This window comes from Triticum aestivum, chromosome 3A, assembly GCF_018294505.1.
Source record: "Triticum aestivum cultivar Chinese Spring chromosome 3A, IWGSC CS RefSeq v2.1, whole genome shotgun sequence".
In the NCBI taxonomy this organism is placed as follows: domain Eukaryota; kingdom Viridiplantae; phylum Streptophyta; class Magnoliopsida; order Poales; family Poaceae; genus Triticum; species Triticum aestivum.
Window position 1 is genome coordinate 25,207,734 of NC_057800.1, and position 72,089 is coordinate 25,279,822.

At 45.9% G+C, this 72,089-nt stretch overlaps 3 protein-coding genes across 3 annotated transcripts; 2 read left to right on the plus strand and 1 right to left on the minus strand.

Moving 5' to 3' along the window:
- Positions 1 to 20,954: 20,954 nt before the first annotated feature.
- LOC123057669 (receptor-like protein 54) lies at positions 20,955 to 23,417 on the plus strand. Its single transcript, XM_044480593.1, has one exon. The coding sequence runs from the start codon at positions 21,268 to 21,270 to the stop codon at positions 22,648 to 22,650; it is 1,383 nt and encodes a 460-aa protein (XP_044336528.1). The 5' UTR covers positions 20,955 to 21,267; the 3' UTR covers positions 22,651 to 23,417.
- Positions 23,418 to 27,545: 4,128 nt separating this feature from the next.
- LOC123059969 (Bowman-Birk type bran trypsin inhibitor) lies at positions 27,546 to 35,713 on the minus strand. The gene is made up of 6 exons (XM_044482530.1): positions 35,544 to 35,713; positions 35,050 to 35,457; positions 31,585 to 31,861; positions 29,901 to 31,307; positions 28,949 to 29,555; positions 27,546 to 28,851 (listed from the first exon to the last, which is right to left on the minus strand). Exons 1-4 carry the CDS (start codon positions 35,653 to 35,655, stop codon positions 31,238 to 31,240), a joined length of 867 nt encoding a protein of 288 aa, XP_044338465.1. The 5' UTR covers positions 35,656 to 35,713; the 3' UTR covers positions 27,546 to 28,851; positions 28,949 to 29,555; positions 29,901 to 31,237.
- Positions 27,797 to 31,240, plus strand: LOC123059968 (receptor-like protein EIX2). The gene has a single exon (XM_044482529.1). It carries the CDS (start codon positions 27,797 to 27,799, stop codon positions 30,845 to 30,847), a length of 3,051 nt encoding a protein of 1,016 aa, XP_044338464.1. The 3' UTR covers positions 30,848 to 31,240.
- Positions 35,714 to 72,089: the final 36,376 nt, after the last annotated feature.

Here is a 72,089-nt window from a genome sequence, read left to right on the forward strand (position 1 = left end):
TGATGCTGAAACACAATCTGGCAATGAACATGAACCTAATGAAAATGTTAATGATGATGTTCATAATAATGCTCAACCTAGTAATGATAATGATGTAGAAATTGAACCTGTTGTTGATCTTGATAACCCACAATCAAAGAATCAACGTTATGATAAGAAAGACTTTGTTGCTAGGAAACATGGTAAAGAAAGAGAGCCTTGGGTTCAGAAACCCATGCCTTTTCCTCCCAAACCATCCAAGAAAAAGGATGATGAGGATTTTGAGCGCTTTGCTGAAATGATTAGACCTATCTTTTTGCGTATGCGATTGACTGATATGCTCAAAACCAATCCTTATGCTAAGTACATGAAAGATATTATTACAAATAAAAGAAAGATACCAGAAGCTGAAATTTCCACCATGCTTGCTAATTATACTTTTAAGGGTGGAATACCAAAGAAACTTGGAGATCCAGGAGTACCCACTATACCATGCTCCATTAAAAGAAACTATGTTAAAACTGCTTTATGTGATCTTGGAGCCGGTGTTAGTGTTATGCCTCTCTCTTTATATCGTAGACTTGATTTGAATAAGTTGACACCTACTGAAATATCTTTGCAAATGGCTGATAAATCAACTGCTATACCTGTCGGTATTTGTGAGGATGTGCCTGTTGTAGTTGCAAATGTTACTATTTTAACGGACTTTGTTATTCTTGATATTCCCGAGGACGATAGTATGTCTATTATTCTTGGAAGACCTTTTCTTAATACTGCAGGGGCTGTTATTGATTGCAACAAAGGCAATGTCACTTTTCATGTTAATGGTAATGAGCATACGGTACACTTTCCGAGGAAACAACCTCAAGTTCATAGTATCAATTCTATCGGAAAAATTCCATCGATTATATTTGGAGGTTTTGAATTTCCTCTTCCTACTGTCAAGAAGAAATATGATATACTTATTATTGGGGATGTGCATATCCCCGTTGAGGTAACCTAGTGTTATTCGAAATTTCTCCGGTTTCATGTTAATCGGAATGAGTTTGTTAACAAGACTTGATCAACCTTGTTAGTGGATTCCTTTTGATGAGCATGAGATGGATGAAACTAGAAGCACAACCTTCTGTACCCTCTCTATACTTTCTGTTATTTAGTTGAAATAAAGTAAAAATAAATAATTTTCTGTCTGTTATCTGTTTATCCGTGCAATATAAAAATACCTCGAAAATAAAAGTTCTCCAAATGCCCTGAAAATTAAATATGATTTTTTTTCTAGAATATTTGAGGATTTATGGAACAAAGAACACACCAGGAGGCCAACCACCTTGCCACGAGGGTGGAGGACGCGCCCACCCCCTAGGGCGTGCCCCCTGCCTCGTGGGCCTACAGTGGCCCTCCTCCACTTATTCCTGCACCAGTCCTGTTCTTCTTCCTCCCACAAACAGGAAAAACCAACTCAAGCACGAGTTCCAGCCCTCTTTGCTGCCATTTTTGATCTCCTTGGTCAAAGCACCTCTCACAAAACTGCTTGTGGAGATTGTTCCTTGGTATGTGACTCCTACATTGGTCCAATTAGTTTTTTTCTAATGCTTTATTCATTACAAATTTTTGCTGCTTAGGTGACCTTGTTCTTGAGCTTGCATGTCAAACTTATATGGTCAAAAGTAGTTTTGATGCATGATATAGGCCCTAGGCACTTGTAGGAGTGGTTGCTATCAATATTATTGAGTTTGGTTTACTTTTATTTTGAAGTTACTAAAAATTTCAGAATTTTTAAGAAAATGATAAGGAGATTATTGATGGGCTCATCGAGCCAAAGCTCGAAGGAAAAGGCACCAAAGCCTAAGTATAATTTGCCGTGCACCGCGAAGGTTTGGGCGTGTGAATGGCCTTCCAAGGATTTCTTGAGAGCAGCCGGGATTTATGAAGATTTTCATGAATTGGCTCATAATGTAGGCCTCACCACTTTCCTCCATGACCAATGCGATCAGTATCTCTTACTCACAAATACCTTTGTGCAAAACTTTCATTTTCATTCTAGGAACTCACCACCTACGGTGGAGTTTGATTTATATGATGAGCATAAGGAGATGTCACTTTATGATTTTTGTCAGATTTGTTTAGTCCCTTTTGAGGGCAAGACAGAAGAACCACATCATGATGATGTGGAGGGATTTATTGGTACTATCACTGTAGGGGAAACTAGGAAGGTTTCCGATGCACGAATCACTAGCATACATTTTCCTGTCTTACGTTACTTTGCATTATTTGCTAGTCGTTGCTTAATTGGTCGCGGAAACTGTGGAAACCTTAGTATCCCTGATATTATTATTTTGCTCCAAGGTTTATACAGTGATAACACTTTTAGTATGGGCGGTTTTATTGCTAAACGGTTAAGTCTGAACCATACAAAGGGCTCCATCTTGGAGGCATCTATGCTACATGCCTAGCTACACATTTTAACATACCTATTAGGCATGCTGAGAAGGAAGAAAAAGTGCTGCCTCGTGTTTATCTAGATTATAAAAGTATGGTCGCACATGATTTTATTATTAAGAATAGGGCAGGAGATCTTAAATATCAATTGTTCTTTAATAAACATCATCCTGAGATTATGACCTTGCCTGCTCCTTCTTTGTTTGATTTGACTGTAGGCACATACCTTGTTCCGTTGACGGCTATTCACGCCTACCGGAACCCTGCACCAGCCGAGGAGCCAGAACCAGAACCACAATTTGATCCTTCATGACAGTCTAACTATCAGTGGGATCCGGAGATGATTGCCAGCCAGTGGCAATCGGAGCCTTCTTCTTCCTCATCACAGTATGACCCCAACAACTATTATTATGGATATCAGCCAGGCCAGCCGTGGCCATAGACCAACTTAGGCCAAACGCCTAAGCTTGGGGGAGTATGTATTTCTCACCGACACTACATTTATGTTCACACACACTCATTGCTAGATGTCGGTGCTCATACTTTTTCATTGTATCATCCATGCTAGTTTATTTCCTTTTATGCTTTCTTCTTGTGTGTTTAATAAACCTTAAGAAAAAAACCAAAAAAAATTAGTTGTAGCTTTTAATTAATTTACTTTCCATGCTTGTAGTAGTAATTAAAAAGAAAACCCAAAAATATTTCCCGTTCTTCTTTTGCTTGTTGGGAGCTTTCCCGTGTAAATAGTTTTATTTCTTTTATTTCTTTGGGGGTCAGTAGGAGAAGACCATGATTAGATTGTTGAAGTGACTATTATATGCTTTATTGTTGATTTAACCAAGAGCCCATATTGCCTTGTCTTCTCCTGTTTATTGAATGCTCGCAAATTCCAGCTTAGTCCAATGCACATGCACTCTTATTATTATTCACATCGTTTGGTCGTGCAAGTGAAAGGCAATTATGATGATATATGATGGACTGACTGAGATGAGAAAAGCTGGTATGAACTCGACCTCTCTTGTTTTTGGAAATATGATGAGTTCGTCATTCTTGATTCAGCTTGTTATGAATAAACATGTTCGTAATGACAATTAGAGATCATATTTGCTTGTGCCATGCTTGATTAGCTATGAGCTATAATGGTTTACCTAGCGTGCCAACATGCTATTGAGATGGTTATGATGTGGTATGATGGGGTGGTATCCTCCTTTGAATGATTTAAGTGACTTGACTTGGCACATGTTCACGCATGTAGTTGAAACAAATCAACATAGCCTTCACGATATTTATGTTCATGGTGGATTATATCCTACTCATGCTTGCATCCAATGTTTATTAATTTTAATGCATGTACATGGCTGTTGTCGCTCTCTAGTTGGTCGCTTCTCAGTCTTTTGCTAGCCTTCACCTGTACTAAGCGGGAATACTGCTTGTGCATCCAATCCCTTAAACCCCAAAGTTATTCCAGTGAGTCCACTATACCTACCTATATGCAGTATCTACCTGCCGTTCCAAGTAAATTTGTATGTGCCAAACTCTAAACCTTCAAATAATCATCCTGTTTTGTATGCTCGAATAGCTCATGTATCAACTAGGGATGCCTGTATCTTCCATGCTAGGCGGGTTATTCTCAAGAGGAGTGGACTCCGCTCCTCACTCACGAGAAAATGGCTGGTCACCGGGATGCCCAGTCCCATGCTTTATGCAAACTAATCAAAAATAATTGCTAAAACAAAACTCCCCCTGGGACCTAATGTATGTTGGAGGCACTCGTTGTTTCGAGCAAGCCATGGATTGATGTTTGTTGGTGGAGGGGGAGTATAAAATTTACCATTCTGTTTGGGAACAGCCTATAATGTGTGTAGCATGGAAGATATCACCATCTCTTGGTTGTTATGTTGACAATGAAAGTATACCGCTCAAAATGTTAATTATCTCTATTTCAAAACCGAGCTCTGGCACCTCTACAAATCCCTGCTTCCCTCTGCGAAGGGCCTATCTATTTACTTTCATGTTGAGTCATCACCCTCTTATTAAAAGCACTAGCTGGAGAGCGTAGCTGTCATTTGCATTCATCACTTTTAATTTATATTGGGTATGACAATGATTGGATCTCTCTTACCATGAATTACAATGTCTAGTCAGTCCTTGATCTTTAAAGGTGCTCTGCATTTATGTTTTGCGGTCTCAGAAAGGGCTAGCGAGATACCATCTTGTTATATCATATTATGATTGTTTTGAGAAAGTGTTCTCATCTGAGATTTATTATTATGGCTTGCTAGTTGATTATGCTATTGATATGAGTAGTCATGAGACCTGAGAATTATTGCAAATATGGTTAGTTATAATCTTTGCTGAAAACTTGAACGCTAGCTTGACATATTTACAACAACAAGAGCAAACCGAGTTTGTAAAAGTTTTTCTTTATCTCTTTCAGTTTGTGAACTGAATTGCTTGAGGACAAGAAAGGGTTTAAGCTTGGGGGAGTTGATACGTCTCCATCGTATCTACTTTTCCAAACACTTTTGCCCTTGTTTTGGACTCTAACTTGTATGATTTGAATGGAACTAACCCGGACTGATGTTGTTTTCAGCAGAATTGCCATGATGTTGTTTTATGTGCAGAAAACAGAAGTTCTTGGAATGACCTGAAACTCGATGGAATATCTTACAATAAATAATAAGAAATCCTCGCCAAAGATGAAGACCAAGGGGCCTACACCCTTTCCACGAGGGTGGGGGCGCCCCCCTAGGGCGTGCCCCCTACCTCGTGGGCCCCCTGGAAACCTCCCGACTCCAACTCCAACTCTATATATCTGCTTTCGGGGAGAAAAAAATAAGAGAGAAGAAATCATTGCGTTTTACGATACAAAGCCGCCACCAAGCCCTAAAACCTCTCGGGAGGGCTGATCTGGAGTCCGTTCGGGGCTCCGGAGAGGAGGATTCGTCGCCGTCGTCATCATCAACCATCCTCCATCACCAATTTCATGATGCTCACCGCCGTGCGTGAGTAATTCCATCGTAGGCTTGCTGGACGGTGATGGGTTGGATGAGATTTATCATGTAATCGAGTTAGTTTTGTTAGGGTTTGATCCCTAGTATCCACAATGTTCTGATATTGATGTTGCTATGACTTTGCTATGCTTAATGCTTGTCACTAGGGCCCGAGTGCCATGATTTCACACTACTAGGAAAAGGGCTATAGATGAAATTAACACTAATGGCGCACCAGAGAAGTGGTGCGCCACTACTATATACTAATGGCACACCAGGCACAAGGTGTGCCACTAGTAACAATTTTTTTTCATTTTTCCAAACATACTAATGGCGCATCCAGGCAAGTGCGCCATTATTAGTTCTAACTAGTAATGGCGCACCAGCCGTAGAGTGTGCCACTACTGTATTTTTTTTATTCTTTTTTTGCAAAACTACTAATGACGCACCGTTGTAAAGTGCACCATTACTAGTTTAAATTAGTAATGGCGCACTATGCCACGGTGCGCCATTAGTATATATATATATATATATATATATATATATTTTACTTTTTTTGCAAAACTACTAATGGCGCACGGCGAGGAGGTGCGCCATTAGTATGTTGGGTTACTAATGGCGCATGGCTGTGTAGTGCGCCATTAGTAACCTAGGACCAGCTAGATATTTTGGACAGCCACACCTACACACTCACTTTCCCCACTTCATTCCCTCCACCTCCTTCTCCAAGCTTGTCGGCTGCCTCCTCCTCCTCACCTCATTTGCACCATAGATTCATCAAAATTAAGTGGTGAAATTACCTTTTTTTGATAGGTAAGTAAGGGGAAAGCTATCTTCATGTTGTAGATCTACTTTTTTTTCTCCCTAGCTCGCTCCAACAACATGCACATGCACTTTTTGTGGCCTAGCTAGATCTATATATGTTTGTAGTGTTGCATATGTTTGTGGTGTTGCATATATGTTTGTGTTTGCAGGTACCGGTATTTGAAATGCGATAGTTGCCAATATTTTGCCGGAATGTTGATTCATTTCCGTTTCAGCGAGAATTTTGGCACTATGCATTCTTTTTGGTCTTATTTTTAGGGAAAGTCATGCCAAATTTTTTCTTGGTTCTAAAATATCGTTTTGCTCTACCTCGCAGGCGACCATGGTCCGCACGATGACCGAAGGCATCATGAATAGGTTTTTGAGCTCGGCGAAGGCCGAGATGCTTCGAAAGAACGAGGCGGATATAAGATGTTCGTGTCGAAGATGCAAGCTGAAGAGCCTTATTGCGGACCCGGATTCCGGGCAGGTGCGGGACCACCTGCTTTTGTGTGGTTTCATAGATGGCTATCGGTGGCAAGGTGATGAAGATGACTATGAAGTCGTCCATGGGCGCCGGGCAGGAAATGAGGAACGGCAGCAAGACAACCACCGCGGCTCGGGCGGGCGAGAAGACGAAGAATGTCCAGGACATGATCGCGGCGGTTATGCTGTACACAGTCATCATGTAGAAGATGCCGGACATGATGATGAGGAAGATGGCAGAGCAGACGAAGGGCATGATCATGAAGATGAAGATGCCGGCGGAGTAGACGACGATGGACCATCGATGGGCTAGGTGCAGGACCCTCATATTCAAGAGCTGCTTCTCAAGCAGACGGATAACGCAAGAGCTGCCGCCCGAGAGAAAGCCAAGCTGGATCAACTGGAGATAGACGCGGTTACTCCATTGTATGAAGGATGTAGACCCGAGGATACCCGCCTGAAAGTAACGCTCATGGCTTTGGAGATGAAGGTAAAACACAAAATGACCGACGCATGCTTCGACGAGAACATGTCATTCTAGCACGAACGTCTTCCCAAGGGGAACAAGTGCCCGAACAATTTCGAGGAGGCGAAGAAAGTCGTGTGTCCTCTGGATTTACCGCACGTGAAATACCATGTGTCCACGAACAATTGCATCATTTATCGGGGCGAGCACGCGGAGTCTACCATATGTCCGGTGTGCGGCGTCACTCGATACAAGAAGAGGAAGAAAGCTCCTCGAAAAGTGGTGTGGTACTTTCCGATCACTCCTCATCTGTAGCGGTATTTTGCGGACCCTAAGGTAGCAAAGCTCCTGTGTTGGCACGCGGATAGGGAGGAGAAGAAGCGAGAAGAAGACTCAAATGATCCGGAGATAAATAAAAAAGACAAGATGCTGAGTCACCCTAAGGATGGGAGCCAGTGGCAAGCGTTGAACTTCGAACACCCAGAATTTGGGAAGGATCCAAGGAACATCGTGCTGGGCACGAGCACTGATGGAGTCAATCCATTTGGCAGCCAGAGAAGCACACATAGCACCTGGCCTGTGTTTGTGTGGATGTACAACCTTCTCCCCAGGTTGTGCATGAAGAGGAAGTACATTCACATGAGTATGCTAATTGAAGGGCCGAAACAACCAAGGAACGACATCAATCTGTATCTAGGGCTGCTGAAAGAGGAGTTAGACATGCTGTGGAAAACGCCAGCCAATACGTAGGACGCCGCAGAGAAAGAATATTTCCCTATGAGAGCCGCACTGCTCCCGACGGTGCACGACTATCTCGGTTACGGATATCTCGCGGGGCAGGTGGTCCACGGATTTTCTGGATGCGTCAGGTGCATGGATGACAAAACGTATCGCCAGCTAGATAGAGATCCCGGGTCTTCGAAAACCGTGTTCATGGGACATCGAAGGTGGCTTCGCGACGATGACCCATGGAGGAAACGCAAGGATCTGTTCGATGGTGAAACCGAACCCCGAAGACACCCGCGTACGAGGAGCGGCGAGGAAATAGACGGGCTGTTGAAAAATTGGAAAGATTGCCCACTACCGGGAAAGAAGAAAAAGGCGCCAGAGCCAGGAAAGAAGTGAAAGGCGCCAGAGCCACTGCTGAAGGTATGGAAAATGAGGTCTGTTTTCTAGGACTTGCCGTACTGGAAGATCCAGCGTGTGCCCCACAGCCTTGATGCCACGCATATCACGAAGAACATGTGCGAGAGTCTGCTTGGTACCCTACTCAACATGCCAGAGAGGACCAAAGATGGGCCGAAAGCAAGGGCAGACTTGAAATCAATGGGCATCAGGCAGGAGCTTCACGCTAGTGATGATGAGGAGGAGGAGGAGGAGAAGCAGGACACAGAAAGTCGTCGCAAAGGCAAAAAAGGCCAAGAAGACCGGAAATGACTACCCTCCCGCGTGCTTCACTCTAAGTCAGGAGGAGATCGAGCAGTTTTTCACCTCCCTCGTAGGATTAAAACTTCCTTACGGTTACGCAGGGAAGATAAGTAGATACCTAGACCTAGCGAAGCAGAAGTTCAGCGAGATGAAGTCTCACTACTGTCACGTGCTGATGACGCAGATACTTCCAATTGCAATCCGTGGGATCATGGATGCGCACGTCCGTGAAACGCTATTTGGCCTATGAAACTTTTTCGACGTCATCTCTTGGAAGTCGGTTGGCGTGAGGCAACTCAGAAGTCTACAGGAAGAGATCGTGGTGATACTATGCGAGCTTGAGATGTACTTCCCGCCCGCATTCTTCGATGTTATGATGCGTCTGCTGGTCCATATCATGGAGGATATCATCCAACTCGGCCCGACGTTCCTGCACAGCATGATGCCGTTTGAAAGGATGAATGGTGTCATCAAAGGATACGTTCACAACATGTCACGTCCAGAGGGAACTATAGCCAAGGGCTTTCTGACCGAAGAGTGCATCTCCTACTGCACGAATTATCTAGGCATCGAGAACCCCGTTGGTCTGCCCGTCAACAGGCACCTCGGCAGGCTCGCTGGATGGGGTCACCATGAGGGTCGCCGCGAAATGCATGTCGACTTCGAGGGTCGACTCGCCGACTTTGAAAGAGAAAACCTAGTCGCGCTACAACACATAGACGTGGTCGATCCTTGGGTGGTAGAGCACAAAACCTTTATTGAGAAGACGTACAATAACCGAGGCCAACAGAGGACGGACGGAGATATAATCAAAGAGCACAACTCATGTTTCACGCGTTGGTTCAAGCAGAAGCTTCTGTCGTACCCTTTACATGAGGATTCTTTCGCAGAAAACAACTCATATTCGCCTTATCACAGGGCGCCGAGCACAACCTGATGACCTATGATGCGTACGATATCAATGGCTGCACATTCTACACCGAGGACAAGGACATGAAGAGCGATGGTTATCAGAACTCCGGGGTAACGATGGAATCCTACATCGGTAACGACAAGGACAGATACCACGGAAGGATCGAGGAGATCTGGGAGCTGATCTACGCTGGAGAGAAGGTCCCGATGTTCCATGTCAGATGAGCCAAGAGCGTCCTAGAAGAAGACCGGTATTTCACCACCATGGTTATACCCGAAGCCAAATCCAAGATCGCGGGCGCAAGTGTCACCGCGAAAAATGAGCCATGGGTACTGGCTTCCCAAGTGGACGAATGCTTCTTCATTACCGACCCGTCAAAGCCCAGTCGTGTTGTCATGAGGAGACGCAAAAGGAAGATCATCGGAATGGATGGAGTAGCCAATGAGCAAGATTTCGACAAGTACGGCGACCCGAAGATCGAACATGACGACGACGACGAAGTAGCAGCATACACCACAAGAAGAAGCAGGACCACCCTACCTAAAGGACGTCCGTTCCACAGAAGAACTCCATTTGCGAAAAAGAAGGGCAAGAAGATTGTGAACAGATAGCTAGCTAAGATCGATTGTATTTAAATCGTAGTCTTCATTTCTCGATTGTATTTCATGGGCACTTTTTGATATCATGAATATTTTTAAATTTCATTAGCACTTTTTGAATTCATGAGGACACTCGATCTCGATCCCCCTCCATCTCGATCTCGATTCCACCCGCACCCTCCCCCGCTAGCTCCACCGCCGCCGACGACCACCGCACCCTCCCCCGCTCCACCTCCGCCGACGAGCACCCCCCACACCCTCCATCTCGATCTCGATTCCACCCGCACCCTCCCCCGCTAGCTCCACCGCCGCTGACGACCCACCGCACCCTCCCCCGCTCCACTGCCGCCGACGAGCACCCCCGGCACCCTCCCCCGCTCCACTGCCGCCGCCGATGATATTTTCAAATAACAAATTTGATGACATTTTAAAAAAAATTATTACTATTTCATATTCATATTCATTTTCTAAATAATAATAATAATAAATTGTAGACTACAATTGTTGTTAAACAACAATTATTACTATTTTTATAAAAAATATTACTATTTCATATTCATATTAATTTATTAAAAAATAATAAAAAATTTATACTAATGGCGCACCGGCCTAGTCGTGCGCCATTGCTATCTAAAAAAAGATTTCTAATGGCGCACCGGCGGTGGGTGCACCATTGCTATCTAAAAAAAGATTTCTAATGGCGCACCGACTCGTGGTGCGCCATTAGTAAGCTTCCCCCTATAGCTAAGTCCTCCCTCTCCCTCGCCAGATCCCCTTTCGTCCCTCTCTCCCTCTCCAGACCCACGACGCCGCCGCCCCGACCCATGACACCGCCGCCCCGACCCCAGCCGGACTCCACCCCTGCCGCCCCCATGCCCCCACCACCGCCGCCCCCGCCGCCCCCGCGCCCCCACCCCCACCGGACTCCACCCCCGCTGCTTCCGCGCCCCCACCCCCGCCGCCCCCACCCTCAACATCTTCGCCTTCCTCCTCGCCGTCGGCGCTGAGCAGCGACGCAACACCGTACGCCCCCCCCCCCCCGAGCCTTCTCCTCCCCTTCTCTCTCCTCCTCCTCCCCTTGCCCCCCGCCTGCGCCGGGGTTGACGGCCCCTTCTCTGTCTCGCAGGGCAAGGTCTCCAGCGCCTCTACACTGACGCCTCCACCGTCTACGGCGTCTGCGCCTTCTTCCACCTCCGTCCACTGCGGCCTCACCGTCGATGCGCGTCACCTTGTCAACCCCGGCCCCGCACGAGCTCGCCATCGTCTTCCTCTCAGTGAGCTGCACCGGTTCCCCTCCCCCCTTTCTGTTAACTGAACATTGTTAGGTTTAGGTTCTGTTAACTGAAAAAGTTTAGATTCACAAACATTGTTGGACTGATAGGAAGTTTGTTGAACAAAGCAATCTACACCTGTAATTTCTGTTGTTATGCCTTTGTTACTCCAGTCAAAATTTCAGTCAAAATTTTCCAGTCAAAATTTCCAGTCAAGCACAACTGATCATGTAACTTGAGACCTTGCCCTACGGCATTATAATGTTTGATGCCTGCATCAACACTTCTCTGTACTGCATGCGGTTGTTGTAGTTGAGGGTCAAAAGTAGGGGTTAGCTTTAACATGATTCGCTAGTGCTTTCATCACAGAACACATTCTTTGAAAAGGCGATATTCTGAAGTCGATGCTTTCTCGGGATGGGAATAATAGTCTAAAATACACCTGATGGAAACCTTTGTTGATTGTGATCTCTGCACATGTTTAATGTCTATGCTGTTGTGTGGCTATTATGTGTGTCTATGTCAGTGAGCTTGTGTTATGCACTTCTGCATTTTGATGTCCCCCATTACCTTAGTTTTTTCATCTCACTGGTCCATTTCATTGTATTGGTCCTTTTCATTTTTGTCAAAGAGGCCCCGAGTTCTCTCTTCACTTGTGTGGTGATTGTCTTGGTCCTTTTCATTTTTGTCATGGCATTCTTGAGGTGTTGATGTGTCTGAGGGCATGAACCATGATCAGGTTGAGTTCATATTTCATTAGATTAGATGGATAATCATGCCTTGTGTCCTGATAGTTGGATATTTGAGTAGTATTGTCAACAGTAATAAGTTTTACATGTTTGCATTGCTTCCAAGAGTAACAGCAGGTGCTTAGGACACCTTTAGGAGATCTACTCATCTCTAATCATGCTACTCAAGGATAGGAACCGTAGGCTTCTCTATATATTTTTTCAATGTCCTTTATTGGCGGTTCTATGATGTAGTCCAGATGAAACCAATTGCTTGCATTGAGAAATAGAGTATTAAAACAAAACTTGACATGGTTTTCCACTTAGCTATCTGAACTGAGAAAAACATAGCTTTTGCGGTCTCTGAGGCAAAACTTGCTACTCCATATACAACTAATACTACTACTAGACAAGATACTACTCCATATACTACTAATACTACTACTGTATTTCATTTCAAAGTTCAAAATGCTGGTACTAAGATTTTCATTTCCAATGAGTGATGTTTTTCCTAGCAGTAGAAAAAACATAGCAACTTCTCTGATTTTATAAAGTTGTTCTTATATGGGTGAAACGTCACTTGTTTTTAGGCTAGTGCAGGGTGTTGCTTCTTCTGTATGGGCCAACTATGTCACAAATAAATTGTTCCTTCTTCTGTATTTGACAAGTAATGACTTGCAAAGATGATGATCATCTTGCTAGTTTGCTGGGTTTTGTCTCCGACCATTGTGTCATGATGAATTTGCAGGTACCCCGAGAGGCCCTTGAGTTTGTCGGAATGTCGATTAACTTCCGTTCTGGCAAATTCGGGTACTCCATATGTCCTATTTTCAGCAAAGGTCATGCCGAAATTTTCCGTGAATTTTAGCATGACTTTGCTAAAAATAGGACATATGGGGTACTTGAGACTAATGCATGGGCCGGGGTATCTTAGTACTTAGTTATGTAGGATCAACTGCCCCGCCATTCTTGCTGCATTAAACCATAGGTGGCAATAGAGCCAAGTGATTAGGCCAAACTTAGAATTCTCCTTAGGATCGATAAACCCTAGATGATAAACCCAACATAGGTGGCAATAGAGCCAAGTGATTAGTGCCAAGTGATTAGGCCCAACCTAGGGTGCCTTAGCATCGATAAACCCTAAATGATGAAAACTTAACTTGGCTTCTATAGGGTGCCTCGGTGTCGATGAGAACCTAATTGATGTACGCTTAGGCTTTTAGGGTGTCTCGGTGTCGACAAACCCTAAATGATAAAAGCTTAGCTTTTAGGATGCCTTGGTGTCGACAAACCCTAAATGATGAGACCATGATCTTGTTCCTTGACAATAACCAACTTTTTGACCAAACTTTTTTCCTATTTAGAGCGAAACATGGCCCACAACAATGAGGCCGGCGGTTCGGGTGGCAAGCAATTCTGGGAGCTGTCCCAGGAGTTGGAGGAAGAACCTCACCGCTATGAGGACGTCGCGGAAGACACCGATCCTGACTACACAACCCCTAGTGGCGTCGAGGATGACGCCACTGATGATGGCACCATGGATGCCACCACTGATGATGGCCGCGCACGCACAGATGGCAGCCAACCGAAGAGGCAATGGAAGGACCGGCGCCCGAGCATGCTCGTCACCGTCATGGAGGAATTTACTGAAGTGAACTCCGATGGGCATCCGACGGTGCCCAAACACGTAGTCAAGGGGTACTTGGTTCAGCTCGGGTGCATTCTCCGGAGCACCGTCTCGATCAACACCGAGAACCGAAGGCATAAGGTCCGAGGGAATTTGCGTAGCCTCCTCTACACGAAGCTGCACGAATGATACAAGTTCCCCACTGTTTCAGCCAGATAAGTACTTCTTTTTTTTCTGGCGGTTTAAGGACAAAGTCAGCATCTGGCTTGAACCAGTTTTTTCGACCGCCTATGGGAGGCTTCATGTTCAGGCGTGGTCTATCACAAATTCTCTGTTGATCGGCTCTAGCTTTTACGTTATCCTTCGTCTTATCAGGAATGTTGAGGATCATGTGGAAAAGTGACTCTGCCACATTCTTTTCGGTGTGCATCACATCAATATTGTAAGGAAGTTTGAGGTCCTTGAAATAGGGAAGCTGCGAGAAGGGGGTAATGTGCGTCCAGTTGTGCGTCTCACCATATCCCTCGAAGCCTTTGGCTTTGGCTTTGCCTTTGCCTTTGACTTTAGGCTTGAGAGCTTTTAGCTGAGCAAGAACATCTGCCCCCGAAAATGTTGGAATCTCGGTTACTTCATGAACAACCCGGCCTTTCGTGAAGTTCTTCTTGTCTTCCCTGTCTGGATGATCTGGAGGGAGGAACTGTCGATGCAGGTCAAAGGCTACATACTTGCCACCCTTACTCAGCCAAATCATTCGCAGAGTCTGCATGCACACTGGGCATGGCATATTACCACTTGTACACCATCCGCAGAATAGAGCATAGCCGGGAAAGTCATGCATGCAATAGTGCAACCAAACTTTCATCAAGAAATTTCTCTGCAGATCCCGGTCGTATGTCAACCTCGGAAAGTACCAAGAATGGTGCAAAGCATCCACAAGCGGCTGCATAAACACACCCAATTGCTTCCCCGGGTAGTCAGGCCCCGGAATGATGAGCGACAAGAACATGGTCTTCCATTGCATTAGGGCACCGGGAGGAAGATTGAGCGGAATTACAAACACAGGCCAGCAGCTGTATGGATTGGACGACATACCATATGGATTCAACCCATCACCTGATATGGCTATTCTGACATTCCCAGCCTCGGCTGCTTCCTCGGGGTATTCTTCATCGAATGACTTCCATGCTTCCCCTCCCGATGGATGTATGATTTTTTTTGGATTGTACCTTATACCTTCCTTGTGCCACTTCATCATTTTGGCAGACTCCTTCGTGATGAAAAGGCGCTGCAGTCTTTTTTATAAAATCAAGATACCGAAGAACCTTAACGGGGATGGTTAGCTGCTTTTTCTCACCATCCTCACCGACAACCTCAATGTACCGAGACGAGCCGCACTTCCTACAGTACTTGTCATCCGCATACTCGTGCCTAAACAAAAGGCAATTCTTCGGGCAAACATCTATTTTCTCATAATCCATAGAGAGTGCCTTCATGATTTTCTTTGTATCGTACATGCTTTTCGGCAGTTCATGACCCTCAGGGAAGCTGTTAGCCCATACTCCCAGGAATGCTTCGAAGCATTTCTGGCTACAGCCATACTCAGCCTTCACCGCAATCAGTTGCGAGATGGCATCCAGCTGAGATATTTTCGCACCCGCATAAAGAGGTTTCTTCGACGAGGCCAAGACCTCCAAGAAGGCCTTTGCGGTTGCCTCCGGCTCCTCCGGTTCATTCTCTGAAGGTGTCGCATTTGCCGTTTCTGCAACAATGACATCATCTAGCATGTCCCTGACCCCGTCGTCCTCATATCCATCGATGCGTTGTTGCATCACCTCCTCTCTACCACGGTCCTGCTCGGCTATGTTTATCGGCGGCATGTCAAAGTTTGGCATATATCCGTGCGTGCGAAGGTGCTCACTCATGTCCGTCTGATTTCTACGGTGACGTCTGGCACATCTCGCACAGGGGCATGGTGGGATAATTCTCATTGGACGACGGAATATCTCCTTCAAATACACATCGGTTTTCGCGATCCACTCTGATGTTACTCGATTCCGACGGATAAAACCACTGTACATCCACTGATTATCTGCCATCCTCTGCTTTTTTGCAACCCACACAACATAATTAAGGATTCACTTAAATTAATGGCATCAAATTTTCAGTTTCTACCGTGTTTAATCCACCTACATCTCTAATAGGTAAAGATGGGTCCTAATCCCACCCGAGGATGTGTAGATTGAGTACGTTCTCCATTCTACCCCGTTCCGAGACAAAATTTTGGCAGCACCTCCCCGCTGTTCTCCAGATACATGTCTCGGCAAATAGCCGAGAGAATGTGCTCCGGAGAACAATGGGGAGGCGCCGCCGAAATCCTGTCTCGGAGCAGGGTAGAACATGGGGAACATACCCAATCTACACATCCTCGGGCTGTCCGTGGAAAACGCTGGACAATCCGAAAGAGCTGCGGTGATAAATATGCAATTGAATGCATATTTATCGATGCAACCCTTTCGGACGGGAGACGCCTAGGTTACGCCAGTTGACTTGAGAATGAAATCTAGTGAATCAAAAAATGGAGGAGATGGACTTGTAGCTCACCTTCGGCTGTAGGGGAAGGAGTTGAACAACAGAGGGATGCTCAGGGAACAACGCGTCGGACGACGGTCACTTTAATGAAATGCAACACCACAAAGCCTGCAAATTCCATCGGACGACGGTCAATTTATTTTTGCATCATGTAGGCAAAAAAACTAAAAACATTAACAATATATTCATCATCGTCATCACATATTCATCATCATCATTATCACCTATTCGTCATAATCATTGATTAATCCATCAAACCAATTTTTTTTTGCAAGATATGCAACATATAGCATCTCATCTAACTAATTTTTTTTACTACATACTAACTATCTAACTATCTATCTAACTATCTATCTAACTATCTACCTATCTAACTATCTATATAACTATCTATCTAACTAGGTATCTAACTATCTAAATATCTATCTAAATACCTATCTAACTAGCTACAAAATTACTAAAAAACACTAAAAATACATAAAATTTTCACCTTCGAGAGGGCCGGCCGGAGTTGGGGCGGGGAGGCGCGGAGTCGGGGCGGGGAGGCCGGCGGGGGGTCGGGGCGAGGCGGCCGGCGTCGGGTCGGGGCGGGGAGGCCGGAGAGGGGTCGGGGCGAGGCGGCCCGGAGGGGGGTCGGGGCGGGTCGGGGCGGGGCGGGGCGGTGCGGGGTCTGGGCCGGAAGGTCGGAGGCGGGTCGGGGCGGCCGGCGCGGGGCGCCGGAGTCGAGGCGGGGCGGCCGGCCCGGGGTCGGGGCGGGGTGGCTCGGGGTCGGGGCGGGGAGGCGCGGACGGCGGCGGGCTCGGGATGGGGCGGCGCGGGTCAGAGCGGGGAGGCGCCGGCGGGGGCGTGCTCGGGGCGGGGCTGCGCGGGCGGTGGCGTGCTCAGGGCGGGCGGCGGAGGAGGTGGGCGGCGGCGGTTGGGGTCGGTGTCGGGCGCGGTTGAGGAAGAAAATGAGTGGAGGAGGTCGGGTGCGGTGCGGATAAAGTTGGCCCTATGCCGACGGCATGGCTGTCGGCATAGGCCTGGGCCCACACTTCAGCAGCCAGGGGAGTTGATAACGTGCACATATTATGCCGACGGCCCGGCCGTCGGCATAGATGGGAGGCCTATGCCGACGGCTAGGCCGTCGGCATATATGCAAACCACAATTTTTTTATAAATAGTCCCACCTCGTCGAGGGGAAAGCAATTTGACCTATTTAAATAGTTCACTAATCCATACGTTACAAGCTCCGGTATTCATTAGACTTATATGAAGAAAACGGACAATTACTCTAAAACTTTCAGTGCCCGGGCAGCCGGCCCGGTGCCCGGGCACTAAAGGTTTCAGAGTAATAGTACGTTTTCAATGATGAATACTGGAGTTTTTAATCAATTCAATTATTACATTTTTAGATTTTTAGTTTACTGTCTGTGTGGGACCCGGTACCCGGTGCGACGACCGTGACACCGGGACCCTGGGAGGTTAGGCGCTACGGGGGCCGTAGGGGGTAGCAATGCCACTGGAGCATCGCACCGGGACCTCATACATGCCGTATAGTGTGCTGGCATGTCCGAAGAGGCGACACGCGTCTCCGGGGTGTGCCCCCTCACATGGACGGCGCCGCCGCCGGCACCTGAAGGGGGGAAACGGACACGTCGGGTCTACACGCAGGGGATCTTACTGTGGGTTTGGGCCGGATGTTGCTCTAAAGTGTTCGTATGGGCTGACCTAACACGACCGGGTGGATAGTTCCACTGGTCAAAACGCGTCCCTGCAAAGTCAAAGGGCTAGATCCCGTGGTCAAACGCTACAGGGTTAGGCGGGACGGGGGCCGTGGGGGGGGGGGGTAGCAATGCCGTCCGAGCGTCGCACCAGGCCCTCATACATGCGGGGTGGTGTGTTGGCATGTCCAAAGAGGCGGCACGCGTCTCCGGGGTGTGCCCCCGCACACGGACGGCGCAGCCGCTGGCACCTGAAGGGGAAACGGACGCGTCGGGTCTACACAGAGGGGATCTTACTGTGGGTTTGGCCCGGATGTTGCTCTAAAGTGTTCGTATGGGCTGACCTAACACGATCGGGTGGATAGTTCCACTGGATCGACGTTCGGACGGACGGCCCGATCGGGTTAGGTCAGCCCATACGAACACTTTAGAGCAACATCCGGGCCAAACCCACAGTAAGATCCCCTCCGTGTAGACCCGACGCGTCCGTTTCCCCCTTCAGGTGCCGGCGGCTGCGCCGTCCGTGTGCGGGGGCACACCCCGGAGACGCGTGCCGCCTCTTCGGACATGCCAACACACCACCCCGCATGTATGAGGGCCCGGTGCGACGCTCGGACGGCATTGCTACCCCCCCCCACACACACACACGGCCCCCGTCCCGCCTAACCCTGTAGCGTTTGACCACGGGATCTAGCCCTTTGACTTTGCACGGACGCGTTTTGACCAGTGGAACTATCCACCCGGTCGTGTTAGGTCAGCCCATACGAACACTTTAGAGCAACATCCGGGCCAAACCCACAGTAAGATCCCCTCCGTGTAGACCTGACGCGTCCGTTTCCCCCTTCAGGTGCCGGCGGCTGCGCCGTCCGTGTGCGGGGGCACACCCCGGACACGCGTGCCGCCTCTTAGGACATGCCAACACACCACCCCGCATGTATGAGGGCCCGGTGCGACGCTCGGGTGGCATTGCTACCCCCCCCCCCCCCACGGCCCCCGTCCCGCCTAACCCTGTAGCGTTTGACCACGGGATCTAGCCCTTTGACTTTGCACGGACGGGTTTTGACCAGTGGAACTATCCACCCGGTCGTGTTAGGTCAGCCTATACGAACACTTTAGAGCAACATCCGGGCCAAACCCACAGTAAGATCCCCTCCCTGTAGACCCGACGCGTCCGTTTCCCCCCTTCAGGTGCCGGCGGCGGCGCCGTCCGCGTGAGGGGGCACACCCCGGAGACGCGTGCCGCCTCTTCGGACATGCCAGCACACCACCCCGCATGTATGAGGGCCCGGTGCGACGCTCGGGTGGCATTGCTACACCCCACGGCCCACGTTCTGCCTAACCCTGTAGCGTTTGACCACGGGATCTAGCCCTTTGACTTTGCACGGACGGGTTTTGACCAGTGGAACTATCCACCCGGTCGTGTTAGGTCAGCCCATACGAACACTTTAGAGCAACATCCGGGCCAAACCCACAGTAAGATCCCCTCCCTGTAGACCCGACGCGTCCGTTTCCCCCTCCAGGTGCCGGCGGTGGCGCCGTCCGTGTGAGGGGGCACACCCCGGAGACGCGTGCCGCCTCTTCGGACATGCCAGCACACCACCCCGCATGTATGAGGGCCCGGTGCGACGCTCGGGTGGCATTGCTACCCCCCCCCCCCCACGGCCCCCGTCCCGCCTAACCCTGTAGCGTTTGACCACGGGATCTATCCCTTTGACTTTGCACGGACAGGTTTTGACCAGTGGAACTATCCACCCGGTCGTGTTAGGTCAGCCCATACGAACACTTTAGAGCAACATCCGGGCCAAACCCACAGTAAGATCCCCTCCGTGTAGACCCGACGTGTCCGTTTCCCCCCTTCAGGTGCCGGCGGCGGCGCCGTCCGTGTGAGGGGGCACACCCCGGAGACGCGTGCCGCCTCTAATTTGGACATGGCACCACACCACCCCGCATGTATGAGGGCCCAGTGCGACGCTCCGGTGGTATTGCTATCCCCCAGGGCCCCCGTCCCGCCTCTTCAGACATGGCACCACACCGCCCCGCATGTATGAGGGCCCGGTTAGACGGGAGGGTGTACCTGGGGGGTAGCAATGCCGCTAGGTGTTGCTTTGGGCCCTCCTACGGTTGTGAAAGCGTGGTGGCTAACGCAGGCACCCGGCACGCAGCTCCGGGGTGTGCCCCCCATCTCCGTCGTCGCTGTGGGGCACGGCGCGGCGGCAGCAACGTCCGTGAGGGGGGCAATCGATATACCATCTGGGTATGTTTTTTTTGTGTTAGACAAGGCACATTTATGTTGTGAAAAAAACAGGGAAAAGTAAATAAAAATAAGTAAAAAATAAAAATAAATAAAAAAATAGAGATATGCCGACGGCAAGGCCGTCGGCATACCTGCGCACATGGCCACGGATCGATGACGTGCCTAAGGGCGCGGATCGGTGATGTGGCAACATCCATGGGCCAGACCTATGCCGACGGCCAGGCCGTCGGCATAGATTTGCCACCCCACGGACAGGCGAGCGACGCGGATCGATGACGTGGCGGGCGACGCGGATCGATGACGTGGCGTCTATGTCGACGGCCGCCGTTAGCCCGTCGGCGTAGATTGACGCCGTCAAAAGGCCGTCTCCGTTCGGGTAGCCGGGCCCACGAGCTATGCCGACGGCCTTCTCTATGCCGACGGCCACCGTAGGCATATTTCTATCGACGCCGACGGGTGAGCTTTGCCGACGGGGGCCGTCGGCATAGATTGATATACGCTGACGGCTTTTCTATGCCGACGGCCTGGGCTGGGCCTTCGGGATAGGCCAATCTATGCCGATGGGGCCCGTCGGCATAGGTTCGGCCGTCGGCATCGCCAGTTATTCTGGTAGTGCCTAGCCTATCTAGACCTCTCCAACAATCATCTCAATGGAAGTGTACCCACTGAAATAGGTTCTCTTATTAATCTGATCTATCTGGACCTAAGGAACAATAGATTTATTGGTGTGATCACGGAAGAACACTTTGCAAATCTAACAAGTTTAAACAAAATAGACTTGTCTTCCAACAATTTGAAGATTGTACTGAATTCAGATTGGTGCCCTCCCTTTACGTTGGACTTTGCATGGTTTCGATCTTGCCAGATTGGTCCTCTTTTTCCACCTTGGCTTCAACGGCTGAAAACCAATGCACTTGACATTTCAAGCAACGCTCTTAAGGGCGAGATTTCTGATTGGTTTTGGCCTGCATTTTCAAATGCCACATATATGTACATCTCTAACAACCAAATAAGTGGCAGCTTGCCAACACATCTGGATGGCATGGCTTTCGATCAGCTCTATCTCAGTTCCAACTGGCTTACTGGACCAATACCTACTTTGCCAATAAATATCACCCTATTAGACATCTCCAACAATACATTTTCAGAAACAATACCATCAAACCTTGAAGCCTCACAACTTGAAGTATTGTGTATGCATTCAAATCAAATTGGTGGCTACATTCCAGAATCCATTTGCAAATTGGAACAACTAAAGTATCTGGATTTGTCGAACAATAATTTGGAGGGTGGAATTCCTCAATGTCCTGACATCCACAATATAGAATATCTAATACTCAGCAACAACAGTTTATCAGGAAAAATTCCAGCACTTTTAGAGAACAACACACGTCTGCAGTTTTTGGATCTGGCATGGAATAACTTCTCTGGAAGATTGCCTACATGGATATGGAAGCTGGCCAATTTACGTTTTCTCATACTGAGCCACAATAAATTTTCTGATAGTATTCCAGTCGACGTAACAAAGCTTGTGCGCCTTCAATACTTGGATTTATCAGGCAATAGGTTCTTTGGTGCAATACCTTGTCATCTGTCGAACCTAACATTTAGGAGAACATTACAAGAGGAATACATGGATACGTATGATCTTCTCCTACATGATCCCAGTGAATTTGCGATCGGAATTGGGCCTCAAGAACTAGGACAAATATTGTCAGTAAATACAAAAGGCCAGCATCTTATATATCACAGGACACTTGAATATTTTGTGGGCATTGATTTATCATGCAACTCCTTGACTGGTGAAATTCCTACAGACATCACTTCACTTGATGCACTAGTGAATTTGAATTTATCATCAAACCAGTTGAGTGGACAAATTCCAAACATGATTGACGCCATGCAGTCATTAGAATCACTCGACCTCTCTCAGAATAAGCTTTCTGGTGAAATCCCATCGAGCTTGTCAAATCTGACATCTCTGAGCTACCTGGACCTGTCCTACAACAGTTTGTCTGGCAGGATACCCTCTGGCCCCCAACTTGACACCCTCAGTGCTGAAAACCAGTCACTTATGTACATCGGCAACAGTGGACTTTGTGGGCCTCCTGTCCACAAGAATTGTTCAGGAAATGATCCTTCCATCCGTGGCGATCTCGAAAGCAGCAAGGCAGAATTTGAGCCATTGACCTTTTATTTTGGTCTTGTGCTGGGATTTGTGGTGGGGCTTTGGATGGTGTTTTGTGCACTGCTGTTCAAGAAGACATGGAGAATTGCTTGTTTCCGGCTCTTCGACGAGGTGTACGATCAAGTCTATGTATTTGTGGTTGTGAAGTGGGCAAGCTTCGCAAAGAAAATAGATGAAGACTAACCAATTTCTCTTAAGGAGGTAGTGTTTGTACTGCAACGTATTGAATGAGAGCTCTGGACTATTAACCAGGGTGTGGAAAACCTCCAGCAACATATGTTATATCGTGCGCCTTGTTTGTACCCTCTAAATAAGATGAAGATGTCTAGTTGTTGTGACGCATTTATGACTTTACTATTGTCGAACTATTGTGGTAAATGTAAGACCTCAGAATTGTTTAGTTATTCAGATACATGTAGGACCTTACTATTCTTCTGGGTTGTAATAATCATGGGGGTCTTCCCCTGAATAATTTCAACACTTTTCTGTTGTAGACATCCCTGCAAAACTTCAGTTTATAAACTTGTAGCTGTAATCTGTGATACTTTATTCCAGCGGCCCCCTGGCCCCAACATAGCTCCGCCACTGCTGAATACAACTAAAGGTGGCCGATGAGGCGATGAGCGGACAAAAGAGTTGAATACAACTAAAGGAGCCTGATGAAAAACTTTGGACCGTAATATTTGGGGAGCGACAGCCGGGGCCTGCCCTCAGATTAAATAGTTGATGGCCTGAAGAGCGGATAATCTGAAGAAGACAAATACTAAAAGGACTATTTATGAAGAAGAATGCAACAAACTGATGCTAGTTAAGTAGGAGTAACAATGATGGGTGAAACTGAACACATATGGTACTCAGCAGTGGCCAGGGGCCATAATGTTCACATCTTGCCATCAGCTTTTATCATGTCACGATGCACTGGAGGCAGAGATTCTGCTTTAATTGAAAGTTTGGCGCTGGCTAGATAATGGAGTAATCTTCCCATTGTAGTTGAGTGACTCAACTTGACTCAGACTGTTTGGAAACAGAGATAGATGAAGATTTGCTTTCTTAATTCATGAATTCGGACACAGCATGGCAGGACAGAACACTAGTATTACTCATGTGCGTTGATGTCAAAACTCTGTAAAGCTATATACTGGTGATCTATGGTAGAACTCAACAGCGCACTGTCGTCTTGTTAGGTGGTCAAACTGAATTTAACCTGTCATATGAGTAATACAAGTATTTGACGCAAAAAGGGAAATCGGGGAGCAATCCTTTGTCAAAAAGAAAAGGTAATCCCGACACGGTGCATGGGCAATTATTTTTGGTGGCGATTATTTTTCAGTCTACTTTGACTTTGGTGGCGATTGCTGAGTTATTCTGCCTGATGGATAAGCTTCTGACAATTAAGTGAAGTAGCTAGCTTAAGTGACTAACTACGGGTGAAACTTATCCTTAACAAAAGATGCAATGAAGTGTCACGCCTGATGCTGTACGTTGGCGCAACTCAAGTGTGTGTGAGTTAATTAGGTGTGGGTGTGGGGCTGCGTGCCAGCTGGGGTGAGAGTACGAGTACGAGAGTAGTTAGTCTGGGGTGCCTCCAAATGTGTGCAGTAGAAATATCATTGAGTGCGCAATCCACAAAATGTTGAATTTGACAAGATTTAGACTCGGGCATGTGTAATTGGTTATTCTAAATGACGGGTATACAGAGAAATAAGTAAGAGAAATGATTGAAGAGAAATTAGCTACTCCCTCTGTTCCTAAGTACAAGACCTTTTAGGGATTTCACTATAGACTATATACGGAGCAAAATAAATGAATCTACACTCTAAAGTATGTTTATATACATTCGTATGTAGTTTGTAGTGAAATATCTAAAAGGTCTTATATTTAGGAACGGAGGGAGTAACCAGCAATTGCTCCAGAAGGTGCTATCTCTTCCGAAATTGGGTTTTCCATCATCCTGTGCACCAACTTCCAAACCAAAATTGGCACAACAATCATCTAACAAACAATGTTCTGGTGTAGTCACTCACTCGTTCCCCTTCAGCAAGGTCAGTTATTAATTAAGACTGCAAATAGGACACTTCTAATAATCAGGCTTCATAGTGAGGCAGAGACTTGATTAAACTTATCAATGTCTGTGCCATTAAGTAAGTAGCATAATTGTTGCATACAGTGCAGCCATCCGCCAATTTCTTTCTACCAGCGTTTCTTTCTTCTGTTTGAGATCAAGAGCAGGGTTCAAAATTCGGCCAGCTAGTGTTGGAGCCACAGTTTTACCGGCTAAGGTATGTCATTATTGTGATGTAAGAATGTGCATTAACTGTAGGTCATACAACGAAACGAAGATTACGGCATTCAAAAGTTTTGCATTTATATTACGTACTAGCTTATTTTCGTACACATGTATGAAGCCTTGCGGTTAATCAATTACAGTTGACTGTACATCAAAATTTCTGCTACTACACTACACCTCAAACAGGGTAAATAGGTATATTTTGCGCACCCATACATATACTGTACTAAAACAGAAAAAATGGATGCAATAGGTCAAGATGAAATATTTTACATTGTTTCCATGATCAGACTGAATATAAAATATCACCTGACAGGTAAGAAAACAGAGAAGTCACACTGGGACTACAAAGCATTACATAGAGCACTTGGCAAGAAACATAACAGAGTGTAATGCTTGAACTCTGATGAAATTGTTAATTTAAGCTTTAAACACCATTGTATAGAAGCTTTATCAATGGTGTAATGCTGTAGCGCCAGGGTACATGAATCTGAAGAAACCTAACCCTTATGTAAAAGAGCCCAAAGCCTACTGTTTAGAAAATTACAAGTCCCGCTAAGATAAACTCAGTAAAAAGTCAATCTGCTAACACAAATTAATTAGTAAGGCATAACCAAAACTGAGAAAAACGTTCTCATGAAGCCAATCCGCAGAGCCCAAATCAAGTCATCAAGTAATGGCTCGCCAACAAACAAATGATAACAGATAAAGCAAGACCATATATTTGCTGCACCAAGATGATGTTAGTGAGACGACTAGAACCAAAACAAATAAAATCCTTTTAACATGTAATCAAACCAAGGAGAATGGATGTATATAAAATAAGCAACGATCATACCATGTAATCTAATACTGTGGACTTTTGATAAGAAAACATTTAGTAAAACAAAGAAATTTCCGAGGCAGAGTATCTGTATGAGTGGAAACCTATGGCGATTAGTTTGAAAGCTCACATAATTAAGCATATCTTTACAATCAGCAATCTGAAGATTCAGTTGTTGGGGCTTAGGACTATGGATAGATGACTATGGACACATATTGGGTCTTAAGACTACCAATAGGCAACCATACAGCAAGATACACAATCAGGAAACTTTACGATCTCAGTTCAGTTTATATGATTTCTTATAGTCAAGGTGTGTGTTCCAGTTTCGAAATTACCCCAAAAATATATGTGTTATATGTGATGAAATAACTTAGGAAAGAAAGACGATTAAATTCTGGTTGTTAAAGTGATCATACTGTACCTTAAAATAATAAAAAGGTCTTTGCTTGAAACCAAACCTTATCGTGGTCTTGTAACTTCTGCACTGTGGCATCATTCTCCCTTCCAGCAAGAATCCTGTCCTCGAGATCTATGCACACGTGCCAGCAGCAGCACCTTTCTCATCACCAGCAGTCATGACTTTGTCACCTATATCAACTAAGGGAAGGTTATATGATTTATAAGACGGAGTCAGGTTAAAAAGTTGATGGCCTGAAGAGTGAATAATCTGAAGAAAACAAATACACTACTAAGAGGACTTTGTTTCACGAAGGAGAACACAACAAACTGATGCTAGTTAAGCAGGAGTAACAATGCTTATAGATTCAGATTCTGCATTTCGTAGACAACACAAGTAAAGGCGCCAGCGATGTGTAATATTCCCTGGGTGCCACCAGGCCAAGGATGGGTGAATGTTGAACACAGATGGTTCCTTCGATCCAACTGATTACTCAGCAGTGACCGGAAATGTGTTACCCAGATGATGCAGGGGCCATAATGTTCACAGCTTGCCATAAACTTTTATCATGTAAAGTTGCACCGGATGCGGAGATTTCTTCTTTAATGGGAAGTTTGGCGCTTGCTAGAGAATGGACTTATCTTCCCATTGTAGTTGAATCAGACTGTTCGGAGGCAACCAACTTGGTAAAGAACAGGGACAGAGATAGAAATTTGCTTTCTTAATTCATACTCATGTGCGTCGATGTCAAAACTCTGTAAACTATATATTGGCAAACTATGGTAGAACTGAAATGTGCACTGTCGTCTGGTTAGGGTCTGGACCTGAATTCCTGATGAGGTAGTCAAACTGAATGTAACCTGTCAAAGATAAAAACACATGTGAAGGGCGATGGATTTCTACTGTTGCATACGAAACTTTAATGAAATTAGCAACACACTACAAAATCAATTTAAGTTAGTTCGAAACACCAGGTATTTTTTTAATTATTGGTTGCTGGTAATGTCTCTTTGATTCAGATAAAAAAAGATACTGCAACAGAAAAACATAAGTATTTTCAAGTCGATTTAGACTTAGGTTGGGATTGCGAAGTTGTGCGAAATAGTCACAAGACTGGACATAAGTTGGTTAAACAAACAATTACTGCTGTAGTTGAGTAAACTCAATTATCAATCTAGAGATACAGAGAGACTGCTTGAAACTGAAAGAAACGTCATTAAAATTTTCGAAAATTCATTAAAACATTGCCAGGTACAGACTGACCACCACACAGGCTAGCAGTGCTATGGTAGGCTGTAACGGTAGCAGGAGGCCGGCCATCCATGTCATTGTGAACCACTGCAGGCTGCTGCAGCAGCAAGTAGCTTTCTCCTTTCTCTCTCTCTCTCTCTCTCTCTCTCTCTCTCTCTCTCTCTCTCTCTCTCTCTCTCTCTCTCTCTCTCTCTCTCTCTCTCTCTCTCTCTCTCTAGTGGAGTAGTTGGTGACTCCCATCACAGATACTCCCATCACAGATACAACAAAATTTTGGTCAGGTTTGGAGTAGTACCTAGTCGAGTGCACGCCACATATACAACAGGATCAATTGACTTTGATGCCAACGGTACAGTGCGGTTGCAGTCAGGAGTCAGCCAACTAGTGGAGTAGTTGGTGACTCCCATCACAGATGGGCACAAAATATTGTATAGTTGTATGATACAATATTGTATATTGTATGATTGAACAAGCATCCACGGGGACTTTGACAAGTTATGGACATATATACCTCTGGTACACAACTAAATACTAACACCCAGCTAGACAACTCAATCATTCATCCACCATGCGTCGCACAATCAATCTCTTGCTCGCTCTCATCAGCATAAGCATCTTTTCGTTCTTCACAAATGATGCACTACAACCCCAGCATCCGCATGCCCATGGGGGTGGCTGCATCCCGGCCGAGAGGGCTGCCTTGCTCTCCTTCAAAAAGGGCATTACAAGCGACAGCGCCAACCTCCTCATCTCATGGGACGGCCAAGATTGCTGCCGGTGGAGAGGCATCGGTTGCAACAATCGAACTGGCCATGTCGTCAAGCTTCACCTTCGCAGTACAATTGTGGAGGACAACCCCTGGGGCTACTATGATCCATGTGAACATGACAATTCTTTGTTCGGCGAGATAAGTCCCTCTCTACTTTCCTTGAAGCATTTAGAGCACCTGGACCTTAGCATGAACTGTTTACCAGGGCCAAATAGCAAAATTCTTAATTTAATGGGCTCCATGACGAACTTGAGATACCTTGACCTCTCTGGTATACCATTTGCCGGTAGAGTGCCTTCTCAGCTAGGAAATCTGTCTAAGTTGCAGTATCTTGACCTTGCCCAAACTGGTAATTCTATGATGTACTCAATGGACATCACCTGGCTGGCGAAGCTACCTTTCCTGCAGTTCCTTAGCATGAGCGGAGTCCAGCTCTCAGGGATAGCTGACTGGCCTCATACCCTCAATATGATTCCACCTTTGAGGGTTATTCATCTTTCTTCCTGTTCACTTGATAGTGCAAACCAATCACTTCTGCACCTTAATCTCACAAAACTTGAGAAGCTTGACCTGTCCTCAAATGATTTTGAGCACTCACTCACATATGGTTGGTTTTGGAAAGCGACAACCTTGAAGTACCTCGATCTTGGGGATAACAGGTTATTCGGCCAGCTCCCTGACACACTAGGAAACATGACGTACCTTCAAGTCCTTGATATTTCACGCAATGAGAACACGAACATGATGATGACAGGATACTATAAGAATCTTTGCAGTTTGGAAATCCTCGACCTCTCTGTTAATGGCATAAATGGCGACATAGCAGTGCTTATGAAGAGTTTGCCACAATGCACCTGGAAAAAATTGCAGGAGCTGGATCTTAGTATCAACAATTTCACTGGAACTCTGCCAGACTTTATTAGTGAGTTCACTAGGTTGAGCATACTATACCTCTATTCAAACAGCCTTGTTGGAACTATACCACCACAGATTGGGAATATGACAGTTCTAACCTCCCTTGCACTCTATAACAATCAGCTCACGGGAAGTATACCAGCCAATCTTGGGAAATTGATGTATATGACTGAACTTCTCCTCTCAAGCAATCTTCTCAGTGGAACTGTACCCACTGAAATAGGTTCTCTTATTAATCTGAATTCTCTGGCCCTAAGGGAAAATAACTTCACTGGAGTGATCACGGAAGAACACTTCATAAATCTAACAAGTTTAAGGGCAATAGACATCTCTTCCAATAATTTGAAGATTGTACTGAGTTCTGATTGGCGTCCTCCCGTTACTCTGAAGTATGCATCATTTGGATCTTGCCAGATGGGTCCTCTGTTTCCACCTTGGCTTCAGCAGCTGAAAACCACCGGGCTTGACATTTCAAGCAACGGTTTGAAGGGCGAGTTTCCTGATTGGTTTTGGTCTGCATTTTCACATGCCACATCACTGGATATCTCTAACAACCAAATAAGTGGCAGCTTGCCAGCAGATCTGGATCGCATGGCTTTTAAGAAACTCATTCTCAATTCAAACCGGTTTACTGGCCCAATACCTGCATTGCCAAATAATATCACATGGTTAGACATCTCCAACAATAAATTTTCAGGAACAATACCATCAAACCTTGGAGCCTCACTACTTGAAGTATTGTCTGTGCATTCAAATCAAATTGGTGGGTATATTCCAGAGTCTATTTGCAAACTTGAATGGTTGGTGTATCTGGATTTGTCGAACAATATTTTGGAGGGTGAAATTCCCCAATGTTTTGAAATTCCCAACATACAATTTTTTATACTCAGCAATAACAGTTTATCAGGAAAAATGCCAGCATTTTTGCAGAACAACACAGGTCTGAAGTTCTTGGATCTGTCATGGAATAAGTTCTCTGGAAGATTACCTGCATGGATAGGAAAGCTGATGAATTTACATTTTCTCATACTGAGCCACAATAATTTTTCTGATAATATTCCAGTTGACATAACAGAGCTTGGGTATCTTCGATACTTAGATCTATCAGGCAACAGCTTCTCTGGTGCAATACCTCAGCATCTGTTGAACCTAACATTTATGAGAACATTACAACAGGAATCCGTTGGTATGGATGGTTCTGTTGAATCTCATGGAACCACAAAATTACGCACTAGCAGCATACTGAATGTTGAACAGCTAGGACATATATTGTCAGTACAGACAAAAGGGCAGCAACTTATATACTTATTTGGCAGAACACTTGCATATTTTGTGAGCATTGATTTATCATGCAACTCCCTGACTGGTGAAATTCCTACATACATCACTTCGCTTGCTGCACTAATGAATATGAACTTATCATCAAACCAATTGAGTGGAGAAATTCCAAGCATGATTGGCACCATGCAGGCACTGGTATCTCTTGACCTCTCTCAGAACAAGCTTTCTGGTGAAATCCCATCGAGCTTGTCAAATCTGACATCTCTGGCCGCCCTGAACCTGTCCTACAACAGTTTGTCTGGAAGGATACCCTCTGGCCGCCAACTTGACACCCTCAATTCCGAGAACCCGTCACTTATGTACATTGGCAACAATGGACTTTGTGGGCCTCCTGTCCACAAGAATTGTTCAGGAAATGATCCTTTCATCCAGGGAGATGTCGCCAACAGCAACCAAAAATTTGATCCACTGACGTTTTACTTTGGTCTTGTGCTTGGATTTGTGGTGGGACTCTGGATGGTGTTTTGTGCACTGCTGTTCAAGAAGACATGGAGAATTGCTTACTTCCGGCTCTTTGACAAGGTGTACGATCAAGTCTATGTCTTTGTGGTCGTGAAGTGGGCAAGCTTTGCAGAGAACACAGCCGTAGAATAAGCGTTTTCTCCGAAGGAGGCAGTGTCTGTGCTGCAATCCATTGAAGAAGAGCTCTTGACTATTAACCAGGGTGTGGATGATCTGCAGCAGCAAATGTTAATATCGTGTGTCTTGTTTTACCTCTAAATAAAGATGAAGATTTTAGCGACTCAAAAAAAAAAGAGATGAAGATGTTTAGCTCTTCTGATATATTTATAACTTTAGTATTGTTAAATTATTGTGGTAAATGTAAGACTTTAATATTATTTTGTTATTCTGATACATTGGGATGTTTTTTTTCGAAAAGGGGGTTCACCCCGGCCTCTGCATCAGAACGATGCATACGGCCCTTGATACATTGGGATGTAATCATGAGGGTCTTACCCTGAATAATTTGAGCATTTTGTGCGGTTACGACAAGTTAGTTTCTCCTTGTTGCACGATGGTTTCGTCATCTGGACTAAATCGGTTGTGGACATCCCTGCAAAACTTCAGTTTATAAACTTGTACTTGTACTGTGTGACGTTACTCCCTTACTTGTACTGTACAATGCGCATATGATGGTCTTTAATCTGGGTTGACAGTGGTTTATTTCATTGGTTCAAGTGATTATGTGTAGCTTTAGATGTGTGCAGTAAAAATGTGCAATCCTAAGTGTTAATATCGATCAGCAGCAAGTGTATTTGGTTACTCTGAACGATGGGGAAACAGAGAAATAAGTGCTGTAAGTGAGATGATTGAAAGAGGAATTAACTAACCAGAAACGATCGGCACGCTCCGAGCAGCAATGGCCGCAGTTCTGCAGCAATCGCCGGCCATGGTGCGGCCGGGCGCCCTGCCCGGGTCCGGGAAGCTGACAGGTGCGCCGAATCCATCCTCCCCAGCGCCAGATCTGGGGCAACGCCACGCTGCCCTCCTTGTGGACCTTGACGGCACCAAAGGCCTCGGCTACGCGGCCGCCCTCGCCGGCCTTTGTCGCGTGCCGCCTCGGGTGGTTCGCCGCCGCCGGGGCCCAACCCCAAACAGGGAGGAGCGCTCAATGCGGCAGATCTCGAGGTAGCAGACGCGAGGCTGTGAGGGCCGGCCCAGTTTGGCGTCTACGTCGGCACATTCATCCCGTTTTCTAGCTTTTTCTTTTTCCTCTGGATTTCCTGTTTGCTTTAGTTTTTCATTTAAAAACTGTTTCGCAAAAAACAGTCTCGAAACTTGTAAGAAAATAATTAATAACTTTTTTAAAGCCATGAATTTTAAAGGTGCCCATGGATATCTGAAAAATATTCACGTTTTTAGAAAAGTATAATTAAATCTTAAAAAAATTCGTAAATTTTAGAAACATGAATTTTAAAAATGGTAATGTATTTATAAGTATGTTCATGCAATGTTTAGAAAATAGTTGTGAACTTCAGAAAAATGTTTATGAATGAAAAATGTCCATGGATTTAGCAAAATGTTCATGCATGGTGCAGCCTTTTCATCAGAACTTTCCTGCTTCATAAAGGATGGTCTCTAGGAGGCTACACACTCCATCGATAGGTGGTAAAATGAGATTAGACATCTTAGACATTTCATGTATGCTGGGCTACAGTTTTGATAATGATTTGCAAGAAGGAACATAGAAATTCTGCTCAGTCATAGGTTTTGACTCAGTAGGGATTGCAAAAAGTAAAGAGGAATGTTAACGAGGTTTGCCTTAATATATTTGGATACTATGCATTTTCATATCAATTTGACATATAATAGGAGTTTTACGTTTACAGCGCTATTTGGCAGCCATGGTGGTTGTTGGTTTATCCGGTTTCTCGTTAGAGATTCCAGCGCAAGATGTCGAGTGACCCTGGCCATCTGGGTCCCATGGGTCAGTGCCACTAACTACTAAGATAGAGGTACCTAGCGGTGTATCTATGATATATACAGCAAATACTTCGCAAACATCACATGCATATGTCGAACCGCGGTTACGGAGATCTACGCCAATGATATACCTACAACGTGCATGGAAGTCATACTAGAGTGGTCACCTATGTCGCATGAGTGGTGCGGTGTGGTGTCGGTCGTTGAAGAGGGCTAACAGTGGCGATGTCCGGCAGAGTGAGCAGTCCACGCAGCGAAAGTGGTACTTGCCATAGGGTGGCTGGTTGCTAGACTTGAAGATGGCGGGCGACGGTGCATAAAGCCATAAACCCACCAGTGCCCTCAGGAGTGTGGCGAACGTGGCTGGAAGTACCAGATCGGATATCACACGAGTGTTTTATCTCAGGTTCGGGCATCTGGGAAGGAGTAGCACCCTACGTCCTGATTTGTGTTTGTATTCATGGTGGAGTACCTTGTGCGAGGGTTACAATGGGAATGAAGTATTAGTCTACCAAGAGTATGGTTCTACAGATGTAGATAGGAATGAGAGCCCCCCTCGCCCCCTCCTTATATAGGAGATGGGATCTAGGTTTTACGTGAGATAGGTCCGATCTGGCCGATTTAGGAAAATGTTCATGCAAAGTGCAATCTTTCTATTTTATAATAAGGGATGGTTTCTAGGAGGCTGCACACTCCATTCATAGGTGGTAAAATGAGATTAGACATCTTGTACAGTTCATGTATGGTGGGCTATGGTTTTGATTATGATTTGCAAGAAAGAAAATAGAGATTGTGCTCAACCATAAATTTTGAGTGAGTAGGGATTGCAAGAAGTAAAGAGGAATGCTAACGAGGTTTCAGTTCAGTGATATATTTGGATTTTATGTATTTTTAGGAGAAAAAATGACATATACTAGGCGTTTATGTTTTTTACGCCACAACAACGCTATTTGGTTGCCATGGCGGTAGTTTGTTTATCCGGTTTCTCATTAGAGATTCCAGCGCAAAATGTCTCAAGTGTGGGTGTGTGTCTCGTGCTTTTGTGATGGTGAGTGATCCCAGACATCAGGGTCCCACGGGTCGGTGCCACTAACTACCAAGGTAGAATAAGTAGCTGGTGTATCTATGATACATACAACAGATTCTTCGCATACATCACATGCATATGTTGAATCGCGGCTACGGAGATCTACACCAACGATATATATGCATCGTGCATGGAAGTCATTCCGGTGTGGTCGTCGTCACCGTTAGCCCTCATCAACCCCCGCCATCCCTTGAAAACCTTTTTTGAATTATATTTGTATTTTATTTGAAATTTAATTTCATTTAATGATTAAATGGGTTTGAACTGTAAGTATGTGATTTATTACTCAAAAATATATGGAATAACTATTGTAGGTTCCTAATAATATTGGAATGCTAAATAGAGGTTCTAAAGAGATTTCACCATGTAAAATCGGTCAATTCAAAATAGAGCAAGATATATTCATATTATTATATTTCATTTTACTTAGGGTTTGATCCTAAATTCCAAAATTAATAGCTTTTAATCCTTCGTAAATATCCGGACTGTAATCATGAGAGTCTTTTCCTGAATAGTTTGAACAACCTTTAGTGCATTCGTCCACTTAGAGCATGGTTAATAAGAAAGTCTGCTGCTAGCTACTCCCTCCGTCCGAAAATAGTTGTCATCAATAGTTTTAGATACATCGCTTTTTATCCATTTTGGTGACAAGTATTTCCGGACGGAGGGAGTATATACCAATACCATGTCACCTAAAGCCATCATAAAAGCCCACTAGCACAATAGATTGGTTGTAAACTAGCACTAGTATTTAATGTTTGTATGTGGGGAAAGGGAAGGAGACACGTTTGACCGGTGGAAAGGAAAGGAGAGCCCGCTCACACGCCTGCATGCGGAGCGGATAACGTGGTTGTGCATCTTCATCCTTTGGCTAAACAAGTTTGCTCTGCTGAAATGGAGGCCAGGACTACACCAACAAATTTTACTCACGACACAGCTATCGATGGTTGTAAGAGGAAAAAGTCTTCGGCATCCAGGATTTTCGATGCATTTTTTAATTTCTATTAGTGTGTTTCTAAAACTTTGATCATAAAAGAACTCAAAAATATATGTTCACGTTGCCTCTTAGGAAAAGAGTCTATGTGAAGCGGAAGAAAACAGCACCGTTCGTTTATATAAAGATAAAGATTGAACATTGCCACGTTGTCTTATTCATAATTGTGTGTCCACCACACATATAGGCCATCCATTTCTATTTTATTCTTAGACACTGCTGCTGCAGCAGGGCGGGAGAGGACACTCGACGGCGTTGATCGGGTGATCAACGCGTGAGCGTGCTAGTTACCGCCGGCGGCAACAGCCTCTGACGGCGTGCACGCGGGCGGGAAGGGTCCAAAGTAGCGGTCGATGCAGACGCGGAGAGAAGGGCGCGACCTGGACGGCAGGCAGGTCTTGCAGGTCGGAGCACACTTGTCGACCTCGTCCATGCATTGGCACGTCGGCGGGTTGGACCTGGTGCACAGGGGCAGGTCGCAGCAGTCCCAGGGCCTGCAGATGGGCCCGGGGTCGCCGACGTACTGGTCTTGGCAGACGCGGCGGGACGGGTCGCCCACGGACGGCCCGCAGGCCTTGCAGGTGGAGGGGCACTCGAAGACCTGGTCCATGCAGCGGCAGATCGGCGGGATGGACCTGGTGCACACCGCCTGGTCGCAGCACTTCCACGGCCTCTTCTTGGCCGCCATGGCTGCTTCGTCTGCAAGCCCAAGCCCTCAGTTAATCAGTTTTTCATGGACGCCTGAAGCCATGAACTAGAGAAGAAAGGAGTTGACGCACGCGCACCTTGGCCTTGGCTCGGCAGGAGAATGGCATCCACGTCGCCGGCGACGAGGAGGGCTGCCTGCAGTGCAAGCATCAGCAGGATGCTAGGAACGACGCATCGCTTCATTCCCATGGCGTGCTTACTGAGCTTGCTTGTGCGTTTGCTTTGAAGCTGGCTAGATAGCAGCCAGCCGTATATGTAGCCTCGGGACACCGATGGATCACCTAACGAGCGGACATCGCTGCATGCGAGCAGATAAGGACACGTGCACATATGCGTGTCTGATGACTAGACAGATGGACAAAAGTGTCGACAGAAGCCGTACATGCGGTCACGTGACCCACGTTCTCCCTTGATTGCACATGACTGGATCCAATGCACCAATTGCGGGCCCACACCGTACCTCACGTGACCCACGTTGTGGCTAATCGATCGTTCGAAAGGCAGGCCATTCTCGTTCGAGAGACGGTGACACGCAGGCCAGTTTACTGTAGTTGCTGCGCCACAGCATCCCTCATAAAAATTTTAAAATCTGCGCCACAGCAACAATGCAAAATAGTACCGCTAAAAACAACAATACAATGTAAAGTTTGGAATACAAAAATACAGCTTGGTCAAAGTTTGAAGAAATTTTACTAAACAATATACATATGATTTTAATATATATCTTCTGGCGTTTCTGAAAAAAAATGTTTAAAAGTACTTTTCAAACATTTATTTCAAATGGCATGATAGATAATATATAATGCCATATCCCTCGCAAAAAAGAAATAATTTTATGCCATATACAGATATGGTTTGGGCAAATTAATTTGCCTTGACTAGTTTGTGGACCAATGCCACTTCCAATTTTAGTTGGTTGAAAATTTTATTCACTTAATCCGATAATATCCAAGTAAGAAGGAAATAGTTCCTAAAAAATCACACAACTTTTTTGATGATCCATCGTCGGATTGGAGCTCCAAATCCTAGAGTGAAGTCATGGATGACGAAAAAGACGAAGTACATTGATGGTTCTTCAATTAATGGATAGTGGCGATCGGAAAGAAGATGAAGCATGCAGGTTCGCAGGCTGGTCGTGCGACAGTGCACCGAAACAAAATTGAAGGGCTCGAAAAGCTCATGTGTTGTTACTTTCTATCGGTTCATACCTTCTCATTGTATGTGTTGCGGCGATGCTTCTGGATGTCCGAAAGGTTGTTCCGTTGAATTGCTGACGACATGGAAGCCAATGAACTTTTCTTCCAGAAATGGGGGAATGTTGCCGGTATCCTTGATTTCCCCCCTTGTCAAAAGGTGATCGCAACAATTTGGATGATTGCATATCACACTCCTGCAGATGCATTGGAGGAGTATCTTTGGATGGCCAAATATGCAATCATAAAGTGCAGGAAAGTATTCACTAAAACTGTGGCGAGTGTTTATGGAGAGCGGTATTTGCAAGCATCCATGCCGGGGAGACAACAAGGATTCTATCAACGCATGAAGCAAAAATATCGGTCTTGGATGCTAGGGAGTGTTGTCTGTATGCACCGAAGGTGGAATAATTTCCCGTGCAACTTGGCATAACAATTCACAGGCACTGCCATGATCCAACAATTTATTTTTGAAGTTGTTGCTTCCGAAGATTTGTCGATTTGCCATAGCCATTTGGGGTTGTCAGGATCAATGACATCAATGTCTTGCAGAGAGCTCACATGTTTTCAAGGCTAGTTGATGGTATTTCTCCACCTTACAACTTTATGTTGAATGGCCATTAGTATGAAGAACTCTACTATCTGGCTGATGGCATCTATCCATCTTGATAAACATTTTTTAAGTCAATTTCTAATCCTAGAACCACAAAACTCGAGCATTTCACCAAGGCGCAAGTAGCTCAGAGATAGGACATTGAGAGGGCATTTCAAGTGCCACAAGCAAGGTCTTAAATTTTCCGGGGCCTACACTTTTCTAGAAAAAGGATGCTTTGACAAATATCATGACATGTGTGATCCTACACAAGATGCTTATCGAGGATGAGAGGAATATGCAAAGACCCAGTGACTATGAAAGTATTTGCCCAATCATCAGGCCTCGCAGGCACACAAACCACATTCACACATTTCTTGGGGTGTACTGGAAAGACTGAAGACTAGGACTCCCATCATTTGTTGAAGGAGATTCTCATTGGACATCATTGCCAGCTAGCTGGGAGATAGTGTATTTATATTTCTTTTGAATTCGTGTATTTTAGTTGAATATTTTATTTGATTGGGATATTTGTTGCATCTGGATTATTTGTTAATTTAGCTTATTTGATGTATTCAGATTCATGGTTTGTAAAAATATTTGTTGAATTGCTGTAGTGTTTGATCTAAATTGTCCTAATAGTGTAAATGAAAACTTCATCGAAATCGTGTTTGCAAGTTTCTACCATTTTTTTTATAAAAAATACAGTATGTTAAGTGGGTAATGTTATATTGCCATGTGAAGTTTGTTGGAACCGCCACTCCCTAGCCCTAGCTCTCCTCTCCCTCTCGCTCACCTCACTCTCGCCTGCCGTGGCTCGATCAGAAGACAGAGGAAGAAGAAGATCAGAGGAGTGGTGGACACAGGGGTTTTTCCAGCGCACGAATGCTTTTTTCTTTCCTCGAGCATGAACTCGACCGTGTCAACAAGTTACAGGGGGGATCCAGGGTTCTATACCTGCGAGCACCGGCCTGCAAGCCCACGCCTCGCACCTATTCGCCCACCCACTTCCCACGTCCTCCGTGCTCTGGCCGCGTCCACGCACCGCGCCCGTACGCGATCGCCACGGCCTCCCAGCGCGCCCGACGCGACCTCCCCCTCCTGTTTGCTCGCTAACAGCATGGCGTGGCCCCGCGCACACACGTGCTGGCTCACGCACTCACACACGCACAGCTACGCACTCACATACCCGCGGACCCGGCGCGCCCGACGCGTCCGGTGCGCGCCCATACACGCACTAGCCGTGCCAGGCTCGACGCCGCGGCTTATTACACCCAACATTCGCGCCCTAAGCCGCGGCTCAGAGCAGGCTAGCGTCCTCGACGTCACCGTCGACCAGCAAGGCACGCTCCGCCGCCGACGCTTTCTTCCACTGCGGGCAGTCACGTTTGAAGTGACCCCGCTCGCCGCACTTGTAGCACCTGCCTCGTCTATTGCGGCTGAAGCCCGACGCCTCGCTGCGCGTCCCATCGTCGTCGTCCCGAGCTCCGCCGCGCTGCCGCTCCCGCGCTCGCCACTGTGCCGCAGTGAACATCAGCTGCTCGCCGCCATGGTTGCCTCCGTCCTGCCCGCGCAGACGCAGCCTCTCATCGAAGGCCTTCAGCCGATCCAACGCGTCCTCGAACGCAATTGTGTCGACGTCACAGAACTGCTCGATCCCGGCCAGCGCCGCGTACAGGCAGTCCGGCACCGAGTCGAGCAGTTTCTTGACCAGTGTCGCATCTTCCAGGGTCGAGCCCAACGCAGCATAGCGCGCAGCCATGCCACCGAGCCTGCCGGCGAAGTCATCCAGGGTCTCGGCGTCCGCCATGCGCAGGAGCTCAAACTCCCCGTGCAGCGTGCCCAGCCGAGCCGCCCGCACACGATCAGCTCCGACGTACCTGGCCTTGAGGCTCGCCCACTCCCCCGCAGTTTTCTTCGATGCCACCTACATCAGCAGGTTCTCCGCGAGTGCACTGAGGAGGTAGGCGGGCGCGGGCTTGTCCTTCTTCGCGATGACGGCCGCAGCCGCGTCCTCCGGCACGACCACTGCCTCCCACAGCCCGGCCGTGTCGAGATTCGCCTCGACCTTGATGGCCCATGCCGTGTAGTTGTCGCCGTTGAGCTGCGGCAGTGATCCGCCCGCACCGCCACCCTAGGGGACGATCGACATCGCCGGCGCGCCCTGATCCTTACGTGACTCTGATGCCAATTGTTGGAACCGCCACTCCCTAGCCTTAGCTCTCCTCTCCCTCTCGCTCAACTCACTCTCGCCTGCCGTGGCTCGATCAGAAGACAGAGGAAGAAGAAGATCACAGTAGTGGTGGACACAGGGGTTTTTTCCAGCGCACGAACGCTTTTTTCTTTCCTCGAGCACGAACTCGACCGTGTCAACAAGTTACAGGAGGGATCCAGGGTTTTATGCCCGCGAGCACCGGCCTGCAAGCCCACGCCTCGCACCTACTCGCCCACTCACTTCCCACGTCCTCCGCGCTCTGGCCGCGCCCAGGCACCGCGCCCGTACGCGATCGCCACGGCCTCCCAGCGCGCCCGACGCCGTCTCCCCCTCCTGTTTGCTCGCTAACAGCATGGCATGGCCCCCGTGCACACACGCGCTGGCTCACGCACTCTCTCTCACACACACACACACCTACGCACGCACACACCCACGGATCCGACGCGCCCGATGCGTCCGGTGCGCGCCCATACACGCACCAGCCGTGCCAGGCTCGACGCTGCGGCTTATTACACCCAGCAAAGTTCTAACTTCAAACATAAATCATTTATGAGCTATGAAAAATACTAACTCAACAATGGTGACTTTTCATGTTCGACACAATTCAATGCTGATTTTTCTGTACCTCAAACAAAATTTAGTTTGAACGTAGAATTTCACATGGTAAAAGAACATCACACTCTTAACATATTGTATTTTTTTTAGAATTATTTAAACTTTAAAACCTAGTTTTTGACATGTCTTCCATCGATTTACATCGAAACCATGTTATCACGTGATATTCTCTCGGGGAGGAGACGAGGAGGTGAAAATCGAATGGAGTGGGCTTTGGGACTTTATCTCCATCGGCTGGGCTAAGAACTATCAAAAATGCTAGACTTACGGGATCCCCTACGGACTACTGCTTACGGACTCTTTTTCCACCAATAACTGCTCTCGTTGATTTTTAACTGATGGACCCCATCCTTCCTAATCCCCAAACATGATTTGACAACTCAGTCCGTAACATCAATCCAGTAAGGATCTGCCTGTAGGTGTAGGCTAGTCGAAGAACTATTGTCAGTGGTATGCACATACCACTGATGGGCCAAAAACAAGGCCTGTCAGATGGCGGGTCCTTGTCTGCAAATTAGTCATATTTAGTATTTTCCAGGAGAAGTATTTCTGACGACTTATTTTATTTTGTGGGAGAAGTATTTCTGATGACATTGTACAAGTATCTGTCTATTATAAACTATTTGGAAAGGGTGTTTTTTTTTTTGCATCGTGCAGGCTTGCCCTAAGACGGGAGAGTGAAGCGACAGAGCTTTCTAGATGTTGTTGTCGATTGTGGGTCCATGATATGCATGTATTTACCTGTATAGTGGGAAGTAACTTAGACTACGTTACTAGGAAAAAGACTATAGATGAAATTGACACTAATGGCACACCAGACATGCTGTGCGCCACTACTATATACTAATGGCGCACCAGGCACATGGTGCGCCACTAATAACAATTTTTTTTCATTTTTCCAAACATACTAATGGCGCATCCTGGCACAGTGCGCCATTACTAGTTTTAACTAGTAATGGCACATCAGCCAAACAATGCGCCACTATTGTATTTTTTTATATTTTTTTTGCAAAACTACTAATGGCGCACAAACTAGTAATGGCGCACTATGCCACGGTGCGCCATTAGTATATATATATATTTTTTTATTTTTTTGCAAAACTACTAATGGCGCACCACCAGCAGGTGCACCATTAGTATGTATGGTTACTAATGGCGCATGATTGTGTGGTGCGTTATTAGTAACCTGGGACCAGCTAGATATTTTGGACAGCCACACCTACACACTCACTTTCCCCACTTCATTCCCTCCACCTCCTTCTCCAAGCTTGTGTCGGCTGCCTCCTCCTCTTCACCTCATTTGCACCATAGATTCATTAAAATTAAGTGGTTAAATTACCTTTTTTTGATAGGTAAGTAAGGGGAAAGCTATCTTTATGTTGTAGATCTACTTTTTTCTCCCTAGCTCGCTCCAACAACGTGCACATGCACTTTTTATGGCCTAGCTAGATCTATGTATGTTTGTGGTGTTGCATATGTTTGTGGTGTTGCATATATGTTTGTGTTTGCAGGTACCGGTATTTGAAATGCGATAGTTGCCAATATTTTGCCGAAATGTTGATTCACTTCCGTTTCGGCGAGAATTTTGGCACTATGCATTTTTTGGTCCTATTTTTAGGGAAAGTCATGCCAAATTTTTTCTTGGTTCTAAAATATCGTTTTGCTCTACCCCGCAGGCGACCATGGTCCGTACGATGACCGAAGGCATCGTGAATAGGTTTTTGAGCTCCGCAAAGGCTGAGATGCTTCAAAAGAACGAGACGGAGATAAGATGTCCGTGTCGAAGATGCAAGCTGAAGAGCCTTATTGCGGATCCGGATTCCGGGCAGGTGCAGGACCACCTGCTCTTGCGTGGTTTCATGGATGGCTATCGATGGCAAGGTGATGAAGATGACTATGAAGTCGTCCATGGGGGCCGGGCAAGAAATGAGGAACGGCAGCAAGACAACCACCGCGGCGAGGGCGGGCGAGAAGACGAAGAATCTCCAGGACATGATCACGACGGTGATGCTGTACACAGTCATCATGTAGAAGATGCCGGACATGATGATGAGGAAGATCAAGACGAAGGGCATGATCATGAAGATGAAGATGCCGGAGCAGACGACGATGGAGGCCGGGTGCAGGACCCTCATATTCAAGAGCTGCTTTCAAGCAGACGGATAACGCAAGAGCTGCCGCCCGAGAGAAAGCCAAGCTAGATCAACTGGAGATAGACGCGGTTACTCCATTGTATGAAGGATGCAGGCTCGAGGATTCCCGCCTGGAAGTAACGCTCTTGGCTCTGGAGATGAAGGTAAAACACAAAATGACCAACGCATACTTTGACGAGAACATGTCATTCTGGCACGAACGTCTTCCCAAGGGGAACAAGTGCCCGACCAGTTTCGAGGAGGCGAAGAAAATCGTGTGTCCTCTGGATTTACCGCACGTGAAATACCATGTGTGCATGAACAATTGCATCATTTATCGGGACGAGCACGCGGAGTCTACCATATCTCCGGTGTGCGGCGTCACTCGATACAAGAAGAGGAAGAAAGCTCCTCGAAAATCGGTGTGGTACTTTCCGATCACTCCTCGTCTGCAGCGGTATTTCGCGGACCCTAAGGTAGCAAAGCTCCTGCGTTGGCACGCGGATAGGGAGGAGAAGAAGCGGGAAGATGACGGAAATGATCCAGAGATAAATAAAAAAACAAGATGCCGAGTCACCCTAAGGATGCGAGCCAGTGGCAAGCGCTGAACTTCGAAGACCCAAAATTTGGGAAGGATCCAAGGAACATCGTGCTGGGCGCGAGCACCGATGGAGTCAACCCGTTTGGCAGCCAGAGAAGTACACATAGCACCTGGCCTGTGTTTGTGTGGATGTACAACCTTCCCCCCTCGTTGTGCATGAAGAGGAAGTACATTCACATGAGTATGCTAATTGAAGGGCCGAAACAACCAGGGAACGACATCAATCTGTATCTGGGGCTGCTGAAAGAGGAGCTAGACACGCTGTGGAAAACGCCAGCCAATACGTGGGACACCGCAGAGAAACAATATTTCCCTATGAGAGTCGCACTGCTCACGACGGTGCACGACTATCTCGGTTACGGATATCTCGCGGGGCAGGTGGTCCACGGATTTTCTGGATGCGTCAGGTGCATGGATGACACAACGTATCGCCAGCTAGATAGAGATCCCCGGTCTTCGAAAACCGTGTTCATGGGACATTGAAGGTGGCTTCGCGACGATGACCCATGGAGGAAACGCAAGGATCTGTTTGATGGTGAAACCGAACCCCGAAGACGCCCGCGTACGAGGAGCGGCGAGGAAATAGACGAGCTGTTGAAAAATTGGAAAGATTGCCCACTGCCGGGAAAGAAGCAAAAGGCGCCAGAGCCGGGAAAGAAGCGAAAGGCGCCAGAGCCGCTGCTGAAGGTATGGAAAACGAGGTCTGTTTTCTGAGACTTGCTGTACTGGAAGATCCACCGTGTGCCTCACAGCCTTGATGTCATGCATATCATGAAGAACATGTGCGAGAGTCTTCTTGGTACCCTGCTCAACATGCTAGAGAGGACCAAAGATGGGCCGAAAGCAAGGGCAGACTTGAAATCAATGGGCATCAGGCAGGAGCTTCACGCTAATGATGATGATGATGATGATGATGATGATGATGGTGATGATGATGAGGCGAAGCAGGACACAGAAATTCGTCGCAAAGGAAAAAAGGCCAAGAAGACCGGAAATGACTACCCTCCCGCGTGCTTCACTCTAAGTCAGGAGGAGATCGAGCAGTTTTTCACCTGCCTCGTAGGAGTAAAACTTCCTTACAGTTACGCGGCGAAGATAAGCAGATACCTAGACCCAGCGAAGCAGAAGTTCAGCGGGATGAAGTCTCACGACTGTCACGTGCTGATGACGCAGATACTTCCAGTTGCAATCCGTGGGATCATGGACGCGCACGTCCGTGAAACACTATTTGTCCTATGCAACTTTTTCGACGTCATCTCTCGGAAGTCGGTTGGCGTGAGGCAACTCAGAAGGCTACAGGAAGAGATCGTGGTGATACTATGCGAGCTTGAGATGTACTTCCCGCCCGCATTCTTCGACGTTATGGTGCATCTGCTGGTCCATATCGTGGAGGATATCATCCAACTCGGGCCGATGTTCCTGCACAGCATGATGCCGTTCGAAAGGATGAATGGTGTCATCAAAGGATACGTTCGCAACATGTCACGTCCAGAGGGAAGTATAGCCAGGGGCTTTCTGACCGAAGAGTGCATCTCCTACTGCATGAATTATCTAGGCATCGAGAACCCCGTTGGTCTGCCCGTCAACAGGCACCTCGGCAGGCTCGCTGGATGGGGTCACCGTGAGGGTCGCCGCGAAATGCATGTCGACTTCGAGGGTCGACTCGCTGACTTTGAAAGAGCAAACCTAGTCGCGCTACAACACATAGATGTGGTCGATCCTTGGGTGGTAGAGCACAAAACCTTTATTGAGAAGACGTACAATGACCGAGGCCAACCGAGGACGGACGGAGATATAATCAAAGAGCACAACTCATGTTTTACGTGTTGGTTCAAGCAGAAGCTTCTGTCGTACCCTTTACATGAGGATTCTTCCGCGGAAGAACAACTCATATTCGCCTTGTCACAGGGCGCCGAGCACAACCTGATGACCTATGAGGCGTACGATATCAATGGCTACACATTCTACACCGAGGACAAGGACATGAAGAGCGATGGTTATCAGAACTCCGGGGTAACGATGGAATCCTACACCGGTAACGACAAGGACAGATACTATGGAAGGATCGAGGAGATCTGGGAGCTGAGCTACGCTGGAGAGAAGGTCCCGATGTTCCGTGTCAGATGGGCCAAGAGCGTCCTAAAAGAAGACCGGTATTTCACCACCATGGTTATACCCGAAGCCAAATCCAAGACCGCGAGCGCAAACGTCACCGCGAAAAATGAGCCATGGGTACTGGCTTCCCAAGTGGACCAATGCTTCTTCATTACCGACCCGTCAAAGCCCAGTCGTGTTGTCATGAGGAGAGGCAAAAGGAAGATCATCAGAATGGATGGAGTAGCCAATGAGCAAGACTTCGACAAGTACGGCGACCCGAAGATCGAACATGACGATGACGATGAAGTAGCAGCATACACCACAAGAAGAAGCAGGACCACCCTACCTAAAGGACGTCCGTTCCACAGAAGAACTCCATTCGCGAAAAAGAAGGGCAAGAAGATTGTGAACAGATAGCTAGCTAGCTAAGATCGATGGTATTTAAATTGTAGTCTTCATTTCTCGATTGTATTTCATGGGCACTTTTTGAACTATCATGAATATTTTTAAATTTCATGGGCACTTTTTGAATTCATGAAAAAATATTGAATATTCATGAGGACACTCGATCTCGATCCCCCTCCATATCAATCGCTATCCGCCCTCGCCAGATCCCCCTTGCCAGATCCCCCTCGCCACCGAGCAGCCCCCACGCCCTCCCCCACTCCACCACCGCCGACGACCCCCGCACCCTCCCCCGCTCCACCGTCACAAATGAATGCAACTAAAAATCCAAAAAAACAAATTTGATTATATTTTCAAAAAACATCATATTTTCAAATAACAAATTTGATGATTTTTTTATATTCATAAATATTTTGAAATAACAAATCTGATGATATTTTTTAGAAAATTATTACTATTTTTATAAAAATTTATTACTGTTTCATATTCATATTCATTTTCTAAAAAATTATTAGATGCAACAAAATAATAATAATAATAAAATCTTACTTATGGCGCACAGCTGGCTGGTGCGCCATTGCTATCTAAAAAAAAGAATACTTATGGCGCACGGTCCCGCTGGTGCGCCATTGCTATAAAAAAACATTCTAATGGCGCACCGCCATGGGGTGCGCCATTAGTAATCTTCCCCCATCCATACACTACGTCCCTCCCTGGTCCCTCCCTCTCACCAGACAGTTCGTCCCTCTCCCTCCACCGCGCCGCTCCCTCCCTCGTCCCTCCCTCCACCGCGCCGCGGTCGCCGCTGCCCCAACCCACTGCGCCACAGCCGCCCACGCGCCCCCGCCGCCTTCCTCTCCCCTTCCTCCCCCTCGAGCGCCGCCTCCCCCCTGAGCGCCGCCTTCCTTGAAACCCTAGAAACCCGCCGGAGGTTTGGAGCCTCGGAGCCGCCGGAGACTTGGAGCCTCGGAGCCGCCACACGTCCACTAGGAGAGGAGGCCCGCGACCTCCCGGCCCTCCATCCCCGCCTCCCCCAAGCTCGTCGTCTCCGCTCCGACCACCACCTTATCGTGGTCAGGTAACCCTCCTCCCTCTGCCTCTCTTCTCCTCTCTTCCTCCTCTCCTCCCTCCCGGCCATGCCCTCTTCTTCTCTCTTTTGCTAGGTTTAGGTCAAATCCCTCTCAAATTTAGGTCAAATTAGGTTCAAAAAATTGTGGGAGTAGTGCCTAGCAAACATGAATAATTAGTACTCCATGTGCATTGGAGTACTTGGTACCTGCAAGATTTGGACACACTGAAAAAATGCACTGGACACACTGAAGAAAAATGCACTGTATCATGTATTTGTCCATGGTTTATAGATGGAAAAATGCACTGGACACACTGAAGAAAAATGCACTGTATCATGTATTTGTCCATGGTTTAAAGATGAAAATGAGTTATTTTGCACTAGAGAATATAGTTGTGTATGCTGTAACCTTGTTTTAACTGCATCTTCGCACCTGTGAGTTTTCCATCTTCTCTGCTACTCTGTTGGACATTAACCATTGCAAGCAGTGTGCTGTTACCACTATCCTGCAAGGTAAGAGGCATGTAGGACTGAAACTGGATCCAGTCCTGTTTGCAACTAGATACAGACTAATTGCAAACGGTGCTCTTTATTATATCCCAGTAAAATAAAATATAGGATAAAGTATGTAGTGCTGGCTCCTGAGAATGAGTAGAGCTATGTAGTCTCTGCAAGCAACTTAAAGCCCCAGTATTCAGTTGCTGGTCTGTTTGAGCAGTGGCATCTTTAGCTGGTGATCATTATCAGATGAGCAGCTGCCTCTACTGAACCACATTTAGCTATGAACCACATATAGCTCACATAAAACTGTCGCTTGCTAGAACAAACTCAGTGATGTGCCTAGAAGCCCCACATAACCAAAACATGTCCTCTTAACTACTTCAAGTTCAGAACCAAAGGGGTTACAGAAAGCTGGACAACTCGATGATGAACACGTCCACAAGGAGCTAGCCTTGAAGGCATTCCCTCAAGTCCCAAAGAAACTTGTCCACAAGGAATTAATACAGTTGTGTCTAAGAAACTCAACCATCCCATGATTGGGAACTCCACATTGCAAATTCAATACATGCACTAGAAGTAGAACATGAACAGTTGGCACACCACACACCAGAGGCATCTGCTGTGATACATAACACAAGATGGGTTTGGTGTGGTTCTAGTCAAGAGATATGGACTCTTAATTACAAGTAAATATAGGGTTCAAGATGAGTATGTTGATTATCCAGGGCTGAATCTTAATTACAAGTAAATATAGGGTTTAATTTGTGTTTGGGGTTGGAGCTGGGAAAGAGAGAGAGGGATAGGAGGGGGGAGGGGAAAGAGAAATGTTTATTTTAGGGTTTAATTAGGGCAGTGGCATGGTGCCCAGCCCAGGTGATATGACTGTCACTGCATGTTCATGTTCATGTTGAGAACCTGTCACAATGCTTGACTTGAGTATGTTTAATCCTCATTTTCTATGCATGCAGAACATCTTATTTCAGTAGTAGTGCTCTTTTGACAAAAATGTTTTAGTTACTTTTGTAAGGAAAAAATAGGTGCATTTTAAGGAGAATCGTACTGTCTGTGTACCTAAGTAGTACAGCAGCACTGCACGCCTAACAGAGTTGCACGATAATTAAACATTAACAAGAGGTTGATTTTCTTCTTTCTGTCCAACAAACATGATGGTGCCAGGTAAAGGTATCTTTTCTGTGAAGTCATGCAGATTCGATGAATCTTCTCATATGTGCTTCTATATGATTTTTTTTCTTTTTTCTCCTATTGTTCTGTTAATAACCAGATCTGATACCAGTGAGTTAGATTCCCATGCATGCATGAGCTGGCTGATAGACAAAGACAAGTAAGCCAGGCCTCAAGACAATGCAGCTTAATCAAATTAAACTCAAGATTCTGGTGTTTAACCCTGTTGTGCTGCTTCTAGATATAATATTTTTTTGAACCGGGCATTACCCCTTTCCATTACTAAGAACGGAAATACAAACCAGTTCAAGATAACAGGAGGAGGGAAAGAGGGTAGAGCGGGTTCAAGCATTACCAGGCACTACTAGGGAAAAGCCTATACACAAAATCTTACCAGCAGCGCGCTTTAAAATCAGGCGCTGCTAAGTAGCAGTAGCGCGGGCCATAGAAACTTGCTGATGAAACAAGTTTATCAGTAGCGCGTGCACTCCAACAAGCGCTACTGCTAAAATTCCCACGACGCCGCCGTGAGGCCAGTTATAGCAGCAGCGCGTTAAACTAAACAGCGCTACTGCTACATAATGTAGCAGTAGCGCATTCAGGCAATAATCACTACTGCTAAATTAACTACAAAAATTTAGTCCTACCTCGCTCCGTGAAGAGAGTTTTACCCACCTTAAGTATGTTTCTTCTACAACTTTCACAAGCACTTGGTCTTTATTGAACTCTATGTGTAGGATCTGTGGCCGCAATAGGAATCCTCGTCAGTTCTTAAACCAACCGGCGAGGATTCCTATTGACAAATCAGATTGTACACAAAAAGACCATTGATGATCAATGTATTTTTTATGTCTATGTCTATTTTTACATACTGACACATAGCAGTAGCGCGTTCACGCCGAAAGGCGCTACTGATAGGTCGTTTAGCAGTAGCGCATTTCCCTATAGCGCAGTACTGCTATGCCATTCCACCCCCCACTCACTAGCCTCATCCACAGATCACACTCACACACACTCACTCGGTCTCCTCCTCACCCCCCGCGCCGCCGGTCCTCCCCCGTCGCCCCTCCCCCGATCTGCGCCGCTGTCGCCTCATCCTCCTCGCTGGACTCGGTACCGGCCTCCTCCTCTGTCCTCCCTCCACTCGCCGCTGGCCAGCCCCTCCTCGCTCCGCCTTCCTCCTCGATCCGTCCTCCCTCCACTCGCCGCCGGCCGCCCCCTCCTCGCTCCGCCTTCCTCCTCCGTCCTACTATCTTCTCCCTCCTCGAGTCGCCCCTCCTTGTCCCTCCTCCCTGATACATTTTGATTTAGTAGGCTTTCATATGTAACATTTTGATTTAGTTGATATGATTCAGTTGATTTATTAGGCTAGTTGATTTAGTTGATTTAGAACATTTTGATTTAGTTTATTTAGTAGGCTAGTTGATTTAGTTGATTTAGTAGGCTAGTTGATTTAGAACATTTTGATTTAGTTGATTTAGTATGCTAGTGGATTTAGTATGCTAGTTGATTTAGTTGATTTAGTATGCTCGATTTAGTTTTTTTGTAATAAGTTATTTTTTGGCAAAATGTAGGTGCCAATTTAATTAAATTTGCCACTTGTTTGTTTAAACAATTATCTTAGGCAATAGGGGCCAAATTAGGATTATAATTGTCCATAAAATTGTTTTAGGAAAATGGCACCACCACCAGCACCACTATGTCGACTGTGCAAGTCAAGGTGCGCCAGCAGCCTTGCAACTGGCAAGCTATTCGGCATCTACTTCCATCCGAGTTTTCGTCATGCGGCGGTAAGAAATTAGATGAAATGTAACAACTATTTTATTTTTAGTGTTGGCATTACTGCATTGTGTCATTTTGCTTTTCTTACACAGATCGTCCCATGCAATGTGAGGTGGAAATTCAACAAGCTGACAGGAGACACTGTGACATTTGAGGCTCCTGGGGGGCCGTACACTATGGAGGTCGAGAAAGGACGCAATATGTCGCAGATTGGAGGAGATGGATGGGCCCGTTTCCTCGCTCGCATGCGTGTTACTGGTGGTGAGTTGATCAGATTCTCCTTCAGAGCAGAAAGACCCAAGCTGGTTTTCATTTATATCAACCTGGTGGAAGATGATGAAGATGACGAAGATGATGAAGATAATGAGGACCCACTCAATGAAGATGATGAGAACCCACTTCATGAAGCCATTATAGCTCAAAGAATGAGGCTGAGCGAGGAGGAGGTGTGCAACCTATGGGACATAATTCCGCCACGTGATGACTTTGTCGGGGTGCCATTCGTGACCCGCCTGACAAGTACCATGGTCGATCGGCATGAAATGGTATGTTATACGTACTGCATGTAGTAATTTGATGATATATATATGCTTTATTGTTATACTTACAAATGCAAATTATCCGATTATATGCTTAGTGAATCCGATGATATGCTTAGTGTAGAGTCCAATGATATGCTTTGTGGAATCTAGTGGATGATATACTTTAGTGTAGAGGCTGATCACATGCTTATTAGTGTAGAATCCAAGAAACTATTAATAGTGTAGATAATCCATATATACTTATTAGTAGAATTCATGATTAATTACAACAAATACGCAGTACTGTGTCTTTTGATAGTGTAGAAATCTAGACTTAATAGAAATATATTTGCAAGAGTATGTGTGAGGCTATTTATTAATTGATATGTTTTTCTTATTCGGAGATTGCCAAAGAACCTATCTGTGAGTTGTGGTATCGAGCTTGATGAAGAAGGCTCAGTTGGACTACGCCTTACCGCAAGGGGCTCCGTCACCACCTGTACTTACTGCATGGACACAGATGGTCGCACACACTTGAACTCGGTTGGGTGGAAGAGATTCCTCGTTGGCAAAAATCTTCGTGTTGGACAGGCCATCCTAATTACTATCAGGAACACCCACCGCCCAGGCTTAAGGATGATGATCGTCGTCGATATCATCTAGAACTACATATGTGTGTGTGGCTATATCATCTAGAACTACATATGATGATCGTCGTCGATATCATGTAGAACTACATATGATGATCGTCGTCGATATCATCTAGAACTAAATATGATGATTGTCGTCGATGTCACCTTGTACTGCTTGAGGATGCATGTTGAGTATATATGAAATTGTTATCTAGTACTCCCTCGGTTCAAAATTACTCGTCGTGGTTTGAGTTCAAATTTGAACTAAAACTACGACGAGTAATTTCGAACCGAGGGAGTACTACATAGTACCTATAATGCTTTATGAAATTGATATCTAGTAGTACCTAGTATCTGGAAATTGCAGTTTATCGAAGCTGGAATGGGGAAATGGTGAAAGATATAACAGTAGCGCGGGACCAGGAAATCGCTACAGCTAACTAATAGCAGCGCGTTCCTGAAAAGCGCTACTGCTATAGTCAATAGTAGTAGCGCTGGTACAGGCAGCGCTACTACTAAGAGTTAGCTGTAGCTCCTTATTGGTAGCGCGGGCACCCGCGCTGCTGATAGGCCTAAAACCCGCGCTGCTGCTAGCCTTTTCCCTAGTAGTGAGGAAACCCACCACATCCGCCCGCCGTCGAAACGGATGTCATGGGGCGAAAACCTGGTAACACTAATATCAAGTCTATTACAGGCAACCAAAAGAACGACCAGACAGAGGCAAACCACACATCAGACCGCCCGAATTGGCAGAACTAGACAAAAGTATCAGATGACGAAAAGGGACAGAGAAGATATCCTCCAGCTCCGGCCACGCGCAGGGCCACACCTTGGACTTCATGTCTAGATCGTTTGCTTGACGGAGTCACACAGTTTCATCAGCTGCAGCGTGCCGTTCCTGATCATCTCTGCACCTGCGCGAAGTTCTCTAGCCGCCTCTCCTTTCTATAAACCTGTCCAGTACAAAAGAAATGAACAAAGGGAGAAAACAATCTCAAAAGGAGTCTTAATCTGTTTTTTCTCAAAGGTAGCACGATTACGCGCCAGCCAGATGGCCCAACAAGTAGCAGCTAAACCCACAGTATAGAAGGTATCTTTGCCAGGAAGAAATTTACTGCACTAGACGAAATACTGCCAATAGTTGTTAGGGCACATATCAGTGCCTAGCACCACCCCAACAGATCTCCAAACCACCCTAGCAACGGGGCAGGTGAAGAAAAGGTGGTTAGAGATTTCTACCTCCCTGCAGAAAGAACAGCAAGGATTCCCTGGCCACTTTCTCTCCCTCATCACTTGTGTCGTGAGCACTGCATCTCGGGATAACTGCCATAAAAAGATTTTGATTTTAAGAGGAATTTTTGCTTTCCATATCCACTTATAGTTACACCCAGCGAGGGGGTTTTCCAACATCTTATAGACAGATTTCGTGGAAAAGTTGCCGTTCTGGTTAAGCCCCCAGGAGATTTTGTCACCATCACCACTCTTAGCAAGAGGGATGTTATTAGTGATAGATCGCAACGCTTCCCACTGCTTAAGCAGATCAGGGGTAAGCCTGCGCCTAAAGAAAGAGCTGGCATTGTTGCCGGCCAACTTGTTCACAGAAGAATCTGGAAAATTACAGATATCAAACAACTGAGGGAACTGATCCTGAAGAGAAGGAGACCCATTAATCGAGTCTTTCCACATCCTAGTGATGTATCCTTTTTTTGTTTCTATTTTTCTGCCCAACATATATACATTTTTTACTTTAAGCAAAGATTTCCAGCAAGGTGAGTCAGAAAATCTGGCAGTAATATCCGCAACAGTTTTGTTGCAAAGGTATCTGGCCCGGACTATATCCTGCCAGAGTCCTTTTTGCGTTTCAAGTTTCCACCACCATTTAACCATTAAGCTAATGTTTTGTTTTCGCAGATTTTTGATACCCAGACCTCCCTTGTCCTTGGATCTGCAAATTCTACTCCATCTCACAAGGTGGTATCTCCTTTTCTTATTACACCCTTGCCAGAAGAATCTCCTTCTGTGTTTATCTAGTCTCTCAATAAAAGTTTTATTCATAAGACACATCGACATATGATATAGAGAGATTTGAGTAACCACGGAATCTAGCAGGGTATGTCTCCCACCCATCAAAGCCGCATTACCTATCCAGGTCTCAAATCTCTTCAGGTATTTACTCACAATGAACTCCCAATCAGAGTTTTTCAGGTTTGCATAACTCACAGGCATGCCCAAGTATTTAATGGGAAAGCTGCCTATCTCACAGTTAAACAGCTTCGCATACTTTTTCATAGTATTTTCATCCCCCCCCCCCCCACGGTGGGGATTTCACTTTTCTGGAAGTTCACTTTTAACCCAGACATCATTTCAAACAGATATAGCAGCAACTTCAGGTTAACCGCCTTATCGATATCATCCTCCAAGCAAATGATGGTGTCATCTGCGTACTGCAGAACAGCCACCACTTCAGGAATAAGGTCATATGCCAGACCTGTGATCAACTTATTAGTTTAGGCGTTTTTAATCATTTTGGTGAGGCATTCCACAGCCAAGTTGAACAGGAAAGGAGAGTGGGGGTCGCCTTGGCAGACCCCTTTAGCACTTTGAAAGTACGGCCCCGTACAGTTATTCAACTTGATGCTAACTGTCCCCTCGTATAGTATTTGTTTAATCCATCCATACCAGGTTTCATTAAAACCACGCATTTTATGACATTCAAGAAGGAAGTCCCAGTTTACTTTGTCATAGGCTTTTTCGAAGTCAAGTTTAAGGACAATCCCCGCTTTTTTCTTGACATGTGTATAGTTAAGGATCTCATGGAGTGATAGCACACCATCCATGATGTCTCTCCCTTTCACAAAAGCATTCTAGGTGAGGCTGATGAGTTTATCAGCGTATATAGCAACCCTACGGTCGAGTACTTTAGTTATGAGCTTATAGGGGCAACGAAGTAGACAGATAGATATAAATTGATGGATTCTCTCAGCACTAGACACTTTAGGCAGAAGGGTAATAATCCCATAATTGAGGCATTTCACATCAAGCTTACCTTGATGGAAGTGGTCAAAAAGGGCCATAATATCGTCCTTGACTATATCCCAACAGACCTGATAAAATTCCACAGGAATATTATCAGGTCCGCGCTCTGTTTGGGGCCATGTCAAACAGAGCAGCCTTAACTTCCTGTTCTGTAAATTCTCGACAAAGATCCACATTATCTTCCGCAGAAAGTTTCTCATTATCAGTCCACGTCTCAGGACTAATATGAAACAAATTGCCAGGGGCTGGGCCAAAAAGATCTTTGTAAAAAGTAGTGGCATGAGTAATCAGATTATCAGTGCCCTCTACGGTAATGTCATCCCCCACTTTAAGAGAATGGATGGTGTTTTTACGCTTTTGGCCATTAGCGATCTTATGATAGTAATCTGTGTTTAGATCTCCTTTAAGGAGCCAACGCTCATGTGATTGTTGCAGCCAGAAGATCTCTTCATTGACAAGCAGCTCATGCAACTCGAAGTTGGCATCCATCTTCCTACTGTAAAGCGCAGGAGGAAGTGGTCCATCTTCTTCAAGCTCTTCGAGTATGGATAACTCCATTCTAAGGTCCTCTTTCCTCTTTTTATTATGGCCATATCGATCGGAGCCCCACCCTTTGAAAAAGGTTATGAATCTTTTTAGTTTGATATTCAGGATGTCAATGGGGTCAGAAGATTTAACTTTTCTAGTCCAGATCCGACTGACTAGCGGCAGGAAACTATCGTCTTTAATCCAGGAAAGATCAAAACAAAACTCCCTTGGTTTAGGGGCATCTCTCCCCTCCTCACCCGTGGACATAAGCAAAGGATTGTGATCAGAGATCTCACGAACTAGTTTTCGAACAGAGACAAGCGGAAACATGTCTTCCCAATCTTCAGACATAAGGATGCGATCCAGTTTTTCCAAAGTGGGGTGGGCCTGTTGGTTCGTCCAGGTATACTTACCCCCATTAATGTGGATCTCACGAAGAGCCAAGGTATTGATGATATAATTAAACAGGTCCGAGGATTTATGATTACTAAGTTTCTTATTCTTTTCACCAGAATGTCTCAGGATATTAAAGTCGCCCCCAACAATGTAGGGTACTTGCATCCCAATGCAAGTGGCGGCTAGTTCGACCAGAAAGTCCCCTTTCAGTTCTTCATGAGCTGGACCATAAACTACTATCAACCCCCGCTTCAAATTCTTAGGTTTGTCCAGCAACACTAGTTGCAACATATGTCTCCCCTTGACGGTGTCCTGGACTAGGGGGTACTCACCACGTCGTCTCCCGATCTATTAGATTGGGCCGAGGACCCCCGTGGCCGTATACTCATGGGCCAGTTCGGACGGCTACCGCATACAAGGGAGATTCCACAAGACTTGGCGATCAAGACAAGGACTTCTCCCCACCGGCGTATTCGGCTAGGACTTTTGTTATCCTAGGCCTCCGGTGCATTATATAAACCGAGGCCAGGCTAGTCGATAGATATACAACATATACATACAATCATACCATAGGCTAGCTTCGAGGGTTTTAGCCTCCTTGATCTCGTGGTAGATCTACTCTTGTACTACCCACATCATCAATATTAATCAAGCAGTAGTAGGGTTTTACCTTCATCGAGAGGGCCCGAACCTGGGTAAAAACATCGTGTCCCTTGTCTCCTGTTACCATCCGCCTTGACGCACAGTTCGGGACCCCCTACCCGAGATCCGCCAATTTTGACACCGACATTGGTGCTTTCATTGAGAGTTCCGCTGTGTGATCGACAAAAGGTCGATGGCTCGCCTGCAGATCAACTGCGACTTCGGCATTTTCGTCACCAGCTCGACTGGTCACCTTGGTTCGACCAAGAATTGTGCCCCGTGTTCGGATCACCATGTTTGGACGAGGGACTTCATCAAACATCAACTCCGATCTCTAGCAAGATCACGGAGGAATCATATATGGAGCTCGGGGGCTCAACGTCAACATTGCCCTCAGGCAACCGTGCTGTTTTTTAGACAACGAACTTGTATCTGCCGCCACCACCTCCTCGAGTATTGCTTTGACGATCGCTTTGGTGGAATTGTGCGGAATTGAGTCTATAACAATCCTGGAAAATTTCGTCGAGTTCCGATGGAGGAATCTCTGGCAATCCACGATATACCGGAGCCCTGTCAAATCTGGACGGGAAATTGGATGAGTTTAGAGCGTGGTGTCCAGCTTCTAGCTCGGACGTCCTTTGGAAGATCCAACTGTTGATCGGCTGCGGAATTCCTATATCTACCACCTCTCAAAATTTCAGCTCAATCCGACCGTCCAAACTCCGGGAAACTTCTGATTAGTGCATCACTTTTCGGATCTGTTTTCTGCGCGAAAACGAATCCGACCCGAGTTCATCTTTTTTATGAACGGGATTTCGAACATCCTTTTTGAAGGAAGTTTTGTATGGGGTATTGTTTTTTTTCCCGAACACATCCCACTAACTTTAAGATCTTTTGAACATGATCTTCAACATCAGGCTGGTGTCAAACCAGTCCGGCAATATTACTCCACGGCTACTGACCTGCGCTAGACACGTCGTCACTTTAGCCGAGCTCAACTTCTTCGGATCATCATCTCGGCAAGCCGAACAAGAGTCCGGCATCACGAATGATAAATCATCATCAACATCACCGCCCCATGGATTACACGGAGCGGGCATATCAACATCGCCGCCTGGTTGCTTCATCAAGCCAGCATTTACCACGTCACGACCTGCATCGACAGGGCCACACTTTTGCTTCTTTAAGCTGGTGTCCATCACGTCGACCTACTTCGACTCATCGGCTGACATCGAGGCTTCAACATCTCGGCTGGATCGGGGGCTTCGCCATCTCTTCATCAACCTACTCGGGACACTTGCGTCACTAGCCGACCAGCTCCGTCACGTTAGCTGGGCCGAGGGCTTTGCCTCGGCGAGTCAACCTTTACTAGTATTGCCATGCCATCGTTTTATCGCCCATCAGGCAATGGGTGTGCGGAGCGGGTCCCAATTTTAGGAATCACCTTCCTTCGGATTGCTACAACAAATAAACCAGGTGCTATTAATCCCAGTATTTTTTGCTTGTTTGGGTTCATTTTTCCCAAGGAATTATCACTCTGGTTTGTCCGTCATATGTACATAGGTCTATCAAATGGTGGCTACATTAACGACAGTCGCATGGTGGTTCGGTCAGTTTCCGTACATAGTCCGGCGAACGCCGCACTTGGAGCTCGGACCGACTTGCGAATTCAGGCTTTGCCACGCCCTTATCGCATCACGCCGACGCCCTGCATCGACTTGACTTCGGCGCCAGGCCATATTTCTTTTATTACTCACTTTGCATAAACTATTTATTATGCAACGATTTTTTTTAATTATCATTATTACTATTATCTCCGATTTGCACTATTTTTTGTGCACAGGAAAATGATCCGGGGACTTCGGCGTCACTCTGCTGGTCTGCATTGACCGTGCTATGTCACCACTTCGGCGTGTCGAGCTCTTCGCTCCGCCACCTCGGGACCAGCTTGGGGGATGGAACCTTGCCCCGCATCAAGCTCGGACAGCATCATCAATACCGAACACATTAACTAGCTAAGTCGCTTTCATGCTCAAAGCTTTAATTTCTAATTTGTGTTCGGTTCGACCAAGAATTATACTTTTTTGGAAAAAAGTTGCTTGTAAATTTTTTTCCTTGTCCAATCTTTGTTTATGACGCATAAATTCAAATACCCTGTTTACTTGGGGGCTTCCTTTATGAAGCTTTTCTTCTTGCATATGATTATACTTGTACGGCTTCGTTCCTTGTTCGTGTATTACGCCACAATATGCACCATATTGACTTAAGCGATTTGCAAGCTGGGTTGCCTCGCTCCTGTGTTTACCCCTACGTTCCCGATTGTTCAGCTAGGGAGTAAAGGGAGCACCTCTACGATTGTCACGATCGGGTCGCCCGAGCCGGACCTCAGACTAGGTAAAGCTGAAAGCTAGCGCTCTTATAGTTTTCAATGATGGTCGGCACACAACGAAACTCATGAGTACAAAAAATCTATTGCACAAGTCTCATAATAACAATGAGCACCGAAGAAAGGTATCGGTGGGGGTACTATTTTCTTCGAAGATGCTTCTTACACCTCACGGTAATATAGCATAAGTTCCCTGAGCGCGCTTTATCTGTTACAGCCTTATGGCCTGATTGCCTGGTTATTGGAAACACCATCGATATTCTCGACCGATGGAGTACATAACACTTTTTGGTCCTTGACCGAAGAGGGAGAAGATGACGGTCGGTTAAGACGCGTTTAAAGTTCGGTTGAACATAGATATGATATAAGTACTTCGGTACATGCAATCATTCTTATACCCAAGTCACTTGGGGGCTCTTAAGTTTATTCGAGCCGTTTTATAATAAGTGTTCTTCTTCTTAGTCGTTGCAAAGTTTTATTATTATTATTATTGTTATTTATCACTCCTTTTTTCGATACGATTGTGCGGCCACTAGCCGGGAAGCCTAATTTCTCTCTCAAAGCCGCTAGAGTTTAGTTTGCTAAACTGGCCTGATGAGAAGTACTTCGCCCTCGGGATAGGAGGTTGAAGCCATAGGCTGACCCGCCCGAAGTCTTGAGATAGGATGTATCATGTTAAAGCACGACAGAAGCACTTCTTTTTTCTAAGACCAACTTTCGAATTGGCACCGAACACTTGATATTGTTCGGACGTCATGTTTTTACTGATGTTTCTTGGCTTTCCAAGCTTTTTGGCACTTTTAAACTATTTGTGCTTTTCCAGCATTAGTCTCACAGTGCAACGCCGGACACCTTTAGGGATTCGGCAAAAACATTCTCAGATATTGCTATATATGCATCGGTTTTGAATTGTGTCTTCGGTCAATAGTTGGGTTGCCCGGCTCCTGCACTTGCTTCCTACGTTCCTTTTGTTCGGCTAGGCGTGCAAAGGGAGAACCACTGCGATTGTGCTTCCAGCTCACATGGTTAAGCACCTCAGTGGAGAAAGCCGAAAACTGACTGTCACAATAAGCGTAAACTGGTCAGCGATCCGATGACTATGTTAAATGACGGGCCGTTCATAACATTGGCCGAAGTGTTTACAGCTTGACCCCGACTGTCGCCGAACACTACCGGGGGCTATTAACTGACCTCCCAAACTAAATCCTCGATATTTTGCTCTTACATTAGAGCTGAGGTTTAATGATCATGCTTAGCATGACAACCCAAAGAAAGGAACCGATATCGGGACTATTTTCTTTGGAAGACATTTCTTCTGTTAAACAGTAACATAACATATCTCTCTGCATACCTTTGTTTATAAAACCGTATGGCCAGATTGCCTTGTTTGTTGTAAATCTTTGCCCTCATAAAGGCTTTATAAAGTAGGACAAACACTCCTCGGCTATTGGCCGAGGAGGTGGAAGCCGATGGTCGGTCAACAAAGTTTTGTACAATGCGGATCCGAGCATTAATGACGTAAAGTACTTGGATACATAGAGTCATTACACATAATTTGTGATTTTACTATGGATATTGATCCTTAATTCGGCCACCCGTGCCCGCATTAAAGCTCGGGGGCTACTGGGCTTCGGGCTTATTATTTACAAATATTAAAGGGGCACATCGATCCCTTGATCTGGTGTTGCCACCCGACCAGTGTCTCGGTGGCTATTGCATTGCTTGTCCAATGCAGAGAATTTTATGTGCAATATAATTTCCGAGGAGATTTTGATCCTCAGGTTGGTCGGCCGCACCCAACCTGAGTCTCGAGGACTGAGCATGCCGCTTTTAGTGTCCCGAAGTATTCTGCCGAGCTTGGACTTGATCCTCAGGCCGATTTTGCAAATCAACCTGAGTCTCAGCGGCTACTAGGATCAGCGGTCTTACGTCATCCTTCAGGTGCATCTCGGATTTTAGACCGATACACACCTTGAGGGCTACTGGCTATATATCTCAGCAGAGAATAAATTGCACCAACAAAAAATATTCACAAAAATCGGCCCACATTCGGGGTGGTGCACCACCTCGGAAGCAGTCAGGCATAAAGATCGGGCGCTAGTGGCTGGCTCCGTAGAGGGCTTTTCCGGCATTAAGCTCGGCTAAACTCCTTCAACTTTTTTGAACCAAGGTGATATGACACCTCGGATATAGTCCGGCGTTGGAGCTCGGATACATAGTTCGGCGTTGGAGCTCGGATACATTCCGGCGTTAGAGCTGGGAAGCGGTCTGGCGTTGGTGCTCGGCTGCAAAAGATACCTCGAATGCAGTCCGGCGTTGGAGCTCGGACGCAAGAGGACCCTGCCTCCTGGGAACAACTTCAAACCCAAGGTGTGGCATAAAAATAAACAAGGCATTGATAAAGGCCGGAAACTTAAAGGGGCTCCTCGGATACCCGACGTGTAAACTTGTCGAATGCATTTCAGCGATCCTCAAGATCGAAGATAAAGAAGATTTGTTGAACTAGTTTTCAAGACTAGCAACCGAAGATGAAGAACAGTTCGGAAGAATCGAGGAGCGTCCCTAACTTGAAGACCGGTTCAGGGGGCTACTGACGGTGTCCTGTACTAGGGGGTACTAACCACGTCGTCTCCCGATCTATTAGATTAGGCCGAGGACCCACGTGGCCGTATACTCATGGGCCAGTTCGGACGGCTACCGCATACAAGGAAGATTCCACAAGACTTGGCGATCAAGACAAGGACTTCTCCCCACCGGCGTATTCGGCTAGGACTCTTGTTATCCTAGGCCTCTGGTGCATTATATAAACCGAGGCCAGGCTAGTCGATAGATATACAACATATACATACAATCATACCATAGGCTAGCTTCGAGGGTTTTAGCCTCCTTGATCTCGTGGTAGATCTACTCTTGTACTACCCACATCATCAATATTAATCAAGCAGGAGTAGGGTTTTACCTCCATCGAGAGGGCCCGAACCTGGGTAAAAACATCGTGTCCCTTGTCTCCTGTTACCATCCGCCTTGACACATAGTTCAGGACCCCCTACCCGAGATCCGCTGGTTTTGACACCGACACCCCTTAATACAGTAGATGATATCAAGCTTGTCACATCTCACACCATAAAGGATGCCGCCAGATTTTCCAGCAGAAGGGATCCAGTTCCAATGGAAGGATCCAAAGGGGTCAATTCTCCTCAAGCACTTGGGGGAGAAATTTTTCTTCATAGTTTCTTGGAGACCCAGGAAATCAACGGAATGGTCACTAATCATGTCGGAGAGGCAGGTGGCCATCCCTTTCTTGCCCACCCCTCGACAATTCCAAATGAGGCCTCTCATTTGGAACGCTTCTTGTGAAAATTGGACCGAGTAACCCTACCAGGAGGCATTGTAGGGTTACGGATTATATCTGTCTCTAGGGCACAACTTTTTTGACTTCTAGTCACAGGTCTAGAAATTATATAAAAGCTGTGAAAAAGAAATCTGTGGAGTTGGCACTTTACATAAGGTTGTAGATCATTGTAGTGTCCTAATGTCTAAGACTGTTGCATTGGAGGTTCATCTTGCAAACATATCAGAACTTGCAAACATTTTATTACTTGTTGCATTGGAGGTTCATCTTGTCTTGAGGCAAACAAATCAGCATTGGAGGCTCATCTTTGAGGATCATCTTTATTACATATCAGAACTTGCAAACAAATCTGTGAAAGACTTGTAAAGTTGCTGGGTTTTGTCTCCGACCATTGTGTCGTGATGAATTTGCAGGTACCCCGAGAGGCCCTTGAGTTTGCCGGAATGTCGATTAACTTCCGCTTCGGCAAATTCGGGTACTCCATATGTCCTATTTTCAGCAAAGGTCATGCTGAAATTTTCCGTGAATTTTAGCATGACTTTGCTAAAAATAGGACATATGGGGTACTTGCGACTAATGCATGGGCCGGGGTATCTTAGTACTTAGTTAAGTAGGATCTACTGCCCCGCCATTCTTGCTGCATTAAACCATAGGTGGCAATAGAGCCAAGTGATTAGGCCCAACTTAGAATTCTCCTTAGCATCGATAAACCCTAGATGATAAACCCAACATAGGTGGCAATAGAGCCAAGTGATTAGTGCCAAGTGATTAGGCCCAACCTAGGGTGCCTCGGCATCGATAAACCCTAAATGATGAAAACTTAACTTGGCTTCTATAGGGTGCCTCGGTGTCGATGAGAACCTAAATGATGTACGCTTAGGCTTTTAGGGTGCCTCGGCGTCGACAAACCCTAAATGATAAAAGCTTAGCTTTTAGGATGCCTCGGTGTCAACAAACCCTAAATGATGAGACCATGATCTTGTTCCTTGACAATAACCAACTTTTTGACCAAACTTTTTTCCTATTTAGAGCGAAACATGACCCACAACAATGAGGCCGGCGGTTCGGGCGGCAAGCAATTCTGGGAGCTGTCCCAGGAGTTGGAGGAAGAACCTCACCGCTATGAGGACGCTGCGAAAGACACCGATCCTGACTACACAACCCCTAGTGGCGTCGGGGATGACACCACTAATGGTGCCGCCGAGGATGCCACCACTGATGATGGCGGCGCACACACAAATGGCAGCCAACCGAAGAGGCAACGGAAAGACCGGCGCCCGAGCGTGCTCGGCACCGTCAAGGAGGAATTTACTGAAGTGAACTCCGACGGACATTCGACGGTGCCCAAAAAAATAGTCAAGGGGTACTCGGTTCAGCTCAAGTGCATTCTCCGGAGCACCATATCAATCAACACCGAGAACCTAAGGCATAAGGACCGAGGGAATTTGCGCAGCCTCCTCTTCACGAAGCTGCACGAACGATACAAGTTCCCCGCTGAGTTTGCAAACACACGCCTCTCAGGGAATAAAGTGAACAGTGCCGCCCTCACGAGGATGAGCACGGCCCTGTCTACTTGGAGAAGCACGGTGAAGGCAATGATTGAAAAAGGTGATAGTTATGAGAAGATCAAGGCGAAATATCCTTTGATGAGCGAAGATGACTACAAGGAATTCAAGATCAAGTGCGAGAGCAGCGCAACCTCCGAATCAAGTCAGTGGGGGAAAGAAATGCGGAAGTTGAACTTAGAGGTCCACCAACTCGGTCCCGGCGGTTACAGAGTGGCAGAGCCTATATGGGACAAGGAGGACGCGGAGCGTGCCGAGCAAGGCCTACCACCCCGCTTCGACAAATACCGTGACAAGCAGACCAGGAACTTTCTCAGGGCCCGGTACAAGGAGGACCCGGTAACAAAGGAGCTTACCACGGATCTGAAGACCAGAGCGCTTGAGCTTATTCTGGTAAGGAATACACCCCCACGTAATTAGCTCCATATGGTTGCATTCTAATTAATCCCCAATATTTCTAAATGGTTCACGTTCCTTCCGCAGGACAATGAAAGCAGTAGCGCGGGGTCGTCTCAGAGTTCCCCTTTTGACACCCCTTTAAATAGGGCGTTCAACGTAATGAAAAACAAGGATAAGCTTAGTAAGCCGACGTCAGCTGGTCGTGTGGTCGGCAAAGGCTTGTCCACAAAATGGTCGTCATACTATACCGCTGGTGGGCGAAAGGAGAAAAAGACCAGCTCGGAAAGCCAGTCGCGCGAGGTTGAAGCACTCAAGGCACAAGTGGCGCGGATTCCGGAGATTGTTCAAGAGCAAGTGGAACAACAACTGGGAACGAAGCTCAACGCCATGGTGCCTACGTTAATTCATGGGCTGACGACGTGGATTGCGGGCGGCCAACATGGGCCTCCCCCGGTTTCCAGCTTCACGGCCAGCAACTCGCACAATGCGCAGGCGGCGCCATTGGTGTCTCTGGCGGCACCATTGGTGTCTCCGGCGGAGGCGGTATTCGTGTCTCCGGCGCCGGCACGGGCATTGGAGCTTAATGCACCCGGGTGTACGCCGGCCGGCACCTCGCCAGCAAGCGGCCCCTCTGTCAGTTGCACGCCCGCCGTTGGCGGTGCCTCGACATTAGCCGAGCTCGACGACATCACGGTAACTAAGCCTCTCGGCCGATGACTTCATCTCCCTGCCTTTGACTGGGCATCCCTGACGCCCTACATGTTTTCGCAGGGCACCGCCGATGTTCCTTGCACTCTCCTGCACTTCGTGGGCGGCGAGTTGGTCGATGTCGCCAAGGGCAGAATCATTCAACCGGGCAACCCCGTGTTCCACGGTAATCCGATGCCACCCACAGTGGTATAGGGTTGAAGTGGTTCGGGTGCTGCCAGGCTGCGACGAGCTATTACCTCCGATTTGACCCGCTGGGGCCGACGAAGAAGATGAGATGACCCTCAGCGCCTGCGTAAGCTGGCCCCTGCTTTGGCCGAAGAGCCAGATTCGTTTGGGGACGGGGGACACCACCCCACAGACAAGACCGCCAGACGTGCCGGCACCAAGCCATGGCAAGAACGCCGCAACGCTACCGGACCTGCCGGACATCCCTATGGCACAGGATCCGGACATGCATATGGCACAGGATCCAGACGATGACGACAACGACGACAGTACATTCACCAACGTCAATAAGTACTTTGCCGAACATGGGTACGGTGACGAGTTCTGCGGGCCTCCTTCTCAAGAACCCAACCAAGACGACCACGATCTAGCTGGTACGGCGGAGAAACCCAGTTGCAACAGGCGTCGTCTCGCGTTCAGTTCTCAGAAGACTCCGCCAGCTGCCGCCTTCACCGAGCCTCAGATAGCTGAGGTGCGAAATATTATCAGCCCCAACACGCTCAAGAAGGCGGTCTGTGAGCAGAACTCGGTCCCATTATAGCAGATCAAGAAGAAGGGCCGGAAACGGAAGACTAAAAAGGGCGCCGGTGCGAGCCAGCCGGCACCAAGTATGATCCGTGCTCAGGACGGGCCACCTTCACCTAAGGATATCTCGAGGAGGGTGCATGTGGCGGGTAGGGTGATGCTACCGACAAATATGCTCAATGCTGCAACCGGTGCTATGTGGAGTCTGCATGACAGTGTTCTTTCTTTGGAGAAACGCATCTCAGAGAGGATGATGTGGCATACCCGGTTTTCGTGGCCAAGGTGCCAGAGGGCAAGGGCTTTGTGGATGGCGCCATCGGGGGTACGATCGTCCTGCGGTTTGATGACATCTTTGCTATGTTTAACCTTCATCCGCTGCACTACACCTTCGTTCGGCTGTTTTCCCTGAGTATGGAGATGCGGATCATTAGAGACAAGACCCCGGACATCGTGATAGTCGACCCCTTCTACATGCGTGCCAAGCTCTTGGGCAGTGCTGGGGACCGGCAAGTCGCGAGTTCTTACCTCGAAAGCGTCATTCTGGCAAACCCAGATAAGGATAACTTCCTCGTGCCTTACTTTCCCGAGTAAGTCGTCCCCTCAACCGCCCCGTAACATATGATTTCTTAGATTTCGATCGTTTTTTTTCTTCTAACATTCCGTGTTATGTGCAGTGACACACATTGCACACTCATCCTCTTAAGCCCGAAATATTCCATGGCCACGTATTTCGACCCGAACCGTGACTCCAAGATAGACTACACAAATATCAAGAAAGTTCTTGATGATGTTCTCCCCGGCTACGCCAAATCTGGAGGCACCTTCACCAGGCCAGTTCGTAGGTAGGACAAGCACGTGTTCAGCCACAATACGATGTTCTCCTGCGTCAAGCAGCCGCCTGGCGGTCAGAAGGATGCCTACTACGCCCTCCATCACATGCGGGCGATCGTACAGGACCATCATCACCTTCTGCTAACAGATAATCTCAAAGATTGGGCCGCGAGCTTGTCGGCAATCCAGGACGCGGACATCAGACAAGAATTCTTTCGCATCCAGTCGGAGTTTGCGGAAATCATCCATCAAGATGTCCTTCATACCTCGGGGCAGTTCTACCTCAGATATCAACCGTCCAACAGTGAGATAGACACAACGCTACAAATGCAGGCTGATAACGCCCGCGATTTCATGACCATCATGACAGACGGCGGCTTCATCCATGCTCCGGTCCCATGAGTCGAGTCGAAAGTAGTGATGCTATGTGTAGTTCTGAAACATTGATTGGCTCATGTTGTAATTAAACTTTAATGAATTGTATGTCTCTTTGGTTTGGACAGTCGTTCAACTTAGATGTAGTCGATGCTATTTATTAGTAGGACCATGAATCATGCTATTAGTGTCTTGCTTTTCTCTTCCGATCCTTTTGTTGCATACTTATATATTGCTTATATATTGTCTGTTGTTTGGCTTGTGCATAGAGATGCCGTCGTATGTCGTGTACAAGGGTAAGGTTCCCGGAGTCTACGACGACTGGGAGGAGTGTCGGAGACAGGTTCACCGTTTCAGCGATAACAGTTACAAAGGGTACACAACTAGGGCGGAGGCGGAATCTAGATTCGCCCGCTATCTAGCGGGAGAGAGGAGGGAGCGTGGGAGGAACCGGATGAAAACCAGTTTCATTGCGATGATGCTCATAGTGATGACCGCAGCTCTCTTCTATGTGATGGCAGTTTAGATGATCGATATCGACTTGTAACGTGAAGACAAACTCGCTACTCGCGGTCTCGAGACTTGTAATGTTCTATATTTGTTCGGTCTTTTGAATTAGGAGACTAATATGATGAATTGTATTTGGAGACTAATCTTCTATTGTATTCGATGAATCTGCTGTTGCTGTGTGCTGCTGTCTATATTCTGTCCAATAATATATTTTGTAACCTATGCAAAAATCAGAAAAGTAAAAATAAAATAAAACATAATATTCATACTAATGGCGCATCACCTCAAAGTGCGTCATTAGTATGCCAAAGGATACTAATGGCGCATCACTACCCAGTGCGCCATTAGTATGCCAAAGGATACTAATGGCGCATCACTACCCAGTGTGCCATTAGTATGGCAAAGGATACTAATGGCGCATCAACCCACAGTGCGCCATTAGTGTGCCAAAGCACGTGAGTAAATATGGCCCCCTGGGAGGCATACTAATGGCGCATGGTGGTCTATACTAATGGCGCACAGCGTGGTGCGCCATTAGTATATCAGATACTAATGGCGCACCAGTGGTGCGCCATTAGCATATAATACTAGTGGCGTGGTACTAGTGACGCACCTGTAGTGCGCCATTAGTAGGCAAAACTGGTGCGCCACTAGTAGGCCTTTTCCTAGTAGTGCTAGTAATTTGCATATGTTACTAGTCTATATTACGGAGGGGAATTTTTGGTCTATGGGGACATATGCACCCTATATAGGAAAAAATTTAGTAATTCAACAAAAAGTCAAAAATTCCTGAAAATATTTTTGAAATAAACTTGACCTTCTATTGTACTCGTGAGAAATAAAATCCACAAAAAAATATCCTTTTGACTTCTTTTCAAAAAAGACAAAATTTTGGCTATAATAGCGTGAATAGTGACCTATAATAGCAAATAATTTTTGTCTTTTTTGTTGTGAGGTCAACTTTCGGTTTTTTCGTCGAGATTTATATATCAATGCAAAAGTAAGTCAATTGTTTTTTCAAAATAGTTCTTACCTATTTTGACTTTTTATTAAAATATAAAATAATCCCTATATATAGGGTGCATATACAACCAGGAACCAAAGTGTATTTCCCTCTATATTACTACCTTCTTAGTGTGTAGTAGCATTTGTGATATCATGCAAGCCCTCATTTATTTACATGTAGACTCATTTTATCTTAGGTTGCGTTATGTTACCACATACGCCTCTCTCTCTCTATTAACTACTTGCCACATGATCAAATTGCATTGGATGCATTATGTTTTTTTTTCTTCTGAAGTGTCATTGCATGCATTATGTTACTAGTAAAGTTACTCCCGCTATGACCAGTTTGTATTGATGGTCATATCCACAAAAAGGAAATGATGTAGATTATGAGGACCACCCATCTGAGAAACAATCCTAACTATCTTAATCCAGCGCAGCTCATTTTTACTACACACTTCCACGGCCTGGGCGCCCCCATTACCACCTGGTCTGCAAGTCCTCAACGAGCCAAGCAGCGATCAGTCTTTTCATGAACTAGCTAGCAGAAGTTCGGCATGCATGCGTCCGTGCGTACCTTTGGCTTGGCTCGGCAGGAGAATGGTGCCCACGTTGTCGGCGACGGAGGCGTGGCCGGCGACGAGGAGGGCTGCCCCCAGTAAGCATCAGCATGATGCTAGGAATGACGCGTATGTTCATCTTCATGGCTGGTCGCTCACTGACTTTGCTTGTGCATTCGGCCCGTATATATAGCCTCGCGGTGACACCAGTGGATCGGCTAAGCGTGGAACGTTACCATGCTCCACGAGGGGCCAATATGCTGATGTGGGCACGATAGCCACATGGGCACCCTGACAATATGTGACTGAATCAATTGCACTGTCTGGAACAAGATCGTCAAGCTAGTAGGTTAGAGAGGTCCGGCTCTAATGAATATACAGGATAAATATAATTGTTGAAACAAAGCGACAAAAAGACCATGTCATTATAAAAAAATATGAACAGAAAACTCAGTTCATGCTCCAGAAGTGATAATTCTGTACAACCACTGTCCAACCCATGTGACCCTGACAACTTCGTCCGCTAATTTCACTCCCATAGAAGAGCAAGTTACAGGCGACAACATGCATATGAACAAAAAATAATTTAAGTAATAAAAAACCAATTCAAAAAAGAATTAACTATGATATTTGATGGTTGTAGGTGAAAAATAATCTTTGGAAATTTATAGTTGCATTGGATCGGTTGGATACTCTAATGGCATTGGCAATCATAGTAAGATGAGTGTATGAGGTGAATACACATTATTAGTAACAAAACACCATTCTAAAACAACACGAGGACTAGTTATATGAAGATAGAACAAAATGATGGATGAGGACTGAGGACAAATAGAAGTAAAGTGGGAGAAAACTATGAAAAAGTCAATGGTTTGTACATCGAGCCACATACACCAATTTATCATTTCCGTTGTTAATTATCCCTTTTTGAACATACAAATGTAAGGTTCAGAAGAGAAGATTCCTATCAGTAAAATTCTTGAGTGTCCTTTGGAATAGAGGAATCGCCATTTTATACCTATGTAAATTTTCATTGGAACACAACGTACAGTCTATGGGAGTTTTGAAGAAATACAAACATGATGTATGATCTCGAGAATGGACGTTTCATGACCGACCTCACTGGAGCTAGAAATTTTGGAAAAAAATCAACATTCAAACTTTCTGGTTTGGAAAAATCTGAAAAAATTGTGCAAGTAAACAAGGATGTTATGTGTATGTGTGTAAATTTCTTTCAACACATTGTTAAGGAACTTCATTTACTGATTGGATTTGATATTTATGTGGTTTTGAAAATTTATTCAACATGGTTATCTTATACTTGACTCGATGTGGAATAAATCATATTATTATATATGTGATGGAAAATAATTGATGCGGTATTTCACTTGAGGAAACAAAATACTCAAGGTGCCTATAAAGGTAGAATTACAATAGGGGAAAAAATTCTCGAGGCACCAAGGACAGCTATCCTGGAATTATTGGGTGGAAACTAAGGTATCTAGTGATCTTAAGTTCCACAACAAGGAAACATTCTGAAGTAAGGTATCACTATATATTTCTTTGGATTTCGACATAGTGTTAATCTGGTTGTTGACCCCTTTACTAAGCCTATTAGTTATGAGGTATTTGGTAAGCATGTAAAGGCTATGGGTTTACGAATATCTGAATGATTGTTTTGGACAAGTGGGAGATGTTGGAATTATGTGTCCTGCAACTATATTCAAATTACTAGGAATTACCAATATTCAAAATACCTCATTATGGAATTTATATACATGTACTTATGCATGGAATTACTTTACATGATTATCATGGAATTATTACTTGTTGGAAGTACTTAAGTTTTACATGCTTAAGTGAGCTGGTCGATTATCAATGGAATACAATATACTATTTATATTGAAAAGACTACCCGGGTACACTGATGATTGGAAGAAGCTTGATCGTATAGTTAGATTACAACCCTAGTGTTGATCTATGTAATTAGAAGAATTTACACTATATTATGGTGCGTTGCTCACAAGCTTGTGCTCCCGAGACATAACGGGTAGAATCTGTTAACAGACAAATATGATCGCGGTTGGCAATTTGATCTAGACTCTATCTCGGAAAAAGTAGTTGAGAAGACTAGGAATATTATCTGTATAAGATGTGGACTCTTTGGAAAGACAATACAAGAAGGTCCCTATCCCCTAGCCTCAGATATGCGAATTGTGAGCGGCACCACGGATAAGCACAGAGGAATAGGAGTAGACCACAAACCCTAAATTTCTGACAATCACTGCAAAATTAAATACATAAAGTTCATACATAGTTCTCATAAACAACACGCAACTATGTAAAACATTTAAATGCAACAACAAATGTGATCAAAATCGCAACTAAGGTAACAATTGATCCAACATCATAATGATACCAAGCCTCTTTATCAATGGCACATTTTCTAATCTTTCTAATCTTGAAGCGCATTGCATCCATCTGAATTGTGTAGATCGATGACATCGGCAACATGCAACTTCAATTTTATCTTCTCTTCTTCAACTCTTTTCAATTTTTATTTCAAACAATTGTTTTATTTTTCAACTAAATTTAACCTCTCAACCAGAGGGTCGGTTGGAATTTCCAGTTCAAATACCTCCTAGATAAAATCATCTATGTCAAGTTGGTCGGCATAATTGTCATAAACACTAAATGAAAAAAATAGTTATAAATGATAATATACCACATCCAATCATAGACCGGGCGAGAGCCGATGGGGGCGGATATCAAAACTATGGCACTACATAATAACAAACAATAATACAAGTAAGAAAATTATACAACTAGATATCTAAATCATACAAGTAAATTTTTTTGAAAAAAAAAAGATAAAAACAAGAGGCTCACCACGGTGGTGCCGGCGACGGGATCAGCGCAGGCGATCGACAGCGGTGAGGACGGGGACGAGGATGGGCTTGGAGGAAGAACAAAGGAGAAAGCTTAAGTGTAGCTCGGACACCTCATATCATGTTTGTTTTGTGTGAACTCAAGTGACATCATGCTCACAGGCATTTCATCGAACACCTGATGTGCATAGGAAGGGAGAGCAAAGTAGCACACACCTCCTACCTTCTATGAGCCAGAAACAGAGGAGGGGGCGGGCAGGGGCAAGGATATGTGGGATAACTACCACTGGGTGGTAGGATAGATTTTCCCTATATATATATATATATATATATATATATATAGGACAAATGTTTCCTACAAGCAGTGGTAGTTACCACCACTTGCGTTTTGTATGTTGTATGTAGTATCCGTCAAAATAGAGAGTATATACGTGTAGTATGTAGTATATAACAATGATTAAGTAGTATATATACTAATTTTTAGGTAGTACATACCATGTTTTGAGTATGCTTTTTTTACGTACAAATATGTACGTATTTCACAAATATAACAAAAACTATGGGCTCATATGCAATTTTTTCATGTAACTTGCTTTAAAATATCTTAGATATAGTATATGAATATATTTAAAATGATAAAGTAGTATATATAGTACCACATGATAGTATATGAGACATATAGGGTAACTACCACTGGGTGGTAGGATGGATTTTTCCTATATATATATATATATATATATATATATATATATATATATATATATGCATTTGTTAATCCCGGTTGGTGTCAAGAGCCGGGACTGAAGACAGCTCTTTAGTCCCGATTGGAGACACCAACCGGGACTAAACACTAGTGCAGAACCGGGCAATAGCACCGGTTCGTAAGGCCCTTTAGTACCGGTTTAGGAACCGGCACTAACGTTTCGGCACTAAAGCCCCCCCCCCTTTAGTACCGGTTCAGCACGAACAGGTGCTAAAGGGCAACCACGTGGCACGAGCCAGCTCCGGGGGCCGGGAGCCCTTTAGTACCGGTTGGTAACACCAACCAGTACTAAAATGTTTGGGGGGGTTTTGGTTTTATGATTTCTTTTTCATTTAATTTTGTGTTTTCCATTTTAATTCTTTTTCGTTTGCTTGTATTTTACGGTACTA

Excerpts from the sequence above, each read along its gene's own strand:
- LOC123057669 (XM_044480593.1), top strand. The coding sequence starts at position 21,268 with ATGTACATCTCTAACAACCAAATAAGTGGCAGCTTGCCAACACATCTG.
- LOC123059968 (XM_044482529.1), top strand. The coding sequence starts at position 27,797 with ATGCGTCGCACAATCAATCTCTTGCTCGCTCTCATCAGCATAAGCATC.
- LOC123059969 (XM_044482530.1), bottom strand. The coding sequence starts at position 35,655 with ATGGGAATGAAGCGATGCGTCGTTCCTAGCATCCTGCTGATGCTTGCA. Across the intron at positions 31,862-35,049 it reads AGAGGCTGTTGCCGCCGGCG|CGCTCCTCCCTGTTTGGGGT; the intron begins GTAACTAGCACG and ends TGCCGCATTGAG. Across the intron at positions 31,308-31,584 it reads GAGCGTGCCGATCGTTTCTG|GGATGTCCACAACCGATTTA; the intron begins GTTAGTTAATTC and ends GAAGTTTTGCAG.